Source organism: Adiantum capillus-veneris, chromosome 15 (genome assembly GCF_014529385.1).
Source record: "Adiantum capillus-veneris isolate H3 chromosome 15, ASM1452938v2, whole genome shotgun sequence".
Lineage (NCBI taxonomy): Eukaryota > Viridiplantae > Streptophyta > Polypodiopsida > Polypodiales > Pteridaceae > Adiantum > Adiantum capillus-veneris.
Genome location: NC_140945.1, coordinates 119,357,686 through 119,429,774, shown reverse-complemented (window position 1 = coordinate 119,429,774; position 72,089 = coordinate 119,357,686). Strand labels below are relative to the sequence as shown.

Here is a 72,089-nt window from a genome sequence, read left to right as displayed (position 1 = left end):
TTTTGAAGTGTGAGATAAACTCGAACACAACAAAAATGAATGATTCAATTCTATTTAAATATGTGGAATATATAATATGAAAGCTTAAGCACAAGCTAATCCTATAATCTAAAACCTTTAAATGAAAATCATAGACCTTGATTTATATCAAGTGCAAGTATATACTCGAAAAAGTTTCTAGTCTCTCAAATCACAATTTCTAACCTACAACCCTTGCATATTGCTTAATGGAAGTGAAGTTTAAAATTAAATTTCTAATTTATGATTGTTCTAAAAATAATAATAATCTCACTCTTGTTCATGTGCAAAGAAATACGTATTAGTGATAAATAAGCAATAAGAATAGAAATAAAAGTGAAACGAATGATTATCTCAAATGTGAATAAACACATTTATACTAGCACAAAGACAAATAATCTTAACATGTATCCATCTTCAATGTGAGTATATACTCCAACACAATGATAAACGGCTTAAACTCCTAATTTATCTTCTTTAACTGTGAGAAAACGCAACCACAAAAAGAGAGAGCTTGCTAATTTCAAAAATTAGTGAAAATTTGAATAAAAAATAAAAAATAAAAGTGCAAATTCTACTACAACTTATCATTAATTGCAAAATTTAAATGTACAATTAACAACTAATATATCTAACCTAAATTTTTATTTTGTAACAAATTTTATCTAATATTTTAATTAAAAGATAGAGAGAATTACTTTTCAAAACTCAAATGATAATTTTTTGTTTGAAAATGTTTGGGAAAGCACCCGACGACATCCTATATAGCAAAAGACATTTGATCAAAGTACAAACCAATAATTTGATTGTCTGATTTCAATGACGTGTCTTCGTTTGATATAAATATTTTATTATGGAAAACCTATTATATGCCCATTGAACTCGTATAATACATTTAACATTTAATGTATAATGTAACTTAGTTTGCAATTCTCGAGGTCACATACCTTTTTTCAGGGCCTTCGGGTTTGTCCTTTTGTGTATCGAGTGTGGCAATTGTTGTTTGTTGTTTGTTGATTAGAGTGGGCATCTATGATGGGTTTGTGATGTGGAGGATAGTTGCATGGATTTTGCAATCCTTGAGGTCACACACCTTTTTACAGGGTTTGCGGATAGACCTAGTCTTCATGCCTACTTACTCGGGTTATAGATCAGGCACTTTACACATGATCTCGAATACAGGTCACCAATTGTATTTTTGCTACCAGTGAGACACAGTTTTCACCATGATATGCAACATCACATTTTGGACCATGTGAAAGGATCGATGTGCCCATATTTTGGGCTCACAATCCTCCCCTATATCCACCATTTTGATAGCCATCTGAATAAAGCCATTGCATACTCTTTGCTATCAATGGAATTCTTTAGCCGGCTCCTCGAGGGTAGCAAAGAAGCGTCGATTCATCTTTCTTCACACATAGATGCAGTTGCCAATTCGTTTTCATCAAGAGTAGGGTCACATCACATGGAGTTATGCACAAACAAAGTGGTTCATACTACATTAATTGTACATATCACCTTCATGTTTACATAGCCTACAGATTGTCACTCCTCTTTTGTAGTTCCTCTGGGTGATATGCCATTGAGAATTTTGCGAGGTCTCTTATGTACATAGAATACAACCCCTTTTCTAGACGAGAGAGAGAGAGAGAGAGAGAGAGAGAGAGAGAGAGAGAGAGAGAGAGAGAGAGAGAGAGAGAGAGAGAGAGAGAGAGAGAGAGAGAGAGAGAGAGAGAGAGAGAGGGCCTTAGGACTATATACACACATCCTTAAATGAATTTGAGTAATGGGATCAATGGTAGGGAGTGAGGCACAATTCGCAATGCCATCTAAGCCATTCACATGGCTAGAGGGTGCTAGAGGGCCGGGTTTACACAAAAGGTAAACTCGAGCAAAAAATTGGGGGGGGGGGGGGGGGGGGGGGGGGATCAAAGGGGCCTGCATTGCATTGGAAAATGGATGATAGGGATGCTACATGGATGAACACAAATTGTGATGCCATGTCCTTGGGTTTTCAAGCATCCTCTTGATTTTTTGTGCACTGGTGAGGATTGGCATTTATGGCATCACAAGGGCATTATGACACATTTAAGAAGATTTGTATGCATGAGGGAAGTGGGCATGCATGTAATTGTGTGTGGGGAAATGGGTCATTAGTGAGGCAAACAAGCCTTCCTAGGAGGATAAACCTGAGCATTTGGATAGGGCAATAGGCAGTGTGTTGTGTTGACAAGGATTAATGCTTCCACAATTGAAGGGGTTGGGATTGGGGGGCCTTGGGGGTGGGATTTGAATGAGTGGCCTATGAGTCTACAAGATAGTGACAGCTTCAATGAAGATGATGGCATCTGTAATGAGTCAAAGGGGAATACGTATGACACTTTGGATGGTGATGGAGACTCATGCGACATCTATGATGTGGAAGATTCCTTTGAAGAGCATCAAAGTGTACTTTTGGATGCATTTGCTTTTGCATCAACTAGGTACTTCACATTTGATAGGCAAACCGACAACTTTATGATATCTTCCATAGAAAGTGGCCAAGCAATTACCATAGGTGCTTTCAAAGCTTAGGACAAGCGAGGCTTACCAGACTTGAAAAAATGGGCAAGACTCCAAGATTCGCTGCACATAGCCATTGATCAAGCTGGCTCCATGTGTCTTTCTAATGGGAATGGAAAATTGATTGCATGCATAGAAGATTGGGAGAGCATTATTCCGCATGCCACTCAAACGACCATGTAAGCTTGCAAGCAACCACAACAACCATTGCATGTATGTGGTGCACAAATATTAGATAGCATGGAATCTCACTTGCTTATGACAAGGATTTTTTGGACGTGTGTTTGTGCATCATTTCCTAGGTTGGGGGAATTTCAGGGCTATGATACTACTTTTACAAAGTACAATGCCCGGGTTGGCTAGACTGACAAAAGAGCCCTTGCAAGGATGAAGGTGGTGTTGATGAATACATGGTGCTAATGGATGATGTTCAAGATGTGATAAACACTACTTGAATCAAGCACAAGGCTAGATTGGTAAAGCGATAGTCAACCTTGAGTGGGTTCATTGAACTTGTGTGTCATCAACAACAAGACAAGGCACGAAGAGTGGGCCATGGTCATCAAAGATTGCACACATCAAAGAAGTGTGGAAGACCATTTAGGGTCATCATTCAACATCCCTATAATATATCAAGGAAAGTGTAAGAATAAGAGTTCATGTTGGGCACAAAGGTCATGTGTCAAGATCATGCAAGGACATTTATCACTTGCCGATGCATCCTATTGTGAGGAAACAATGCATGGATGATTTTTTGATGTTGAAACATCCTATTGTGAGGAAACAATGCATGGATGATTTTTTGATGTTAGTAACATGTCGCCATGTCACTAAAATGAGTGTCTTCAGACAGCTAGTCCACATCAACATGGCATTGGTGATAGAGCAGGTGCTCTACTCTTCATGATACCAAAGGAAATTCAAATGATATCATATTAGCTCCCAATCAAAGGTAATGTCTTGAACTTATTCTTCATGGTATAATTAAACTTTTGCCTTGGTTCATTTTTCAGTGGCCACTTAGATCCACATCTATGGATTGGTGGATTCAGTTACATTTCTCTATTACCGTGATTGGTTTCAATTCTAAGACGGTTGAATTCTTTGCTTTTGTTTAGGGAGGCTAGGAAGTGATGACTGGTCTTCAACGTACAAGGAGGGACTAAAATTGAAAGAGGAAAGAAAGGTGTTGTATTGTCAACCCTACAATGTGGACACCTTCATACTCATTATTTAGAATGATTGGATGCTCTGCATGTGCTTGCATTTCTCAACAAACAATGCTTGGGCATTAGACTCCACATTCAAACTAAATGTTTTTGAGATGCCACTTTATGCAGCTATGTTGCCAAATGATTTATGTTGTGCACACACAAGGTAGGAACAACTCAAGAAAGCATTTCTTTGCAAGTGATATTGAGATTTGTGTTCAAGAGAATGAACAACATTTATCCTCAAGCATTGGTGATTGACAAGTGTATGAAATCATTTTCGGCCATCAATAAAGTTTTTGAGATTGATTGATCTTGTTGGGATGTGGGCAAAGATGGGACAATTGAACAAGTTTCATGTATTGTCTTGCTATATTGGTTCCATATCAAGAAGGCATGGGTGGAGCACTGGTTTCCACTGGTTTGTAATATAGTCTTTATATGTGTACGTGGGTTTATCTTGTGTATTCTTAGGCTTATGTGTGTATACCTGAGTTTATCTCTATGTGCCGAAGTCAATAAGGGTAATCTACACGTTGCCCCATGTCACATGATATTCTTTGTGCACTTTTGCTTGCAAGCTCCTAAGGAGATGCGTGAGTCCCTATATGCATCAATGTAAAATCTAATGCAATGTCACTATGGAGGATGTGTTCAGCTCTAGGTATGGCCAATTATTGATGGAATGTGAAGGCCACCATATAATTTTGAGGTACATCAGGAATGGTTGGGCTGCAAAGACATGCATCTAGTAACAAAAGTGACCAAAATAAGGCTGGCTATTCCCACAGAGGCATGTGGACACTACCAATTTGGTAGAGAGACTATGGAAGTGTGTTAAATATACGCTCTAGATGCATGGATCAATCAATTGGCCTTGGATTTATTGCATGCCCTTGTGGGTGACTCTGGCACCAAGACACGAACGCGTGGCACTACTATCAAGTTCTTCAAGCAAAACCAAGAGATATGTGCAACTTTTTTGAAAATTATTTATCAATGCAATGTACCTTGGTCTATTTGTGAGTGCGTATGATTATTTGTCTTCATGTCTTGGGTTATTTGTGTTTTCAAGTTTATCTATGTGTTTGGGTTGCATGCTGAAGCTGATCATTGCATGTCTTGTGTAGTTGACTCTGAACATTTATGGAATTGGCAAGATGTAGACCACACAATTTGTGTAGGGTGAAGAAATTCGTTGGAGATATGCAAATGACCCTTCAACGGTTCAAGCGGCCGACAAAGCTTCACTCTTGTTCAAGGTTCTAGCAGGTCATCCCCCGGGACATGGTATCATGTTAGTATACATTCTGCATATTGTGATTTTCCAAATTGGTTTTTGCAACTGTAAGCATTTCTATGGAATGGGACTCATTTTAAGAGAATTATTTCCTCCTCTTTTCCATAATCTACCCATCATTGACACAACTTGAGGGCTAGTCATGGAGCATGATCTTGGACAGTTTGACACTACTATCATCAATGAGGAGCCCACATTGGATGCAAACGGGCATAGGCCACCTTCAACCCAAGTTTTGACCCAAACATATCCTGCACAATATTGAAGAGATCATCCCATCATATAGTGGAGTCAAAGATCTTGTCATTGCTAGGGCAAGTGCAAGCAACATATGCTGGCCTCTCTAATCAATGAGCACCCATGGAGATCTATTTGCCAAAGAAGGGAAGTGCAACACAAGTACATACACATGTTACTACAAAGACAAAGACAAAGACAACATCCCTTGCACCCATGAGTGAAATTGTAGACGGAGCGTCACCACTGTCAGGTGAGAGAACATAGGTGGAGTTAGTTGCAAGCAAAAACAAACAAAAATTATTGTTGCAAGAAAAGATGATGATTAAATTGTAAACACATGGACTACGTATAAGACTTCATACCCACTCATTGAATTTTTTTTGACCAAAAGCACCTTAGGTGAACAATCCCATAAAAACCATGACAGAGAATCCACAATCCACAACATTAGGATGTTGGGGTCCATTAGTTGCCATCATGTGAAAGCTCTCCTTTGAGCTAGCTAGATCTTGTTCAAGACGTGGCTCCAAAAAACATGCTATCAATGTCTGTACTAGGTTGCACAATGGGCCCAACGCATGTATATTGACTATTGACTTGCTTTGAACAAAAACACAAAAGACTATAAGCACATAGATGTCTTTGTACCTATAGATTGCAAAGACACCCTTGGCTTTGTGCGAGTCCAAGAAGTCATAAAATAGAATTGAGAGCTTGTCAATTGGTATGGGTTGAAGAACTTTGTGCCTTTTGTTGAAGATTACAATCATGCACCAATGACTTTTATACTAGAATTTTTTAGTGTCCATAGGGAAGAATTAAAAGCAACTAAACCTACATGGAAAAGAAAAAAATTTCCTTATCGTGTCACAATGGGAAAAAATATATGTGAGAGGGTGTTAAAATCAACACCCGCCACTAGTCTTTTGAGGTTTTGATTGTTAGCAGGCATGCCATACCAAAGGGAGTCTACCACCCACACTTACTTGCTACATTGGAGTCTAAAGAAGACACGAATTTGATAGAGAAGAGGCTTAGAAATCTAGTGCTTGTTTCACCCACCAACAATTGGTGAAGAAAAACCTTGTTAACCTCAACCATAAGAGTCCCATTTAGTGCATTCTCTAAACAAATTGAGTGACCGATGGTAAGTCTAAAAAGCAGCATAAAACACCTAAGTATGAAAGACTTAACAACATGTAAACCCATGCAATCAATGCAAACAATGTGCATCAAAGTAAGCTTGGCACATTTATACAACCCAACTTGTAAATCTAGGCATTTGAAAGTAACCTTGGGTACATATATATCCCAGCCTAGACTACTAGACTAACATGTAAACCCAGAATAGCATGTTGCATTAAGAGTATAATTAAACACTATCCACCAAAAATTTAGGCATAGAAAGCTACTTGAGTAGGTAGCTTAGCTCACCTTGAATCCAATAATGCTACCCCATGTGGAATAGAAGCGCACATACCACACCATGTCTCCTCAACCTACGCCTACATCCCATGGTGTGTGCACAAGGAATGACCACATCCATAAAATCGTTAGGTGCCTCATGAGAGGGACTATACATATCAATGGCCTCTCCATGGGGCGTGTCAACAATAGCAACCTCTATGCTATCCTCATTGTCCTTCGTGCCCTCCTCATCCTGATAGTCACCATCCTCAACACTAATATTATCCGTAAACCTCCCATCCTTAGCACGTCTACACTCAGTCCCATCCTGGCCCTCATCATCATCATTTTCACCCTCACCATCCCCTTCATCAATCATGGCCATCCTTGTCATCACTCGCATCGTCATCAACACCGGCATAGTAATCACTATCATCGTTGCCACCACTACCCCTACTCTCACCATGATCATCACCGGCATTCACATAATTGCCATTGGTGTCATCCTCATTCCCACCCCCATCTTGCCTAGCCCCGTTGCCCTCATCTGCATCGTCATCACTCCCTCCCTCATCATGAACCTCCCCACTACCACCATCCCCGTTGCCATCATCCTCCCACCTTGCGCAATCAACATCCCCACTTTGATCCGACACTGCAACAATAAGGAGATAAATATAAATCCACAAGAAGATAGAGCACACAAGATAACCCAGACAGTGTAAACTCAAGAAACATTTGTAGGCAAATAACACAAACCGAGACAATTACACATAACATAATCTCGGGCATAAAATGTAAAGTTGGCAAATTAGAATTGACCCTTGACTCATAGCCTTCATCAACATGACTCATGATCTCCCTTTTCATAGCCCCTTCCTTTTGATCCACCATCTTCATATGGTTGGCCACAAAATCCATGAAAAATGTTTCTTCCTTCATGACCTATTGAACCTTGTGGGAAAGAACGTCCCAACTACACGTGGCTCTTTTGCTCACTCTTTCCTTAATCCTCTTATGGTTTAGTGAAAGCTTTGGGTCCATGTCCTTAAACCATTCGTGGACTTGTACTTGATCTCGGATACATTGTTTCCCATTCGATTTTAATAGAATTAGGTCTCCCCAATCTTGGAAAAATAAAAATCATTTCAAAACATCTTAAGTGTGTAAGTGAAGGGTGAGTTTAGGAGATAAAAACACACATGAAGGTGGAAAGTTAAAAGAGGGTGGTCGACTTCACATTGATTTATTTGTGTTTGTCTTATCCTTTATTTTCCCTTTAGTGTTTTCTTCTCTTTAGAGTTTCTTCCCACTATGTACTTGCACTATGTCACTATGTAGGTAGTGATTGATTTTTTTTTTTTTTTTGATGCCATTAGGAATACCTTACATTAGCAATACATCTAGGTGGTAGTTCATTAAGAACCCAAGTACATTTGGAGAGAAGAGAATCATATTTAGATTCCATAACCTCTTGCCATTGATCCTTTTATGGAGATAACACTACATCATTGTAATTCAGAGGGTCTTTGCATGTAGTTAGAGCATTATCAAGAAGACCATCATCATAAACATGACAAGTATCATGCTCAATATCAATTGAAAGATCAACATAAATGTCAACACCTACACCATTTTCAACCATAATAGGTGTTTATTGTGTACCATCATTTGAAGAATCAATGTTATCTTTCAAAGAAAGCTCAACGTGGCACAAAAAAGGAAAAGCAGTGAGTAATGACATGGTATCATTAGCATTATCTATACACCATGTCCTTCCAGCATCCTCTATAGACCTTGCCACTGCCCATGAGCTACTCATTGAAATCGGCATCCTCTATTGACCTTGCCACTGCCCATGAGCCACTCATTGAAAATGGAATCACGACTTACTATTACCTTCTTTGAAGATGGATCATAAAATTTGTATCCCTTTGAAATATCAAAATACCCACCTCACTATTGATAGTGCCTCAGGACCTGCCACCATCCCTTTGAGGGATGAGCACATCCAACCCATGTACCTTCTTTAAGTGTTCCACCATCCATGAGAGCTTCTCCATGAGAGTGATACAGCTTTACATGGTGGTTTAGCATGACAAAGCCTAACCAGCTTACCCCCGTTGATGACCTCAAAAAAGGGCTTCTCATCATTCCTCTTTGATGTCTACACACAAAACATAAAAACATCAAGTCAATCATTTGGTGAAATCGGGAATTCCTTATACGCAAACATAAATCCAAAGACTCTGGGAAATGTACTAATGCCATCACAGATAAGCCCATGCATGCTGTCATTCTCTCCTTTGTGTGTGCTACATTGAGAGAGAGAGAGAGAGAGAGAGAGAGAGAGAGAGAGAGAGAGAGAGACAAACAATGCAGTATGTATGGGTAAACCCATATAGGCAATGAAATCCCATGAGAGATAAACCGAGGCATGGATGATGTGGACTAAATGCAAGGGGCTTACCAGACTTGTGGACGCTGTACAAGTTTCATCCATGTTGTGGTCTTTTAACTTGAATCTTGGGCGGCTTTGATGAACCAACAAGAGCAAGGGCACCATTATCATCATGAAGTACTCTTTTTACCTATGAACACGCAAGGCGTAGCTTGAAACATGTCACAAAATGATAGTGCAAGGATGAAAGAACCAAGGGATGTTTTACAAACCTTTCTATCCTTGCCCTTGCCCTTGCCTTTCTCCATAGTTTTGCCTTTCTACACAATAGCCTTATTTCCAACCCCTTCTCCACATGCGTTTTCCCCTTATTCTTGACACTATCTTTCTTCACAACAACCTTATTCTCTGGCCCCTTATCCACGTGCTTTTTCCCTTATTCTTCATCTTAACCTGGATAAAAGGTGATTTGGATTTTTGCATAACACTTGATTAGCTTACCTCATCAATAGGAAGATGTCACTCGAGCTTCTCTCCACGGACCCCCACTTCTTTTGCCTTCTTCAACTTCTTCAAATTTTGGTGTTGAGGGACCATTGGGCCTTCTTCCTCTTTGTCCTTGGCCCTTTTCTTGTTCACCTATGACATAAATCTCATGCACAAACCCAAGCACAAGGACTTGGTTTATCCATGTGTCTGGTAACATACGAGTTCCGGGGAAGCTATGGTTCAATTTTGTAAAAATCTGCTTTTCGAGCGTTTTTTGTGCTATTTTGATCTTTTCATTATTTTTAGTTCTTTTTAGTGAAAAGGGAGTGCGCTTTCTTGTTCCCAGTGGACAAGGGGATCCCGTGGTTCAATTTTAGATTTTTTTAAAAAACATTTACGCTATTTTTTGCTTTTCATACTTTCGGCAATTTTGAAAAGCAGCGTGCTTTTTAGGTGGACGTAAACATGAAAATGTTATTTTTAGTCTCCACCGTCAGATAGCAAAAACGGGACCGAACGAGATTTTTACGAGAATTATTTTTATAAAAGTAGTACTGTAAATATGTCAAGGCAATACCAGAAAGTCAAAATTATGTTGGGGCATCACGGTGCGGCATAGTCTAGTCACGGTTTCATTAGTTGCCCGGATACTGTTCAACTAGTTAGTTTCACTGTAAAAATTGAATGGTAAGTGGGAGAGTTGACTGTCAAAAAGCAGGCCATGATTTTAGAAAAGTCCCAAAAGCTGTGCAGCTAATCCACATAGAAGAGCTAGCGCTAGTTCTTGGCTTGGGGCTCACTCTAGTTTTGTCTAGTGCCTATAAAATCACCTGCAAGCCTCAGTTTTCAGTGCCGTTAGTTGCGCCTACTACCGCAAGGCAATACATACCTATTATACAGAGTGGTTCAAGCCCTTTATTACCATCTCCATAAGCTCTTTACTCTTGATTATCAAAAGAAGAAGAAGAAGAAGAATACTCTCTCTCTACTTGTTTACTATCTCCTCTCGTTTCTAGGTGTACGTGCTCTCCGAAAGCTTTCGTGGTAAAAACCTCTACGGAGCTCTCATCACCGCTCTCTTGCGGCAAAGCAAGAAGCCTTTTGACAGCCCCTAATCAATTTCAAAGCACAGTGAGAAGCTCTAAACTCCGTAGCCATCATCTCTTTCTCTCTATGTCGTTTTTCGGAGTAGATACCCTCTCGGTGGTTGTTTTTTCGTATACCAATGTACGTATGGATTTTTCGAGTGCGTATGAAGTTGCTCCATGATTATTTCATCATGTTTAATAGGTCGATTTATGCACACAATGTGTTTATGATTATGTGCATGCATAAAAAGCGCTTTTCGTTTCACATCATGTAAGCGATAAGAACACTGTTTTGGTCAAAGCTCACAAACCGTTATAAGTCAGCCCAAATCCATTAAAACACAGATAAGACACATCATTTAGAACATTCTCTTTCTTGGGTTTCATATAAAAATCACGCACGATTTAAGAGATAGGGTTAGAAAACAGCTTGTTGTCCCCACTGCACAGTCAGAATTTTGGACCCTAGGCTCCTTGGAGAACCACTATGTAGATTCACTGAATGGGTAAACACACTAAGCCAATTGAAAATATTCATTAAACTTGATGATAAATGTATTTAGGTCTCCGTTATCACCTTGGGTATGTGAGTTATTAATTGTTCCATAACCGGGTTTACCTAGGCCTGTAGGGGTGCTACCAAGGGGGAGTACCATATGACGTTGTGAGTTAACCGAGATGTTTATATATGATTTATTATTTATTTTGGTGAGTTGATTTCAAGTATTAGATGTCCATAAACTTATGCTAGGATATATGGTTAGTCAACCCGAACTGCACATGCATATATGAATAAAGTGGCTTTCTTTTTGTGTTACCGTTTGTTACATGAGTTATGGGCAAAGTGATATGATGAAATGTTAGTCTATATTATGGATCTAAGCTTGATGCATTGGTTTGAGGTCAAACACTTTCATTTGCATGTTAGGTATGCTCCTGAAAATGGCAAAAAGTTGTTTTTTCGTATATATGTGAGAAGTTATGGTTTATGGTTGACCTAAGGGTCGGAGCTGTTTTGCATCATTTGTATCGCTACCTCTTGCGGTGGTCATCTTTATCTAAAAAATTTCCCACCCCGACGCATTTCCCATCGGGTACAAAAAAGATGTTGGGAGGTATGGTTTTGAGAGGTGAGCCGAGAAGGCATGGGACCTCTAGTTGTGGAAGAGAGAGAGAGAGAGAGAGAGAGAGAGAGAGAGAGAGAGAGAGAGAGAGAGAGAGAAGAGATGCACAACGCAAAGAAATTGCAAACAAGATACTTGGAGAACCTAAAACTTATATTTCTTAATGAATTTGGAATTTGATTATAAGAATTAGCCACAAATGGAATTGTGTGTTCTTAATTGCATCATGATCGTGAGCAGAGGTGTAAAAACCAAAGCTATTGGCAAAGGGGAGTGCAGGTGAGAGCATAAACTTCCTCTTTTTGTTTCTTGCTCTTCCCCTTGTTTTTTGCAGTCCTTAGCTCCCTTTTCTTACTCTTATGGACTCTTCACAAATACACCTTGAGATTGTTTTTGATGCCTCTGAAACCTCACAAGAGAGATGGCGAGTATACTCGAGAGGAAGAGAGAGAGAGATGTACATCCTTCACCTCAACCTCCTTGAGCACACACATTTCCTTTTTCACCTTTTAACTCCTCTCCTTCAAGGTACCTTCAAGGGACCTTCATCAAGATAGAGAAAGAGAGAGCGAGAAAGACCCTATGTTTCCCCCCTCCCTTCTTCCTTGCACACTGAGGTCAAGATTGAGAGAGCCGATAAAGCCTTCCTCTTTGCTTGGTAGAGAGAGAGAGAGAGAGAGAGAGAGAGAGAGAGAGAGAGAGAGAGAGAGAGAGAGAGAGAGAGAGAGAGAGAGAGAGAGAGAGAGAGAGATGCTCTTTTTTCCCTTCTTTTACTTGAAGATCTTCCTTTGGTCTCAGAGTCCCCTTTTTCATGCAAAAATAAAAACCCTCTTGTATCTCCTTCTTGTGCTTGTTACCTCTCTCCCTTCCCTTGCAAAGATACCCCTTCCTAAAATAGCTCTTTCCCCTTAGCAACAATGGCCACCAATGTTGCAAGGGGCGAGAAAGCATTTGATGATGTGGCACTTGAAAATTGACCATCACAAAAAACGCCAAGAGTGGTCCCAAAGGGAATGCCCATGATTTTTGACCAATTATTGCTTCTATGGTGACACCATCGGGCCAACGTAGAGCCTCCAACGACTCAAAAACCCCCTCTCCTCTTCTCGTCATTGTTGCTTGTGCCAAATTTTTGTTACTCCATTTTTTCCCCTTTGATTTTTACAATACCCCTTATTTTTTACCCAATGGATGGCCATAAATGGCCCAAGTGCCCATTAGCCCTTTACGTGGCCTCCCAAATAGGGCATACATATAAAAGAAAATATTACAAGCCCACATTGTTGATTATAGCCAACAATCAATATACTCCAAGAAAACAACGTTTCATACATCAAGCTCCTCAAGAACTTGTTGTGCTCTGTACAGTGCACAATAATAGCTATACATATCAACCAAGGCACTATCATGTACTCAATTTTCAGCATATCGTAGTCAATTATTCTAAAATCATCTTAGCTCATGTGATTAGCTTTATAGCTTAATCATCTCACAATAGTAATTCCATTCATTTCAAGTACAAGCCATGACATGAGAGACGGTTGATTTCACAAATGATAAGACAATGTAAGTAAAGAAAATAAGGAAACAGGAGTGTCTTATTAGATGTACACTCTATAATTGCTCAATGGTTTTCTCCCTTGGCTCAAGCTACTTGAGAGTGTCCATTGAGTGTGAGGTTGTCTGAAGCTATAATGAATAGCCCAAGTGAAGTTGAATCTATGTATCGCTATTGTTCTTGTTGAAGGGGATCAATAGACTTCTAGGATTTTGACACAATCCCGTACTAGAGATCAGTCAATATGCTCAACCAACTGAGTACTATAAAGTGAAAATTTAGTTTGGATATTGGATTTGGCAACAAGCAAAAAATCCATCCTAGAATCGTATATATATTGCTAGTGTAGTATCACCTCAATTGTCTAAATAACTCTGCAAAAATAAAAGAATCTAAAGTGAGGAGAGGAATTATTTTGTCACTTTTCTCCTAATGATTTTAGCTACATATCTACAATTGACCTCTAAAACCAACAAGACGAGTAGCAACCGATAATTTATTGGAAATTGATAAAGTTAGGTAGGTATATCTAAAAATAATTATGGTGTTGTCTAGAAATGTACCAAAATGATATGAATGGACGGGAACCTTAATGAAAGGGACATAGGTTATTCACTATTTTAAAGTAATACAACATTAAAAATAACCAAAGTATCTAGAGAGGCAAGGTAAAGGTGACACCATAGTTTCTATGAACAATGCTAAAAATAGGGTAAAGATGTGCATATTAAAGATAATTAGATTGGGGAGATATAATTACAATTGTAGACATCTAAATACTTAGAGGAAAAGGTCTTAATGGACGAAATAAAAATAATAACAAATGTTCTTTTTAACAATCTTGTCCCAAACTCGAAACATGATAAGGGGAAGTGGTCCCATTTTGCTGATTCAAAATAAGTATCTTCTAGGTTGGGGTTGTCTCCACTGTAAGTAATCATAGTAAATTGAAGGCGTCAATGTAAAGAATCTTGTTGGTAATTCTAATTTCTCCCATACAAAGTTTCTCCTTGGCCTGTTTGCTAGGCGAGGAGTGTCAAAAAAGGTATGCCCTAGAATTTGGGTTGTCCGTCCACGTATTTGTGAGTATTATGGAAGAGATAGTCAATGATTTTGTGGCCTCTGAGAAAGGTATGTACATCCTTTACTCCCCAATAGATCTTGTGACCGATGGCATATTCTTTGAGAATGGTGGCCTTGATATCTTGCATGCCATTGCTTATGTAGCATGTTGAGAGACCAATCAGGCTTGGAGAGTAGGGATTTGTGGTCAAGATTGCTTCTAGGAGAACTAAAGAGGACAACGGCCTTGGATTGTCAATTGTGCTAATTGAAGTTAGAAGGGCATGAAGATGAAGATCGGTGGAGCTATCAGAGCAGAGTGAGTTTTTTAGGTCTTTCTTGTGTGCTAATGGTGACCAACGGTGAGTTTGTTGTTTGTCGCTTGGGAAAAGTAGAGTTTTGGGTGGAGATTGAGAGGGATATCTAGTGGGAAGAGGGCTATAAAAGAAGGTTGGTGGGAATTTTGGGGATTTCTACTAAGCCATCAGTTATTTAAATTGGTAGGGTTTCAGCTGAGTTTCAAGTGGTATTTTAACGTGGTGGGGGAGCCATGAAGGAAAAATACGTAAGAGAGAGGCAAGATTTTATGAGATGGCTCATGAACAAAGTGTGATGTGTGTGTGGTTGTAGAGGATTGTGTGAAAGGATCCGTGAACATGCGGTGAAAGAGGAGGAAGGGAATGAGAGATAGAGAGAACTAAAGGTGGCAATGATGGGTGTGTATTGAAGAGGTGAGGGAATCAATGTGTGAAAATTGGGGTCCAAGGTGATGAGGGGAGGGAAATTTGTATGGCTCATTATTTGACAGCCTTTGTGAGGGGAACCTTAGGTAGATGAAGAAGTGTGGCACACTTTGTGTAAATGAGAGGCTAGGGAGACATGTAATGAAAGCCATTGATGGTATGTGGTGGCCATGGTGGTGTATGGTGGGCATGGCATATGTATGCTAGAGAGAAGAGGAGGTTGCATGGCGGTCCATGAGACGTAGGGGAAGGGAGAGATTTCATTGATATTGTGGTGGATAGTGTGGTATGTGGGTTGGTTGTGGTAACACATGTAGCAAACAAGAGAGAGAGAGAGAGAGAGAGAGAGAGAGAGAGAGAGAGAGAGAGAGAGAGAGAGAGAGAGAGAGAGAGAGATAGAGAGAGATAGATAGATGTGCTTTAACTATGCTAGGAATATTCGGGCCCCATCATGTGAGAGGTGGCTATCCAACAACTTTTTAGGTAGGTTTTTCATGGAGCTAGTTTCCTGTTAGGCCCGCTAGATAGTGGCTATGTTAGCCATGCAAAAATCGATTGAGGATTGGTGTATGCCACCAGATCAGTGTTCTAGGGGCTACATTGTGCATGCCGGTGCTTACTAGACTTCAGAGTAGGTTGAGCCACATATTTCTTGCTTTGTGCCATTTGATTAATGTAGATGTGGTTGTTGGGGCTTGGCAACAAGCTGGAAAGTGCTACCACATGTTGGCGCATGAAAAGGGACATGCTATTGGCATGGAACAAGAGAGAGAGAGATGGGTTTGTGTTCTCACGATCTCCTCCTCCTTCTTCCTTTTGTAAGATGCTTGCAAGTAGGCTACGTGTTGCCAACATGGAGTGCTCAATTGAGGTTTATGGATGGGTGGAGGGGGTTTACACCTCTACTCAACTCTAAGTTCGTGGGATGGTTTTCCATGATTGAGGGGTAAGCGTAGTGGAAAAACCATGGAGAAGAATGTGGTCAGTGTGCAATGGGTCATGGTGATGGAGAGCCTACTACAAGAGGAGGCCATGTGATGATGCTCGGGTTGGTCATAGGATAATAAAATGCCGCTTGCCCAAGATGAGAGTTTTGCATGTGACATAATTTTTATAGTTGGAATGTAAGTCACATGCGGTCAATCCTAAAGATCGCTTGGGATTGATGCTAAATTCTTGTTCATCTCATCTTCGTCCTCATATGCTATCTTATTACTAGAGGATGCTCGTCTACAAATGCTTGAAGATTACTAAGCAGTTAACCATGCATGTTATATAGGGTTTAGTAATATTAATACAAATAAATAGAATGACTATTGTATTAAACTGTGTAAACTACTCTCGATTATGCTATATTGATCTAGCTTTTCCTAAATAATGTATGAAATGAGAAATTTCTTCATTCATGCCCTTTAAAATTGCAATGAACGACAATTTCAATATAGAGGATGAGAATACAATCGGAAAAAGTTTCAAGATTACAACACCAAACTTATATGTGATAGGTTGATCTATGTGGTAGCAAGTTGGATTGTGCCTCGCTTGGTTTGTGTTGCAAAAGTTTCAAGATTACAACACCAAAATTATATGTGATAGGTTGATCTATGTAGTAGCAAGTTGGATCGTGCCTTGCTTGGTTTGTGCTATAATTTGGTTTTGCGTAACTATGATTTTCTTGTATCAAAGAGCGTAGCCATGGGCCCTGATACCACTGCTACAACAAGAAGCATACAGTACTTACAAAAAAAAAGAAAATAGCATGCTACAAGTGAATAAAATCAACAAATTTGCATACTTGAAAAATCCTATGAACACATTATCTAAAGCACGATTGATTTGAGAGAGTTATGGAGCAAGAGAAAGCATGAGAGACTTGTGCAAATGCACCTCCTAGGGTGGAATGTTACACATGCATGAAGGGGGAAGAGATAAGACGAGAGAAGAAGACACACATGGCACTGGATGCAATCTCCCCCTGTGCAAGAGTGAGAATTTCCCTCTTGCACGTATTTACTCATAGATTTTTGTCTATGCTCAAAAGTGATTACAAATGTAAAAATGCCTACCTAAACATAAAAGACCATTGCTCTCATAAAGAGCTCTCCATTAATAAAATGTCCCTAAATTAGCTATCAGTTGCATAGCCCGTAATCAATTATATTTGCAAAAACATAGCTAACATTTGCTACAAATGCCACATTACTAGCTCCATTCTTTGACTCCATGCTATATTTCACTAGCTTTCATACTCTTTTCGGCATGCTACATACATATGCTTGATGAATTTCCTCCTCATTCATTATCAACGAATGTAAACCTTCCTTAAAGCTATCATTGAAAATATGAACTTGATAATAGGTGTCGCACTCAAGGTTTTCACATCTCATTTACCTATAAGAAATCATCTACATAACATGTGCTCAAAAAGTATTAAAAAACCCGATATACTTACATGCTATGAGGTAATAAGATGACCCCTTTTTCTTAAGATTCTTACATGCTATGAGGCAATAAAATGACCCCTTTTTCTCTAAAAAACATATCATTGATTTCCCAAAAGGGAATTAAAAACCCCTTTGTGAGAGTAACTCTATAAATTTTCAAAACTTTTGCCACGTAAAATACTCCTTATTTTAACTCATGTGGTACACTTACATATTTAAAGGTGCAACCCTTGAGGCGTTGCAAAGCGGGTACCATGCATAGTAATGGACATGAAAAAATAAATTGGATGGCCAGATGAGTTCTACTAGTATAATGATCCATTGTACAAACAAGAGAATCACATTAGGGCATTGGTTAATGATAGGCGGTACCAAAATCCCACATCTCATTTGAGATTGGCATATGTGATGATATGCCTAAAAGTATAGAGAGCAACAATGCCGAAGAGAGTATTACTTGTCTTCGAGGAAGATTTCACCCGAAGAATTGCATACATCATGCAAGAAATCATGCGTTCAAGGATCATAGACCATTGTAACCTTAGTCCTTGGCAAACCATTCCTTGATATCTTCTGGCCAAATCTACTTTTCATCACCCATGGAAGGCTATATAAATATAATTTTTATATCATCTTCAGCTTTCATAAGAGATTTGGTTCCTTGCGAGCTAGGGAGGCTTATATACCATATTCAACGACATAAAGAAATCTATTTATAAGCAAAGATGATACTAGGTAGGGGGCATCAGACACAAATGATTGCATTCTTTCAGACATCCACCCCAACTCCAACACCCACACGAGGCTACTCTATAGAGAGCAGAGACACTCAAAGATAGTAGGAGTCAGAGAGCCCTTGGATTTTGAGCCCTCATCTTTACCATCAAGAGATATAAGAGATCAGAGACCAGTCCACCGAGAGACTACAAAATGGCTCAGATTAGACTAAGAAATATTCTTCAAGGATCCCCCATCACTGATGTATCCCATCCCCAGTGTAGTACAAGATGGAGCTAACTATAGCACTTATTAGACTTGTATACCCTTTGCATATAGTCCTACATTATGAGTCCCTAGAGGTAGGCTTCATCCTCCCTTCTTCCATCATGGATCATGGTTCCCACTCATTGTCCATTCCAAATCACTACTTCAACTAGCTTTTTCTAGTCTTTATTTTTAGTCCATCTTTTCCTTTTTTGGGTTAATACTCGATTAATAGAGTATGTATCACATCTGACCATTGATTTTTTTTATAGCACTCCAACACATGGTGACTATGAGTTGCTCGATGGCCCTACCAGAATAATGACACAACGTGTTAGGGATGGTTAGCCTTCTACAAGATGAGATTTTCAGATGTCAATCTATACCTCTAATGTGAAAACTCACCATTGATAGTAGAATATGGTAACCAAACATCTCCCTCTTTTTCAACTTGGTACATATACATACACACATGTCCTACGTCTCCATGTCCTCATGCATACTTACTTGGATTTATGCTGTGCGTAGCAAGGTATCACGACACTGACATTTTCACTACCTTGGATTAGGACAAGGAACAAGCTTCAAAAGATGACTCCTACACAATCTACTCAATCACATGCAACAAAACAGACATCCTACATAGGTGCCACAAAGGATTACAAGAATACGATGGCGCCTCATATTAGGCACCTATCCACACATATGCAAATTGATGCTAGTCATTTCATTCCCCTTTCTCACTTTTGCAAACATTTTAACATATCTAATCTTAATAACATCAACAAAAAGAATACAACCTTTTGAAAGGCCATCCCGCCCAATATAAGAAGTAAAAGTTCTAGACCAACTATCTCGTTCCATTCAAATTTTTTTTTTTCCTTGTTGGGGTAAAGGCGCTGTGCCTCTTACCCCGATCGGACGCTCTAGAGGCGTTCGACCGTCCATCACTTTTACACACCTTACTCTTTACTAGTAGAAGAGTAAGGGGCTCTCTCACACGTATTGTGGTAGCTGCTCCACCCACATCCCTCTCCCTCTCTCTCTCTCTCTCTCTCTCTCTCTCTCTCTCTCTCTCTCTCTCTCTCTCTCTCCCCCCCCCCCTCCTCCCTCTCCACACACGCACCGTATTTGCGCACTCACACCTCGTATTAGAATGCATGGCGATTGCAGGGGGGAAAAAGGCATCGAGATCTCTAAGGCAATAGTGTGCTCGCTCTTGACGGTAGAGATATCAAGAACTCTTGAAAGGTTTGTGAGAATGGAATGGGAGATTTTGAGCTCAGCTTAGAGTGATGTATGCTCTTGTGGAAGCTCAGAAGAGAGTGTGGAAAATTGTGTGCAAGTGATGTTAAGTATGGAGCCTGATCTACCCCTTGTAATTTTTTGTGGTAAAAATGCACATTTGTAAGGCCCCCATTATGAAGAGAAGCCATCGTGCGTGAAGGAAAATCACTCGCCGGAAACCAAAATTTTCACGGCCAAAATTCACTTCACCGGAATATTCCTTTTTGCCGAAATATTATGGCTGGACGGCTGCCGAAAAGTGATCAGAAAAGGACCAGTCAATGGCCGGTGGCCAGTGGCCGAATTCAAAAGTGGACTTGTCCTCTCAAGGGTGACCACACATGGGCGGATTGGAGGGTCCGATTTGGACTTATCTACACAAGGGCGACTACACATGGCTGCCTCTCATGAGAGAGGGCAGCCCTTTTGGCCTATAAAATGAGGCCATTTCTACACACATTATATAGTGTGAAGTTGATGCAACAAGGTGGGTGTGAGGTGGTGAGAGTGAATCAATTCTTGTTTTGAAGTACTAAAGCCATTGAGTGGCTGCTTTCCCGTGGACGTAGCCCACATTGGGTGAACCACGTATATCATGTGTACTTTCTCTCTCTCTCTCTCTACTCTATAATCTCTTGTGTGTGAAATCTATCTCTCTCCATTAAGTAATCTACTCAAATATCTATTTAGCTACGTCATATTTTCTAACAAGTGAAGGTGTTGCCTTAAAACTGTGTGCGTAACAACATTGTTTCCATTTTTTTTTTCTCCTCGTAAAGTGCAGATTTGAAAATTCTATTCATTCGACGTGGTCTATAACTTTGTAGAAGAAACTTTTTGCAAATTCATCACCATTTTGCTGATATTCAGCTCAGACTCACTATATGCAAGAAATTTCAAGTTTTTTGTTTTTGCGCAGTGTGCAAGTTTGATGTACTTATGGAAGCACGACAGGTGCTCAAAGTTGAGTGCATAAATTCCGAGTTGAAGAGGCAATTTCAGCTTGTGCAGGGCTTGTGATTTGAGGGTTTTTTTGATAGATTTGGGCAAAGAATCAAGGAGGTGTTCACACACTATCGAAGTGGTCTCTTGAGAGACATGGTTTTTTGAGCACACAAGTGAAGCTTCTTTCACATGACACTTTGGTAGCGATTTTGTGCTTTAATTCATGATCTTTGCAAATGAATTTTCATATGGTTATGGCACATGGTTGATGCCTATTATACATGCATTTTGGCGAGCACTTTTGAGTGCCGATGAGCTGTCTTGAGAGCATTGTTTTTGCATTGCTTAGCTTTTCTGATTGCAACTCTTTTGGTGCTTGTTTATGCACGGTCAATTTGTGGATTTACATTGAGTGCGGATTGTATGTGAAATTATGGAGCCATTCATTGTAAGTTCCCTCCCTAAACCCTAGAGCCATTGAGAAAATTTTCAGCCTAGAAAATACTTTAGAAAAAGCAAGACTGACAAAGAAGTCATGCGGACAACGAGACTTTACTCCAGAATGAAAAGACAAGGATATTCCGGATAAGAAATTACGTCATCCCTATATTTTTCCAAAAAGATTAAGATTATTTTTGTCAAAAGCCGTATGGGGAACTGATTAAATCGAGAACTGGCAGAAAAAGGGACTAGCTTGATTGGAAGATAAAGTTAAGAGATAAGATTTGAGAAGAAATTGGGGTCCAATAAGAATTAAGAAGAGAATTGGGGTCCAATAAGAACTGAGAAGAGAATTGGGGTCCAATAAGAATTGAGAAGAAATTAAGGTCCAATAAGAATTGAGAAGAGAATTGGGGTCCAACAGGAATTGAGAAGAGAATTGGAGTCCAATAAGAATTTAGAAGAATTGAAATTGAAATAAAATTCTTTGATTGAAGAATTCAATTTAGAGTAAAATTCTTGAATGAGTCAAAAGTTACAAATTATCCACTCATTCTCTCTCTAACTTGCATTGAAGGTGAGCCCAACCACCCTCCCTCTCTCTCTACTTTCATGGGTTTTTAGTGGGACTGTATTTGTACTTTTTCATCCACCCTCCCCAGTATATACACTGTATTCTACCCACCATTTCCTATATAAGCATCCCCTCTCCTTTGTAATTTTACAGACATTGCTAAGCTACTTGCATACTTGCCATGCTCAAGATTATGCTTAAGTAAATCAAAGTTTCCATTAAGCCTTGCTCGTGCTCTCTCACTCTCTTGAAGGCCAACGCTTGAGGGTTTTGTGAAAAAGCTTCTCTCTCCTTCCTCTTCATCCTAAATCCCTTTCCTTCTTCCTTGAGCCTCACATCTCTTCAAGAAGGACTTCAACTCCACTTCCCTCTTGTTTAAAGGAGGTAATCTTCACTTCTAGCAAGATTAATTAACTTAAACCATGTGTTTTAATACTAAGAAGGTTTATGTACATCATATTAGGTCTAAGCTTTAATGGAAACCTTGCCTTTAGGGATGATCTCTAATGGTATCCTTGCTTCCTTACATTGAGGCTTTCAAAGGTAGATTTGCACTCTTAAGATAAGCTTTAATGGTAACTTTGTACTTAGGTGTAAGCTTTAGTGACTACCTTGTATTTTAAGTTTAAGCTTTAATGGTAACCTCGTAATTAGGGTTAAGTGCTAAAAGTATCTATGCATCATTAAGTTAAGCTTCAAAGGTAGATTTGCATCATTAAGCTAAGCTTTAATGGTAACTTTGCACTTAGGCGTAAGCTTTAGTGTGACTACTTTGTATTTTAGGTTTAAGATTTAATGGTAACTTTGGAATTAGGGTTAAGTATTAATGGTAGTTATACATCATTAAATTAAGCTTTCAAAGGTAGATTTTCACTCTTAAGCTAAGCTTTAATGGTAACTTTGCACTTAGGTGTAAGCTTTAGTGATAACCTTGTATTTTAGGTTTAAACTTTAATGGTAACCTCGCAATTAGGGTTAAGTGCTAAGAGTATCTATGCATCATTAAGTTAAGCTTCGAAGGTAGAATTCCATTCTTAAGGTAATCTTTAATGGTAACTTTTCACTTAGGTGTAAGCTTTAGTGACTACCTTGTATTTTAGGTTTAAGCTTTAATGGTAACCTTGGAATTAGGGTTAAGTATTAATGGTAGTTATGCATCATTAACAAAGGTAGATTTGCACTCCTAAGCTAAGCTTTAATGGTAACTTTGCACTTAGGTATTAGGGTTAAGCTTCCATAGAAACCTTGTCTCATTAAAGAGAGAAATGTTTAGTTTCATTATGATAATCAAGCTTAGGGTTTGCATGTCTCTTTACGGTAGGAAGAATGTATGGTTACAATCCTCTCTTCCAAAGTTTAATGGAAAGCTCTAGATTCCCATTTTATCCCCAAAGCGAGCTTTAATGGAAAGCTTGAAGACTCATAAATTATAGGACGACCTTCTAGCTTCCTAAATGGAAAGCTAAGCACCATAAGAAAAGAGTAGTTGTCTAAGCTCGATAGAAGTAGTTCAATTTTTAATATTGAAGAGTATTTCTAAAGTTGTCAATTTCAAGTTTGTTTGCAAATACGGGATGAGGGAGATAGGGGATAACTTCGCGGAATTGATCTCCGTGTTGTTTTGAACCGAAAACTCTACAAGCTTCCATGGAGATGCCCCATAGGGATGGCAAAGGATTACAAAACCTGGGAATCGTACAAAATGGGGATTGAACTTAAAAAGTTGGCATTTTCGAAGAGACATTAATAATCAAATGCCTATGGAAAAAACTCGCTTGTATTTTCTAAATAAACTTGGCTGGTAGATAATTAATGAAAGTAAGAATTAAGGTTGATAAATGAATAAACCTGAAAATTACCAACTAAGAGTTAAAAAGGAATCTTGAGAGGTGATAGGGATAGCCCATTGCAAAACATAGATTTAACTAAGAGTTTTGAAGATTGTCTGGAAATGATCGGAAACCAAGATGGATCTTTTTGGGGTCAATTTGATTGAAAGGCCGGCCCAGTGAGAGAATTCTCTTGGGGAACTTGACGGAGATTGGCCCTTTTTGACTAGGGCAACGTAACCGGCAAGTTTGTTATACCTATGTCATTCATGCCCAAGGGATAAGGGATGAATGGGTTTTTTTTAATTGTTGCCCGTCCGGGTGAAGTACCCGCGGTTTCTTATTGGAAAGCGGCCATAATCCGGGTATGGCCTGATGCCAATAGTTGGAGGAGAAGTTCATACTCAGGGAGGATGATGCGAATTGAATTGAGGAAATTTGTTCGATTTGGTTGCGTAAAAAGGAACTGGAAAGGCTAGGAATATAGGGGCTATCTTGTGCATCTGTCACCAGATGGTGCTATACCTCTCGAAATAGAATGCTTAAGAAGGAATGATCAAATTAGAAGAGCCTTTTTCAAACACTTAATTCTGGTAAATATTGTGAAGATGTCGCCATTCTGATGGCTGTAACCGATTATCTCGGTCTTGAGTAAAGCGAGATGAATTGGTTGAAACTACATGTGTTGCATGATTAGTTAGGGAACTAGTTACAAGCTAATTGTAGCAGATAAAGGTAAAGAAATGAATTAAAAGTTTCTAAATAAAGATCTGGTGGAAACAACCAGATGAATTTTCCTGAACGAAGGTATGCAACAGATTGCATGCTGCTTGTTGTCTGACGATGTCTAATAGACTGTCTTCCTGATTTTGTAGTAGTTAAGTACTACCTCGGGAAAGGATTTTCATGAAATGGTTCGGTGGGTGGGCGGATTCGGAGGGTCAAATGGCCGGATGTTGGTTAAATTTTTTATGTTAAACGTTAGGACTATGTGGGATATAAAAACGGGTAAGCGACGGGAACGAGCGAGACCAGGTAGGATTACAAGATCCTTCTTCTTAGGGGAAAGCGATAACTGCCGTGCCTGCTTGTCAGAAAAAAGTGATTATCGCCATGAACCAAGGGATAACAAGAAAGCAGGTAGGATTACAAGATCCCTCTTCTTAAGGGAAAGCGATAACTATCATGCCTGCTTGTCACGAAAAAGGGGTCATTATAGGATACATGCAGGATATGCATGCTGATTCTAGCAGGGATATATGCTTCCAGACACTGCTAGAGCCTATGCATGCATCGATTTCGAGAGAGCCAATGGACATAGGTTGAGATACATTTCCTCCGTATACCTCTTGTACATATTGCTAGGTCTTATAGTAGTACCACTTATCGGCACATTCACTTTACTAGATAGAAGAATAAGGGGTTTTTTCACACATATTGTGGTGAGCTGCTCCACCCACATCTCGTGTTCTCTCTCTCTCTCTCTCTCTCTCTCTCCGCATACACACCGCATTCGCACACTCACACTCCTACCCCCAATGCTTGTTGAACATGTATTTCAATTTCAACATACTTTAAATGACTCATATTCGCAACTTGTCTCTATTATGATTGCTTTGACATGGAGTCACGTCAATGACATAACTAACCAATTTCCACCTAGTATTTTGATCTACTTCAAGTCACCTCTCCCTCCCATTATGTTATTTAACTTTCCTCATGCTTTGCCAAGCAAGTTTTTTGTCCCTAGCATCTCGAAGGTTTGTGTGTGTGTGTGTGTGTGTGTGTGTGTGTTGTTTTTGGGGGGGGGGGGGGGGGGGGGGTGGACGACGATTAAGAAAATATATCGATCTTGGGGATCGATCCCTGCTGGTTAAGTGGACGACGATTAAGAAAATACATCCATCTCTATTTGTTTTTCTTTGCTGATGGTGCTGCGATGATCCGCCATAGCCATCATCCGCGTCGTGGAGCCCGATCAGGTGATGCTCGCTCCAGGTGCACTCCGTTGCGTCATCGCGTGCCTGCGCCGTCTGCTGGAGCGTGCCCCTCCTACCCGCTCTTGTCAGGCTCCCTGTTTCAAGACTTCCTTAGCGATGATAGACCACTGGTTGAGGTGTTGTACAGGCGGACGGCCTAGCTCCAGGTCGAGAATACTGGTTGCGCTTCGTCTTCGAATTTCTCAGTAAGCTCTCCTCCCTGATCTTCTTTGCGAATCACTGGCAAAAGGGAGACTTGAAACGTCATAGCCTTGTAGCAAAGAGCTTCGAATCTTCTAGTTTGATAAGCATTCCACAAATCCGTTTACATCAGACGTTCATCTTCGCAGTCTTTGCTGAATGTCATGTCTTGATAGCTTGTGGCGTTCTTGGCTACAGGAAGCGTAGCTTTGTTTATGGTCTTTTCCATTTAGACATCACATTTCTCGATAGCTTTAGCCATAGTGATAGCTTGAATGTGTCCAGGTAGTTAACGGATGGTGGAAAGCAAGCGAAACCGTGTGCAGTTGGTGGTTTCACCCTCATCAACATTGCAGAAGTGTTCTTCCAAAAGTGATCAAGAATGCAGGGATGTCGAGAGGATCAACGTGCTGGACCTGAAGGCACTTATAGTTAAGAGGATAGGAGTGCAGAGAGCCAAAAGGTACTTTGTGCATTTTGTACGTTTCCTTAGCTCTCGTCTGAGCAAGGTAGAACTTGACAAGCTTGTCATTGCAACTATTGGTAAGAAGAATGTAGTATTACATAATCAACTTGTGAGAGCTATTCTGAGCAATGCAGTCAAGGGCAAAGTACCCCCACCTTTGCCACCATCTTCATCTGAGCAATTTGAGAAATTTAGCAGCAAGTACCAGTCACCTTCAGTCACTAGTTATCACCCACATACCTCTCCCTCTACCGTGTCAAATGGGGATTCATTTCTCTCTTCACCAAGGAGTTTAAAGTCAACAGCTCGCCAGTATCGTGATAGAGATTATAGAGTCAGTCCTCTTGGGCATTCGGAGGCGCATTCTGCCCCCAATGTGTCCCATTCGGTACAACAATCTGAAGTTGCAGCTAAGCAGTTGGATGCGGAATCAAATAGCTCACTTGAACCCCCTGCAAAGCGAGCTCGCGTAGATTGCCCTGCATCAGATGACAGTCCCAGTGTGATAGAGTCAGAGGTACTAGGAGGTGATGTTAGTTGTTTTGACAAGCAGGAGACAAAGGAAGGGCCCCTTCTTGGCACTTTTGTGAAGGGATCTGTAGGCTTTTCATCTTATTTTACTAGTGGGAATAGGTCTAGAAGACCATCATTTTGTGCACTTCCAGCACATTTTCTGAGGCGGCAGGATGGATTGGAAAACTATTTCTCTGGTTCAGATGATCTTCCAGACAGTGACTTGATGCACGGCTTGGTTGAACAGACTGCAATACGAGAGGGTTTGGAAGGTGCGAGCAGAGAGTCTGCAGAGGTACTTAATCTTGCACTGGATGCCTATATCAAGAAACTTATCCAGTCATGTGTGCGCGAGCACACAGGGCGGGGTCATCTGAATAAATTTCAAGGTTTCTTTCCACGGGATAATAGAGGCGCAATGAAACTCGAGCAAGAAAGGTCTCCGCAACCTCCAGTTAGCCTTGTCAAGGAGGAACATTCAATCTCTCTCACAAGCTTTAAAGTTGCAATGGATATGAATCCTCAGCAACTAGGATCCGAATGCGCTGTACAGTTAGAAAAGATGTTATTTCGAGTCTTTGATCAATAGGATAGTTTAATCAACATTCTCTTTCACTTAGTCACTAACCTTTTAGATTTTGACGAGGAGTCATCGTCTGCTGACAATAACTTTGCCATCTGTTAAGAGAACTGATGGGTTATTTGGCTGTGTTTGGAGGTGCATTGTGCCCTGTATGTAACAGTGTTCAAAAAAAAAATCGTCGAAAATTTCAACACTTTTTCCACAATCAACCAAGTGAGAAGGTGAAGGATTTTCAACCAAGATCTGTAGAGGCATTGGCTGCCTTGGAGCCAAAGTTATAGTGTCAATGATGCTTACTCTTAAACATGATTCTTTACTTTACCATCTTGACCCTGTATAGTTGCAGCTGAAGTTATCCACATGAGGTGGCCAACTTGCTGTTGTATTATGGATTTCAAAGTTTTGATTAAGACTCTTTCTTATAGTCGTCGCCGAAGTATACACGATTACCTGAACCCTGTTTAGATAATTTGGTGTCGTTTAGTGTGGTCAGACTTTTCCATCAGTGCAATGCTGTCTGCAGATTGTTCTGGAGAGAGTTTATTTAGCGTATGTTTTGTAATACAAAGTGATTTTCTCTTTGCTTCTTATCTTATATTCTGTGACAACTACAGATGACCTAATTTAGGTGCTTACACATAATCTTTGTAGAAACAAAAACATTCTTCTCCATTTCAAGTCTACTCATGTGGAGCACGTTTTCCTCTGGTGATCCTTTCTTGACGGTCTGGGTTATAACAGCAACATGATGGACTCAGCTGATGCAGGATTATGCCCTACTTTATGGAAGAAAGGGGCTTATATCTTCCTTCTGTTGGGAATTTTCTTAAAGAAAAGCAGACCTTGACAACTGCTAAGTATTTGGCACACTTATTATTGGAATTGTTGTCCTTTAGCTTTGTTGAAACGCCAGAGAAACCTGCTTGAACCTAAGGGTTTCCCATTTGTCTTCTTCAAGACCATAATGATCTCGGCTTTACAGTATCATTCTGCAGTCTAAATAAGAATTGATCTCTAACTGTTGTCTTTTATTTATACGGTTATGTGGAGTCGGCGCCAATACAGCATGTGGTATATTCAACAATTTCTTTGTGGTATCATGTGTGTGGACCCCAAAGTACTGACTCTTTTATACAGGGGGGATGTTGACCAGCCAAGGTATTTGTCTTAGCCCTTTTTGGAGTTGGTCCTCAATTTCAGGTGGGTAATGCAGAAAATGTACACTCCTTTTGAGTGCCTGTGATTTCTTTTCCTTCTCAAGAAAGATACTGTCCTTGAGAGGAGAACCTATGCTTACCAACATTTCTGTTTAGCGACTACCTGGCCTTTGTTGGGTTCACATCTCGTAGAATCGCTGCGTCAGCCACTCATGTAACTTCTTACCTTGTGATCATCTTGTTGCATTCATGCCTGCTTGCAACATATCTTGACTATTGCAAAAATGGTGCATGTATCTTCTAGGTGGAAACACGGTAGAATTATACGTCAATGTTATTTTATTGAGCAATTTGAAGGAATCCTTAGTGGCCATGGCTAGTTTTGTGAAATCCCTTCATAAAGGACACTCTCCAAGTTCCTTGAGCTCCTAATGGGTGAACCCAAGGGCATCTTTTTGATCCTAATGCATGAACATACAATGGGAGGTGAGAAAGGCTACATTGATGGCATGTTTTGCTAGCCAAATGAGCCACCCTTTGTTGAGAAGAATTGACCAACCTGCCTAGTACCAGAGAAAGCTTGCCATCATTACTGCATGTTGTCCAAGCTGCCCTGTAGGTAATTGTACCTGTTTTGTAGGGTGTGAACCAGCTTGAATGATGCGTCTCAAATGGTCTCCATGGGAAGCAGTGGATCTAAAGATACCTCCATATGAGCTCTTTAGTGAAGCTATACATGAATTCCAATGCTCCCTTGCTGTTGACTCCAGTTTGCTCCACAAGATTGAGGGATGCATACTGAGGAAGAGGGCCCCACTCTAAGTGAAGATCACGTCACAAAGAATGGCAAACGGAGAATCACAATGTCTCTCATATGATACTGTTTTGAACAAGAGTCTTTTGAACAAGACTCTGATAAGAGCGATGTGTACGCAGATTTGGAGCCAGATCTGTTGTCCCATGGATAGTCCCATAGGCAATGTCTATTGGTCTCCACCTCATCTGCCATGTGTTGGTTTGGAGCCAAATCTGTTCTGCTTTTGGATAATCCCATAGGCAAAGTCTCTTGGTCGCCACGCCATCGCCACCCCCAACACATGTTTGGAAATGACCAGACTCCAGTGGGAGCTACATACAGAGCATTGGTTACTCGGCTATGAGATAAATTGGGAGCATTTAAAAAAAAAAACCTCCTCTTCAGGGTCGGGATCTCACACATCCAATGGTCCATTCAGCTTGTCCACCTTACAAGATCTCTAACATTTGCTTCTGCCCTTAGGAAGAAAGAGATTGAGGGATCAACCACCTCTACTTTCTCTTAAAAACAAAAGGCATGTAAGTCAAAAAATGCTAAAGCAGAGGCAAAAAACAATGCCACTCGGTTCCTAGACAAACCTCATAGCCGCAAGAATGATTGGGCCATTGATCTCATCTCCGGTCTTTGAGAATTTTCAGACTCTCAGGAACAACAGTCAGTCTTCCCTCTGGCAGGCGTCATTGAGAAGGGAGCAACTGATGAGCATATCCTTTGGGTAACTTCTTTGAGTAGAGAGGGTAGGTTAGCTTCTATTTCTCTAAGCTCTTTGGTTTGTAATTCCTCCATGATGGTCCTCTTCTATTGGCTCTCCTTTTTGTCATTGTCTTCTTTGTCAAATGTGACCTCAATTTTTATTCATTCTCCTTTGGTTTGCTCCATGGGGGAATGTTGAGAATATCGTATGTTTTGAGGTCATTTATAGGCACAAGCTCTAATATTTGACTGAGCCTCTGCCCTCTCATGCTCTCTTTTGTCGAAGGCTACCCTTCTCTCTCTTTCGCTCACGGTTATGAAGTATTTTCTGTGCATATTTTTCTTGTGTTGTGCCGATGCTGACCTTGCTCGCCACTTGCAAACGCAAATCCCCCGACAATGTGGCTCAAATGCATGTGTTTGTTGGTTTATAGGTTGGCCCCCACATATTCTACATAACCAGACAACCTTCTAACTCCAAATCCTATACAAATGTACCATAAAAAGGTGGTGTTAGAAATGTACTCCATGGAGTGAACTGGAGGCTAATGCAAGCAAAATGATGCACGGTCTTACCACATGTTAGAGACATGGGCAATGTCTAAACCCTGACAAACATGATAAATATAGGTCAAAGTAAAACCTTGGAAACAACCTCCAAGAGTCCTCACTGCTAGGTGTGTTCGAGTAGCCTTTATGACCTAATCTTTTGCATAATGTGCATCGTCTGACTTTAATGTTTTCTATAAAAGCCTTCATAGAAATATCATACTTTGAAATGCCAATGTTTTCCATGTGAACAATGACTTGGTATTTTAATATCTTTGGACCAAATTATAGATCCTGTAATGTTTGACATACATTAAGGTGATGCTTCTAGGCCATTATGGTGTGACGGAGCTTGATAGAGCTACCAACAAGTCGTGCAAGAGAAGTTTGCGCAAGCTAAAATTTGCCATGTGGGGTTTGTTGATGGTGCTGAAAGGCAGCTCAGGGAAGCGCAAGGGGTGGCTAGTCATGGGGAGGCCTTGTAAAAGAGTGTCTCCTTTGATGCAATGGAGTGCAAGTTCAAGTAATAAGAGGAATGGCATGTACTATCATGTATGAAATAGAGAACGCCTTTTGATTTTTTTTTTTAAAAAATGGCTTTAAAAAAAAGCGTTAGCTTGATGAACTTATTGATTAATTATCCATAGTCCCATATTTTCTAAGAGAATCCACTAAACATAGTGGAGGAGATAAGGAATACTCTCCAATTTAAATGGGATTATTATATAATAAATAATTCTAAATGGATTTAGAACATAGAATAATTATTTAAAGCAAAACCCACTTTGATACCATGTTGTGGAGAGAGAGAGAGAGAGAGAGAGAGAGAGAGAGAGAGAGATTTCATTATCATCCTCGGAGGTCCAATACGACCTATGAGAACAAGAAAACACACATTGTGATGCCTCTTAATAAGAGGGTACATGGGGGACATATCTAAAGGCAAATTCAAAATTGTGACACATGTCGCTTAAAGAGTGGGGTTAGAGGAGCGTGGCTTGGGCGTTCTTTGATGATGCCTTGACTTTGAGTTGAGCGGGAGTCAAGGCTTTGTTTATCCAGATTTTGGTGCCTTTGAGGAGTAGTGCTTGTTGTAGAAGTGCTATACCTACCTCATTTTTTTTGAAGACAAGGATGCCTTGGTCTTGAGGGGCTCACTTTCTTGTACCCTCTTATATAACATTCGTGGGGTAATTAAAAAACCCCTAATAAAATGACCTTTTATTTTAGGATTTAAAAAAAATTTGGAATATAAAAACCCCTTGTTTTAATGTATTTCTATTAAATTGCATAAAAGTTTTGCATTTTAAAACCCCTCCCGCCGAATTCAGGTGGTACATTAACATGATTACATAGTGCACCCCCCGATGTCTTGGTTGGTACGGCTATCGCGGTGAATCTTTTTGATTGAGTTGGGATCGAACTAGGTGGGGTGACCAAGTAGAGGGCAAGCCCCCAATGCAAAAGGATAGTTCCAATCCTTCCCGTCAAGAGCGTTCTTGCATGCATTCCTCTACCTTGTAGGAGATGGTGATAATTACTTTACTGACAAATGTGGCGAGTTTAGCCATGCTTGTGTTGAGGGTGAGCTCAAGTTCCTTAGATTTGAAAAGAAGTTGGTTATTTTTGGCCAACTTTTGTATTTCCAAAGAAAAGAGATGCATCTCCAGGGCGGCAAGATGTGCCTTAGCTCTACGCTCTCATCTTGCAACTCTCAGATTTTTCTTTGAAGGCAGTCCATTGAGTCCACCCCTAGTGTGCGCACGAATAGCAACATTTGTTTGATCAGGGTGAAGTATCCTTTCCATTGCATTATAGATCATTAGGAAAAATATGGACTCTCCATGGGCCTTGTAAGAATCCCTAATTTCAAGGAAGCCTGCCAAGATTAAGGGGGACAAAGGCTTTGAATGGGGCTGTTTTGGTAGGGTCTCCTCCACCTTTGACCCCTAAAAAGATAGGGGGAAGGGGGGGGGGGGGGAGATAAACCATTTGAAAAGTAGGGGGAGAATGCTATCTTCTCTCTCTAACTTTTTGGCCAACTTGTAAGTGGCCTCTTAACTCTCCCATGCCACCTAATCAAATCCGTGGGTCAAAGAGGTAAAAAAAGTGATTTTTTTCAAAAACTTTCAAATAAGCTCTATTTCCCCCTAAAAAGTGGCCCCAACATATATACATATAGAAAAAAGGATTTTTAAGCTAAATTACTCATAATTCAGTATTTTTTGACTCCCTCCAAAACTTTTAAGAAATTCCCCCCAAAATTGACCACCCTCCCTCCTAATCTAAGCTCTTCTCCTACACCCATCCCCCTTGCACCTGCACCTGCACCTGCACCTGCTCACCCATCTCCTTTCCATCTCTCCATCCTTCAAGCTCCATCTCTCCATCTTACAATGCCTCTTGACGACATGACCAATGTCCCAGCAAGCTCTTCACGCGGTAGGTCTCCAGGGTTTTTCCTGCGCCTACCTCAAGAGTATGTTCCGACAAAGAAGACATGCTTGGGTACATTACCTTTAGCCAACGAACGCCGCGCTCAAGGGGAGAAGAATGTGGATCTCTGGACAGAGGGATGCTTGTACCCAAAGGATCCTTCTCTCAATGTCCATCCGCCCTTTACAAACCTTCCACCACTATTGCAATATGTTGGAAATGGAGAGCAAGGTTTGTTGGGCTACTGCAAGAGACTCAACAGACACGAGATTGCTCGGTCCAAGATCTACTTGCGTCATTGGCAGTTGCTGAATGGGAGTTTCCACAATCTTCAAGATCAGATGCAAACAGCTACTAGTGCGCTAGAGGAGGCAAAGAGCACCATCGCAACCAAGGAAAATGAAATTAAAAAGCTTGAGGATACTCTCTCACACATAAAGAGTACTGCCATGGGAGGTAGGCTGAGGAAACGGGAGTTGTCCGAAATTCAGACTCTTGCATCACGTGGTGGGGCAAGAAAACGAAGGGTGACAGCTATGAGGTAAGATGTTCTGCCCCTCATGTTGTTTAAGTCTAGTACCGCTCATCATTGTTGTTTTGGGTAGTAGGAACTTCATCCAAGAAACGTGTGGCGGCGAGAATGCATCAGCTCGAGCATCTTTACTTCGTTCTTGTTTCAACAAAGATGACTTTATTGGGTTGCTTGATGCTCCAGAGGCAAAACACTTGAAAGACGCAATCACTAAGAGAGTTCTTCAAAGTTTTTCTAATATTGTCACTGACCTAGATGTTTAGGATATCTGTGATGCTGTTGGGATTAGTACGAAGGGCTATCAAGCAATACATCAAGTGTTAAAAGATGCATTAAGAAGTCGAGGAGTCACGGAAAACCTATTCCCACTTCCTCACAGAGTGGCGATTACCAAGAGGGTGTCAAATGAAGATGTTGTTCACCGATTAGGAGACTACTTGTATATTGAGGACACGATGCCTCTTTAGCCGCTTCATAGCAAATCACAAGGAAGGAAGGCCGCAGGAAGGGAAGCGGTGCTGTTTCTAACAGTGTGTTGCGGACCGAAGGCTTTGTTTACACCAAATTCAACAATATCTTTGTGGACTTGATACGATTGCAACAGTCCATGGCTGTTTTCTACAATTTGAGTGATGTTGGTTAGTTTAGGGTTGCCAACATGCTCTATGATGTGTCATAACATGCATTTTGAGGCTTTATATTTGTGGCCGTTCTTGAAGGCAAGCTTGTGTTTGTGCTGAAGTTGGATGAGTGTGTAATTGTAAAAGGGAGAAAGTTGGAGAGAATGAGCATCACGCTTATGAATGAAGCCCTAGCTTATGCCAAGCAATCTTGCAGTTCGAGTGAAGCGACAAAGCCCTCTTTTAGTGTGCAATCAGAGAAGGATATATGGTGGCTTGGTGCAATTGAAGTTCCGAAAGAGACACATGAAGTTCTTGCATGGATTTTTAGTAGAATCCAATGGGTCACAGAGGTCATTAAAGCTCAAATAAACGGTGAGAAGCTCATGGTTGCAAGGCATGGGGAGTTTGATGTTGAATGGCATTTAGGTGGTGATGTAAAGACCATAAAGTGCATGCTTGGATGCAAACAAGGTGCAAATTCTTTACTTCCTTGCCCATTCTGTGTGAAAGGGCACAAGACAAGTCGAGCAACTCAAGTGGAAGGTCATGACGGAGATAATGATAATCATATAAATAGGGAGTGGCAAACTTCGGTTCTTTCACGTGATATGCTAGAGGTGCCCAATAGGGATAGCAAAGATCCTGGGTGGAACCCCATAATTCCCTTCTCCCTCAACAATGTTCACTTTTGTACATTGCATGCATTTATGCGAATATTTGATAGGATGCTAAAGCATCACATTGATTATGCTTTCACAATGAAGCCCCTTCAACGGTCAAAAGACTCCTTGCAGGGGGTGGAGACGCTCCTTAATGAGATTGGATGTCACCAGTCAAGCGTGAACATTGTAGCAGAGACTTGTAGTGAGAAGACATATGAGGTGGCACAGAAGGTTTCCATGAATGGAGCCAAGGCACGTCGATTTTTCAAGAAGATGTCAAAGTTTCCAATGCAGGTACACAAGGCAAGTGTCGATCTAGCAAGTGAGAAGCGGTGGGAGTTGTGGAAAAATTTTTTGTTCATGCACGACGGACAAAGATCCCAATGTGGAGGTTGCTAACCAACGCAAGCTAGTATGGTCATCCTTTCAAAAGGTTGTGCAATTGATGAATATTTCAAGCACCACTGTTGAGTAGCGAGAGGAGTTCAAGAAGGTGCTTTATGAGTTCGCAAAGGCAGCTAAGGACGGATGGTCTGAAAGCAAGATTACAAACTACATGGTTTGTTTTAATGGACTTAATAGATATGCAATGTTTAAAAATGCAACTTTTCTATTGGCGTATCTCCTTTTTGGTTGTTTTAGCACATTCTCTATGCGTATGGTGCATACTACATGGACCGCTATGGTTCGCTTGATATATGGAGTACACAAGGCATGGAGAAGTCCCACTATCGAGCAAAAGGAGTCTACTTCAAGAATACTCGACATGGTGGTGGTGGTTCACACTCCAACTACCTTCAAGAGATGTTTAACTGGTTTTTTAGGCACACCTTTGGGAGAACTCGCACTATTGAGAAGGCAAGAGAGTCGATGTTAGCAAAGCAGTTACGCAAGGCCTCCCGTACTGTAGCATCTAAAAAGTGAAAACGCTCGCGAGCGGCCGTGGGCCATGAGGCTTGGCGTGCAACTAAGGATCGAAATGGCAGCGTTTGGGTGTCGCGTCAGCCGTCCGCATGATCCAGGTTTACTTGTTAAATTCAATTGGTTTATTTGAGTTTTTCACTTAATGGGCCGCATAGTGTGAAAGGGCTCAAATCCCAGAAACCCCTATTTAAAGGTTGAAGGCGCTCATTTTGTCATTTTCCATACTAGGTGCTACCATGGCAAGAACAAAACAAACGGCAAGGATTCAAAATCGAGAGGGCCTGGATGGCCGACGAATCCTAGCTCCAGCACAAGAAGCTGGAACTTCACAAGTTCAAGGTGAGCTCCACACAGAAGAAGCTAGAGCTTCAAATCAACATGGTCAGTCCTCTACAACAGAAAAAGAGAGAAGGAAGCATCGCCTTGTTGTCTATTCATCGGACTCCAACGATTCTGAGGGCAACACGACGGATGAGAGCGACCAAGGCAAAGAAAGAAATAACCACAAACAACGGTCAGAAGACTCCGAAGAGACGCAAACGGATGATGATCCTCCATGGGTTGGGGTCGAAATACAAACTTATGCCGCTCACATGTCTATTGGGGGTAAGACACTCCCTAAAGGGAGTGGACCCACACCATCACATCCGCACAATAGTGAAGAGCACGAATTAGGTGAAGAGTGGGTGGACTTGGAATATGAGGTGTTGGAGGTGCCTGTGCGGCCGAAAAAGAGAACGAGCATTGTCTACAAGAAGAGGAAGCAAGCTGCCCCAACTTGTGCAACAAATGCACCTCCTCGTCGACCTCAAAAGGTGCGAAAGGGCAACCGTGCATTTGCGGAGATTTGCCACTATCAGAAGAGCACCGACCTCTTGATTCAAAGGGCCCCTTTTGCAAGGCTTTGCAAGGAGGTTTTGCAAATGTACAACACTGAGTTCCGGATGGGTGCCGTGGCCATAGAGGCAGTCCAAGAGGCAGCAGAGCAATATCGAACTAGCATATTCGAGGATGTGAAAGGCTATGTGCCATCCATGGAAAGCGTGTAACGATTATGCCTAAGGATATGTAGCTTGCTCACTATTGGACGGAAGCGACTCACACACCCATGAAGTGCATGCAAACACTACCTAGATCAACATAATGTCAATCGAGAACACCGATGACACGATAGGCACACGGAGGAAATCTCTTAAGCTTGTCAGGCTGAGACCATCCTACACATACAACACTCCAAAAGGCCAACTAAACCACAATCAAGAACCTCACTGCTCTCAACTACACCACCTAGCCACATACACAATCAAGAACCTCACTGCTCTCAACTACACCACATACACACATACTAAAGGTAACTCGCCTAATCATGCCAGATTCGTACGAAACTTAAGGAACACCATCCCCTCACTAGGATACACCTGTCCCTAAGCTTCTACACTCAAAACCCTCACTCTAAACCCATCTGCGAAAAACGTGTAGGATGACAGAGCGGAATTTTGAAAGTGCCCGAAATTGAAATTTATGAGTACCTATGCGTAGCTTATGTCGCCACGATTCTATAGACTACTAGCACGCAGAAAACAGACATCGTTTGATACACTTACGGCCACAAATAGCTTGTAGATGCATCGGCGTGTGCGCTTCGTCTTGCGTGGAATGCTTGGCGTCGTCGCGTAGCTCTCCCCGAGCCTACAACAATGGTGCAGTCGGATCTCCAATGTGTTGAGCGAGCCGGGCGTAGCGAGAGGATGAAGCTCACGCTCACTCTCTTTCTCTCTCACACACAGTAGACGGCAGCGCTCAGTTTTGATTATGATAAAAGTCTTTTTTACAAAATGACCTAGGTACCTTATATACTAAGGCTACCTTAGGTTTAACCAAAAATGGGGTTGAAAGGGTCAAATGGTTTTGTATTTACAATTTGGAAGTGCCATTTCACCCCGGCTTCTGAAACTAGAATAACTACTCATTACAAATGACGTTTATAGCCATAATCCGCAGCATTTCATAACTCGCAAAAGATAAGACTTTGGTACGAAACTTGAGTTATGTTGTGTTGTTGACCCAGCGGTCAACACTCCCCCCTTCCGCGTTCATGTCGTCCCCGACATGACCTGATTGTCGATGGCGATGTGGTCTTTGCTGTCGTTTTGGCTTCATCTGTTGCACTGCTTGTAACTTTGTCGAACCACAACAAGAACTATGATCCATTAGAGCGGACATCTATCATCATAACCATTCATCTTTTGAGATCCTCTGATTACTTTTATGTCTGCTCTTCTTCATTGGGGACTTCTTTGTTCCTGTGAAATCATGTTGTTAGTGTTGTCTGCAGCTTTGTCATTGTAGGCCATTCTTCGACTCGCCATTGAGGAGAAGTATGCTATGATCTGAAATTGGTGCTCCAATTTATTTGTCAATTGATTTGAGTAGCATTTCCTTATTGTTGATGTAGAAGGAATATGTACAAGAGGATGGTGATAGGTGTCTTTAGATTAGGGTCTAAAACCTGGATGACCAAAGGGAAAAAACCCGGTGGGAAAAAAAATGCCTTTGGTATACGCTCTTATTGGAGTTGAGCAGTTGAACATGAAGTACATGTTCATGAACGGTGAGTGCTTGGGTGAAACACGGAAAGAGTGCCTGATGCAAGTGCCAATTATGGGACACTCTATATGCATATGAGAAATTTGTCACCAAAAGCAATGTGAAAGAAAGAGATGATGGGTGTTTCGAGGAATAAATGTAGCACATGTGACATCACAAGATGTCTCAATAGCTTCCACCTTTCTAAGAAGGATTTTCGATGTAGAAGTTTCTCCACTCGTATCTCACTGTGCTCAGTACGTGAGTGTCTTTTAGACCTTCTCCTTCACTTCACCAGACTTAAGTACTTAGACTTCGACTCTTTTGCTCACCTATACCAGCATGAGCGACACAACGTAAATATGCTCAACTCTTCCAGCTTGAGCAGTACCTAGAATAGCTAAGACGCTTAGACCACAGAGAATATTACTTGAAGCTTTGGGACTAACACCTCACTCATTTTGTGGCTTAGCTACTCGACTTTGACTTTTATGACTTGTCGGTTGCCTGTTGACACTGCTTTTGACAAGTTCTTTGGCTGTTGTAGTGGCTACTGAGACATACTTCGTGAAGTTTCATCATTTTCCTGTACCTTCTTCTCTTTGTAGTTCTTAGGCCTCTCGTCAGTCTTTTCTTCATGTGGATTATGGATTTTTTAATTTTTTCTTAATAATAAACAAAAAAAATCTTAAAAAAACTTAACAAAAGAACAATCATTCAAATAGAAATCTAAATGCTATGTACACTATACACATGTCCCTAAGGGCTCATATATGGATTTTGTCCCCATACTCCTCTGTAACACTACTATGAGGGCATATACTCTAAATTTCGTCAAAAAATTATCACAATAAAACGCAAAAATTCAATGCATCTCACAAAACATTGCCCTCTAATAGTCATAATGTTAGGTCCGCATTCAGAATGCCTCCCCCCTTCCTATTTGGAGTCATCCTTTACGACAGGGTATCGCAAAGGGTATGTGTTGTGCTTGGGCAATTAAAAGTTGTGCCTATGCAGGCCTTGTAATGTAGCCCTATTATGCATACATAGTCAATGCATGGAAAAGATTTATGTTGTGCAAGATGTGGGTATAAGCAATTTGCTTATTGGCATTTGTTGGCGAGGCTTCCTATTCTAAGCAATGTAATGGTCTTTGAAGCTCCTGTATCGTTGCTTGATTGAAGCGACTTGCTCTCTTCTAACTGTACTGTAATCGTAGGAAGAATTGTAAGAATTCAAGCGGCGATGCACTGATAGCAGTTTTGTTGTTCTTCTTTGGGACCCATGTCTTTGCGATTATTGGCTGTTTTGTTGCTGGCTCTCGTTTGGGAACCCATACTTGCCCGTGCTTCGTTTGTGTTTGAAGAGACTTCTTTGGGATCCACCTTTTTGTTGTGTGAGTCAACAGTGGTCTTTGCTTCAGCCCTTGTACGCTTGGTTGGGGACGGGATTTAGGCTTTGAAAGTTGATACTGTGGTTGTTTTGGAATCCAAATGAATTCCTGACTTTTTTGTGCTTGAATCAACTTCTTTGGAGCCCATACCTGAGTTGTGAAAGCTTGCAATTTTGTGATATTCTTACCCGTTCTTGCACGTTTCCTTGTTTTTGTTTTGGTGTTGGATCTTGTGATTTGTCATTAGAGATCTTTGTCTTCTTGATCCATATCTGTTTTTGGCCGATCTGGCTTTTTGGTATCCAGATTTGTTGAGCTTTTTGGCTTTGACTTGTTGTCATGTTCTTTTGACCTGTCATGGTTGTTGCTGAAGGGGTTGGTGATAGTGATGGCCTGAGTTGATGATAGGGGATGTCGTAAGACTCATTACTATCGCTACTATCCTCAGCAAGGTTGACTTCTTGTACTTTCCCTTGATTTTTTGGATGGTAGTGGAAAGTTACTGTCTGTTTGCTCGTGGGTGGTAGTTTCTTGGAGGACTTTTCTAGCCCATTGATTAGAGCATTGTTAGCTCGTTGCTCTGGTCGTATTCCTCCTAGGTGAGTCTGTGCATCCTTATTAGGAGCCATGTATGAGGATGCTTGTGGTGGCTATGTCTTCACCGAGGACTTTGGAATCCACTTTTGATGCACGTTATTCGTGTAGCGATGACATGGATTCCCGGGTCGTTGATCTTCTTGAAGCTCGAAGTGTTCTACAGAGTCATAGAACTCGTCGTCTTCTTCATCTTTTGATTCTCCACATTTCTTTGTTTACTCCTTATTTCGAGAGCTTGTTGATGTCTGGATCTCTTCGTTTTCCTGGATTACACTCACTACAAAATAAGGAACGATATCATAGCCATTTTCATCACAAAACTTTGTTGTGGGAGCATTCTCCATGGCGCACACGTCTAGAGTAGCTAAGATGTGTTCCCATCCAAAAGGTTCTAACTCTTCTTCAGGAAATGGTTCTGGGATATAGTCCTTATCCTCTATAACCCACTCTATGATACATTCCTCACGTTTCAAGCTACCACATTGTGAAGCTCCACACATCCACAGTTCTTTAGGCTTACCTAACCAAGCTGAAAGTTCTGATCCTGCTACTGTGGCGGAATCAAACTTCTCAACTGGTGTTCTCGTCACATCCCTATAGCTATGGTCCCTCAAGTTTATCTTTGTTATGGTTTCCATATGTCTCAGGTATATATGGTCATAACCCCAATCTTGGACCATTTTCAATTGTCGCATGAATGGTCTTCCCAGAATGATGTCATAGTTGTTCTTCTTGCCAAATTCAACAACAGCAAAAGTGTGTTCATATTCAATGCCACAAGAAGTAACAAGTAATTTTTCTAGCAGTCCTAGGGGCTTTTCCTTGTGTCCGTCTGCAAGCTACAGGGTCATTCGTGTGGATATCAAGACAGGTTTTTCCCATTTTTTCCAAACCTCTTTGGTTGCAATGGCCACACCAGCTCCACTGTCAAGGATTGCCATGGTTTTTACTGTAGACATGTAGTAGTGTTAGTGTGTATACGCGCTTCACCAGGGGCACTTTTCTCCCACTGGGTTTTTCCCCCTGGACATCCGGTGTGAAAGGACACCTTATCTCTTAGGGTTTCATATAAGCTTTTTAGCTCTGAGTTTGTATACAATTATTATTATTCTAATACAGAGAGAGAGACTACAGAGATCTCGTACACAAGCTCTGTGTCTTCTCCTTCTCCATCTTCTTCCTACTCTGAGTTGCTGTCTTCCTTCTGTTTCCTGTTTCATCATCTTCAACAATTGGTATCAGAGCAAGGTGATTTCCAGAGCCTCTACTTGCGTTTTCGCGTCCGCGCGCGCAATCGCAGTTTTCAGGCAGTTTTCGGAAAATTTGTTCGTGGGAGCATCCTCGACGTTCCGGGAGTATTCTGAGCAGGTGACCTGCGGTTTTACCCCCCTTTCGAAGCTGTTCGAGCCCTCAGAATTTTGTTCTGAGCAGCGTAGCAGAAGTTACTTTTCGGAGGCGTTTAGATTAAGAGGGTGTGCTTTTTGACAGATTTTCTTCAGGTAAACAGTTCTTTTGGGAAGCAGCTTGTCTTAGCTTTGTGCTGAGATTTTGTGTAGAGTTTTGCTTGGATTGGAGAGGAGATTTGTGAATCTCTTGGAGGTTCTTTTGCTCTCTTGTGTGCATCTACAGTATGGCTCAATCTACGGAGAAAGAGATTTTTGGTGCGTTTACATCCGAAGACAAATTGGATGGTACCAACTATTCTCTTTGGTCTTTTATGGCCAAAAATGTTTTGGTTGGTAAAGGATTGTGGGATTATGTATCTGGAGATGAAGTTCGTCCAGTTAGCATTGCACCTGTCACGCCTGGTCGTGGTGCAGCTGGTGGTGCAGGACCCTCACAAGTCACTCCAGAGCAAAAGAGACGGGATACTAAAGATGCACAGGCTATGGCTGTGATTGCCTTAACCATAAAGAGGACAATCACACCACATATCAGATCTTGCAGAACTTCTGAGGATGCTTGGAACACTCTGCAAGCTATGTTTGGAGGAAGAAACGCTGCCAGAATAGAGTTTTTGAAGAAACAACTTGACAAAATACAGATGGACGAAGGTGACGATATTGTCGAGCATCTTACAAAAATAAGGGATCTTAAAGAGCAATTGCTTAGCATTAATGAAGTGATTCCAGAGAAGGACTTGGTTTCCAAAACACTCAATTCACTACCACCATCTTATTTGACTTTTCAGACTTCTTTGACTCTGTCTTTGCGAGCTAATCCTGACCCTCTTCATTTTGAAGAGTTAGTGGCTTTGCTATTGTAGGAGGATCAATCACGTAAGAACAAGTCTTTACAGGTGGATGGTATGGATCATGCTCTTGTTGTACAGAACAAAAACAGGGGTAAAGAGAGTGCTCATTACTCCAAGTCTAGTGCAGGACAATCTTCAGAGAAGTCTAAAGGTGATTCCGACAAGTCCAAGAAGAAAGGTAAATGTCACTACTGCAAGAAACCTGGTCACTACATTAGTGAGTGTAAAAAGCGAATTGCTAAAGAAAAGAAGAAAGAGTCAAGTTTGGTTGTTTCAGCTTCTGGTGATTCTTCTACAGCTAAAGAAGAGTCTGCAAACTTTGTGCAGGATTCTTATGCTTTTGTAGTATGTTCAAATTTTTCTGCTTACAGTGTTGACAAGACACAAATGATTTGGTACTTTGATAGTGGTGCATCCAAGCATATTACTTCAAGGAAGGATTTGTTTTGTTCATTGGATGCAGCTCCAGCAGGAAAGAAGGTGACATGTGCAAATAATGCTTCTTATCCAATCAAAGGTGTTGGTAAGATTTTGATTACCATTTCAGATGGTTCAGATTTATGCTTGCCAGATGTCTTATATGTTCCAGGGATCAAGAAGAATTTGTTGTCTGTATCCTCTCTTGCAAAAAATGGTCTTCGGGTCATTTTTGAGGATGACAGATGTGTTGTACGAGATCGAGAGAATGGTTATTCTCTTATCACTACAGGTACGCTGGAAAATGGACTATTTGTGCTAGATCGTTATGAAAAGCAGATTCAGGTATGTATTGCAAAAACAAAGACTCAGGCCATGCAGGATGCTGAGTTGTGGCATGCTAGATTTGGGCATGTTGGTTATGGCAGTTTGATGACTTTACAACGTCATAATATGGTGCATGATTTGTCTTTATTGGAGATGCCACCAAGACATGTATGTGAAGGTTGCGTTCTTGGAAAGATGCACAGATTTGCATTTTCGCAGGATGGTTCAGTTAGAGCGACAAGAAAGTTGCAGCTTGTACACAGTGATGTATGTGGTCCTATGAGGACGCCATCTATAGGAAACAGCCTTTATTTTGTGACCTTCATTGATGACTTTTCCAGGTTTTGTTGGGTGTATCCACTCAAAGCAAAGTCAGATGTGTTTGCAGTTTTTCAACATTATGTGGCCATGGTTGAAAATGAAACAGGTTGCAAAGTACAGACTCTTCGTACCGATCGAGGAGGTGAATACATGTCAGGTGCATTTAAGGATTTTTTGGGAAAGAAAGGCATTAAACACCAATGCACTATGCCATACACACCACAACAGAATGGTGTTGCAGAAAGGAAGAACAGGTCTTTAATGGAGACAGCTAGATGTATGCTCAAGGCTAAGAGTTTGCCTCATAAGCTATGGATGGAGGCAGTTGCTTGTGCAGCACATGTTTTGAACAGGTGTCCTACTCGTGCCTTGAAGACCATTACTGCATATGAAGCTTGGTGTGACAAAAAACCTTCAGTCAGTTATCTTCGTGTTTTTGGTTGTCTTGCTTATGCTCACATCCCTCAACAGTTACGTGGGAAGCTTGATGATAAGGCAATCAAATGTATATTTGTGGGGTACAGTAGTGGAAGTAAAGGTTATAGACTTTACAATCCTGCTACAAACAAGATTTTTGAAAGTCGTGATGTAATTTTTGCAGAAACTACTGCTCAACCTATGGTTGCTTTTGATGTACCTCATATGCAGACACATGATGTATTTGAAGGTTTGCTTCCTTCTTTTGTGGAGAATCAAGAATCACAACAGGTTGATAATCTTGATCAATCTTTTGATCAGCATGTGACACCTCATGATGTAGAGGAAATTGTGCGTGAAGAGCAAGAAGTTCTCAGGGAAGAAAGAACCTTGCCTAAATGGGTTCAGAAAACTTTGCAGGATAGCAAGTTAGATGCACCGTTGCCACGAAAAACACGTGCTGGTACTACTTTTGGCAGAGAGCAAGTAGATTTGGCTTGCTTTAGCACTCTTTGTGATGCAGATGAGCCTGATTCATTTGAACAAGCTTTAGAGTGTGTTCAGTGGAAAGATGCTATGCAGCAAGAAATTGATTCTATTCATAAGAATCATACATGGGATCTAGTGGACTTGCCTACAGGTAAAAATCCTATTGGTACAAAGTGGGTTTTTAAGGTAAAAAGGAAACAAGATGGTACTGTTGACAGGTACAAAGCAAGGCTTGTGGCAAAAGGCTATGCGCAACAGAAAGGCATAGATTATGATGAAACCTTTGCTCCTACTTCTCGTGCGTCCACAGTTAGATCACTAGTTGCAATTGCTGCTCATCATGGTTGGAAAGTGCATCAGTTGGATATCAAAACTGCTTTTTTGAATGGTGATTTGCAGGAAGAAGTTTATGTAATTCAACCAAGTGGTTTTGTTGTAAAAGGTCAAGAGCAAAAGGTATGTAGATTGCGTAAAGCTTTGTATGGTCTCAAATAGGCTCCAAGAGCATGGTATGAGAAGATACATACTTATTTGATTGGCCAGGGATTTCAAAATAGTCCAACAGAAAGTACTTTGTATGTCAAAAAGAGAGATGGAGTTCTCATTATGCTAACACTTTATGTGGATGATATGCTTCTTACAGGCAATAATGCAAATGAAATTGAAGCGTTTAAAGATGCTTTGAGACAAACCTTTGAGATGTCTGATCTTGGTTTGCTACATTATTACTTGGGTATTCAGTTTGTACAATCAGAGGATGGCATATACATGTTGCAGGCAAAATATTTGCATAAAATTTTGGACAAGTTTGGTATGCAAAATTGTAAGCCAATCTCTACACCCGTAGAAACTGGATCAAAGTTGAGCATCCATGATGCTGGAGAACTTTTTGATGTACATACTTATGCAGCAGAGGTTGTTTGCTTGATATATTTGGCAGGCAACACTCGTCCAGACATTCAATTTGGGGTTTCACAAGCAAGCAGATTTATGCACAGCCCAGGTATGCATCATTGGCAAGCTGTGAAGCGCATACTTCGTTACCTTTCAGGTACCCCTAATCTTGCCATGTTCTTTCCAAGGGGGGATATGTATGGAAAGCACAGTTCTATGCAGCTTCTTGGTTACAGCGATTCAGATTGGGCTGTTGATTTTGACACACGACATTCCACAAGTGGCAATTGTTTTTTTCTTGGGAAATGCATGTATATCTTGGCTAAGCAAGAAGCAACCCACAGTGGCTACATCAACTTGTGAAGCTGAGTACAGGGCAGCTTTCACGGCAACAGTTGATTGTGTATGGATACGCAGGTTATTGGCAGATCTTTGTGAGTGTCAACAGGCACCCACTACCATTTTCACTGACAGTCAGAGTGCTATGGCAGTTGCAAGGAATCCAATATTTCATGCAAGAACAAAGCACATAGAGGTTCACTACCACTATGTCAGGGAAAGGCTACATGCAGGGGAGATCACACTAACTTACTGTCCTACACAGGATAACATTGCAGATCTATTTACGAAGGCGTTATCACGAGAAAAGTTTGAAGCTTTCCGAAAAGCTTTGGGCTTACTCTCATACACATGATGATCTGCTACCTTGTACGGATTCACACTATCACTACAGGGGGGATTTGTAGACATGTAGTAGTGTTAGTGTGTATACGCGCTTCACCAGGGGCACTTTTCTCCCACTGGGTTTTTCCCCCTGGACATCTGGTGTGAAAGGACACCTTATCTCTTAGGGTTTCATATAAGCTTTTTAGCTCTGAGTTTGTATACAATTATTATTATTCTAATACAGAGAGAGAGACTACAGAGATCTCGTACACAAGCTCTGTGTCTTCTCCTTCTCCATCTTCTTCCTACTCTGAGTTGCTGTCTTCCTTCTGTTTCCTGTTTCATCATCTTCAACATTTACACCATTGAATTCCACAAGAAGGGTGGTGTTTCCATCTTCTCCCTCGTAATACTCGCCTACCTTGTTTAATGGCACTGCCCTAGTATTTAGTTGAGGCATTTCAAGCTCTTTGATGCCTTCCCCGATTTGAGTCATTGGGGTTTTTACACCAAATTTCTCTAGACATTTACCCACATTAGCCCACATGTTTGGTCTAATTCTGAGTAACTCGGCTAACATTATTGTACAAGTGACTGGGGTAGATAGAATATCTACTAGTCCCTTTGAATCGATGGCCTTGTTGGGAGACAGTCTCTGTGATGGGACTGCAACCACATCTGACTTGGTCTTGTATTCTCCCATGTAGGACGGTAGTGTTCTTAGCGAATGGGGTTAACTATCCATAGATTATACAGATCCTTTGTCGCCCCAATATGATCGCACGTCTAGATTCATTTGAGATCCAGTCTCAAATTCCTCTATTGGTGGTAGAAACACTCCTCGTTCATCACCAGTCTTGTCTACTCGTCTTCTTAGGTCATCGGCTTCATTGGCCTCTCTGACTTGTTTCCACAATTCGTCAAGACCATCTATCTCTTTACAATCCTCATGTATAGCTTGGTGAAATCCCTCGGAAAGAGTTATCCGTGGTATTCAGTACTATCCTTGGTTCTAATGCTGGGTCTTTGAGGTTTGGTCTGTGCTCATGACTAGAATCTGGCTCTTTTAGTTCCTGGTTTGGTGGGATTACTTGTGTAGGCATGACACGGATCACATCCTCAGGTTTTGCAACTGGTGGTTCTGGTAAAGCTTGGGCTGTTTGAATCATTTTTTTGCACATTTCAAACCTTTGCTTTTCTAGTTCCGTATAGGGATATGTCATCCACGTGTGTTCTAGGGTTTGGTTGTTTTTGAGCCTCGCATCATAGGCTTTGAAGAGGGCATCTAATGTCTCGTTAACCTTCTCTGCCAACACAGATCCTCCTGAACTAGCACTTCTCGGTTTCTCATCCGTGGATGGTTCTTCTAGAGGTTTAACCATCTGTGTAAGAGAAGGTGCCTCTTTTTCCTCATGTTGTTTTATCTTCTCCTCAGCTTCGGTAAGCTTCTCAGCTAGGGATTTTTGCTCTCGTTCCCTGCGTGCTTTCATCCTAGTCTTTCTAGCTTTCCAACTATTTCGTTTGCTCTTGGTTTTCTGACTAGGTGCGTCTGTCTTTGGTCCATCATCTTTCTTTGGACTCATGTCACTTTCCGTGTTCTTTGTCTATGGATTCTCATCAGCTTTCTTTTGAGATTGTGCTCTTGTAACTACTTGAACTGGTACAACATTTTCATTTTTTGAGCTACTAGGGAGCTGAACAATCCCTAATACATTTGTCGTGATTTTTCTGATTTGGTTTGGTTTTTTCGGGCAATCGGGATCAAGTGAGTGATGCCACACTCAAGACAATAGGCATTTACTTCAGTGACCTCCGTATGAGGACATTGTTTGACCAAGTGGTTGTCATGACTTTTGTGACAATCTGTCTCTGGTTGAGGAGATTCTTTTAGCATTTCCTCTTGGCTATAAACAAGCTTTGACCTAGATAAGCCGCTATTTGCAATGAATCGCAATGTCCTTTCGTCCATTTCATACCTTCTTTCTTTCGACTGAAACCCAGGAGGTGGAGGTTATACCGGCCTCACCACTCCATGTGTTTCTCTCACATTTTGTTGCTCCGAAGGGTAGTACTCACTTTGGTTGCTATACCACATTGTAGCTGGTACTGGCATTGGTTTATTTGATGCTTCCATCATTGGCATGTATCTCATGTCTACCGGCATTCTAGCACCTGGCGCAGCAGAGGTTGTTGTCCTAAGACAAGCTGTGGCCTTAAAACTCCTACTGGTCTTGGTGCATTCCCCGTTATGTATCTAGGTGGAGTAGGTGCTTCTGGAATAGATTGTACATACCTCTCCCTAGCATTTTCCATGCTATAATAGCACTCTTCCCCCGTATGGTTCGTCCATTTTCTCTCAATTTCAGGTCCACTTCGGCTCTCTCGAATCAGACCTTACAAGAGGAATCAACCTCTTGACCAAGTCGTCGATAAGCTTTTCTTGATCAATAGATGCCGTTGGCTTGTCAATGGACTCACTTATCTGTGAAACACTGTGCTGAGAGGATGTGTCATCTCCTTCACTCTTTAAGTCCTTTTCTTTGTAAGCCTCACAATTATCCACTAGATAAAGAGCTTCTTTGATCAACTCGTTTAGCGTCATCCTCCTTATCATATGCAGATTCTTTTGAAGGCACGCATCTCTCATTCCGTGGATAAAGATCAGCATCAGTCGTGCTTGCGTAGGTAATTCCGCTCTCGAAAAAAGCTTAACACATCTCTTGAGCCGTAATGATGCTTTGCTTACTGATTTATTCTCTTTCTGTTTGAATCTATGGATTTGCGAGACCGTGTTGTGAGCAATGCCTTTTGGCAAGAATTCTTCAATAAAATCCTCAAACAGCTCATCTAGGGTCTCAAAATCCCATTTTCCTCCGAGTCGAACCATGTAGCTGCATCATCTTCTAGAGTCAATCCAAATCCCGCAAACTGTGTCGCAAAATCTGAAACTTCCTCTACTCTAATCACTCTTCTAAAAGCCGCTACGTGATCTCTCGGATCTTTATCTCCGGAGTAGTTTCTGTTTACCCATTTCTGGACTTGGGATGGTCTAACTCATCGATTGTCTACAAGTCTAACCAGAGACTCTCCCAATCCTTCTCTCGTTATCGCTCTCGAAGGGAATCCTGGTGGCTCTCTTCTTGGAATTCCTATAGGAATTCTCGTGTTTGGTGGAGGCATTTGTGGTCCTTGATTGACCAAATATCCACCTCTTTCTAGTACAGTCTGTGGATTTGTGCTTTCTACAACTCTGTATTCTCGTCCATACTTGTCGACAACTATAGATCTCCATTGATAGTCGACTCCGTATGTGTAGACATATAAGAGCTTGTAATCCGTTATCTCTTCTAGGTATGGATCTGAGCACCTATAAAGATTGACCTCATTGTCGTCAATGTATCTATATATTCCTTCACTCTCATGACCAATCATCCAAACTCTTTCAACAAGATGGGTCTTTATCAATTGCAAGTTTGGAAGATCCATTGTGGGACGATATTCCTCTATCGTCGGGATCTCCAAGCTTGTGTAAGCTGCGTTTGAATCTAGGGTAGACATGATTTCTGGGCTTAAGAGCTTTTGCTTGGTTCAAGTAGACTTAGTCCATTGTGTTTAAGTTCTTTGGTTAGGGAAAAGTCGAAACTATGTCCAAAACCGCAACCATTTCGTCACAATTCTCGCAAATTGTCACTTTTAGACACCCCTGACTTCCGGATGAATTTTGAGGCTTCAAACGATATTTTTTTTCAAAGTTGAACTAAATGGTTGACGTGCGGCATGCATTTAGTTCAAGTTTTGCTCTAAGATCTGTAGAGCCGCTCTCAGGCTATGTTTTGATATAAAAACTTTTTCGATCCGATACCGTTTGTGAAAGTTATGGCCAAAACAGTGAAATGCAGTTTAGAATGGTCAAAATGAGTCCAAATTCAATTTTGAAAGAAGATTTGGGATCTCTGTGACACTGTGAACACTCCTGTATGGTCAAAATTATAGTTGGACCCTAAAACTGGCCTGGAGACATCCTACGCGTAGGATGTCTATATGCTCAGAATTTAACAGAATTTTGTCCAGAGACTCCCCTTAAGTCCAGCAACACAATGGTATGCTCAGAATTTCATTTGGACCTAAAAATGGCCTTGAGACATCCTACGCGTAGGATGTCTTTTTGCTCAGAATGACTTGAAATTTTCACCCAGCTTCTCCTTGATGTGCTGATCACAGTGGTGTGCTCATAAGTTGGTTTGGAGTCCTAAATCAAGCTGGAGACATCCTATGCGTAGGATGTCTAACTGCACAGATTTTGTCCAAACTTGATCCCAAGATTCTCCTAGTGCTCAACAACCCAATGGTATACTCAAAATTGAATTTGGATGCCAATAGGTCAAGATTTGGGTTGCATAAGCTTCTAGTGCACTCCAAGAGTAGGATGTTTGACAATTCTTGTCTTTGCTTGGTAAATAGGCCAAACAAGGTCCAAATTCACTTTTGAAAAAAGTTCTGGAATCCTTGAGACACTTAGAACCTCCCTATATGGCCAAAGTAGAATTTTGACCACTTTATGATCCTGGAGACATCCTACGCGTAGGATGTGTTTTTGCTCTATTTCAACTCAAACTTGCACTGTAGCTTCCCCTTGATGTGCTAAACTCACAGCTATTTTTACTTTTTGATTCTGACACCTATAGGTTGGTCAAATGATCAAGAATCTGTTCCAAAAGCCTGATGTTTGTTCTGATGAATTCCCAAGTCAAATCAACTCCAAATTGGACCAAATTTGCCTAGGAGGCTTGCCTAAGGCTATACAACACCCTGCTATGTCCACAGTTTGAATTTTGGTTTCAGAATTATGCAGTAGACATCCTACGCGTAGGATGTCTTTTTGCTCAGAATGAACCCAAATTTGAACCACAGACTCTCCTTAAGATGCTGATCACTGTGGTATGCTCAGAGTGTTAAGTATGGAGTCTGATTTACCCTTGTAATTTTCTGTGGTAAAAGCGCACATTTGTAAGGCCCCCATTATGAGGAGAAGCCATCGTGCGTGAAGGAAAATCACTCATTGGAAACCAAAATTTTCACGGACAAGAATCAGGGCCAACTTGTTGGGATACTTTTTTTTTCGTCGGAATATTATGGCCGGACGGCGGCCGGAAAGTGGTCAGAAAACAACCGGTCGGTTGGCCGGTGGCCGGTAGTCGGAAGTCAATGGCCGGTGGCCGATGGCCGAATTCAAAAGCGGACTTGTCGTCTCAAGGGCGGCCACACATGGGCGGATTGGAGGGTCCGATTTGGACTTATTCGCACAAGGGCGGCTACACGTGGCTGTCTCTCATAAGAGAGGGCAGCCCTTTTGGCCTATAAAAGGAGGCCATTTCTACACACATTTCATAGTGTGAAGTTGATGCAACAAGGTGAGTGTGAGGTGATGAGAGTGAAGCAAGGCGGGAGCTCTATCAAGGGTTTAATCCCTTTGTAAACTTCTTCTTCTTTTGAAGTGCTAAAGCCATTGAGTGGCTGCTTTCTCGTGGACGTAGACCACATTGGGTGAACCACGTATATCGTGTGTACTCTCTCTCTCTCTCTCTACTCTATAATCTCTTGTGTGTGAAATCTATCTCTCTCCATTAAGTAATCTACTCAAAAATCTATTTAGCCACGTCTTATTTCCTAACACAGAGGTTGATTTGGAGTGCTAAATCATGGTGAAGACATCCTACGCGTAAGATGTCTAAGTGCTTAGAATTGCCCCAAACTTGAGCCACAACTTCCCCTTGATGTCAGTAACCCAATGCTATGCTTAGATTTTAATTTGGATGTCAAAAGACCCCAAAACTAGCTATCCTTGCCTTTTTCAGTAAAAAATGCTAAAGTATGTTCAATCTTCCTTTCACTGACCCAAATGAGATGAAATTTATCACATGCACTCAATACAACATTTAGAACATGCCTCTGGAGTCATCCTATGGTTTGGTCTCAAAATTAGGCCTTGGACACAATTTGGATAGGATGTCTGGCAATTCTCGTCTTTTGGCTTTGATCTGACAAAATTTGGTCAAATTTCCACTTTCCAGGTGAAAAAAGGGTAGAACCTACCTTCTAAACACACTGGTAACCTCAGATTTTCAAAAAAGTGCCCAGATCACCCTGTAGACATCCTACGCGTAGGATGTCTACTGCTGATTTTTTGAGACTGAAGTGTCCCTGATGCTTCCTTATGCTCTCAGCAAGTGCAAGTATGCTTCACAATTGCAAAAACATGCAAAAATCACTCAATCTAAACCTTTTCTGAAATTTTACGTTTTCTGACTCCGCCTTTTGACTTTTGGTCAACAAAAATAGGGAAAAACACCCAAGTCTATGTGTTACTAGGGTAAAACCTACCCTCTGAACCCACTGGTGCAGTCAGAATTTTCAAATTTGGTCTCCAGAACCCCCTTGAGACATCCTACGCGTAGGATGTCTATGTTTACGAAATTGCAGGTTTTCTTCACAGAACCCTTGCAAATACTCTTTTATATTCACAACATCAGTCAGTCATACAAAAATATCCACAAAAGATTGTTTAATGCATTTTTACCCTCAAAAGAACACTTTTCTGTGATTTCAAATACACTCAAGCACTTTAGCAAATAATTCAGTGTTGAATAGCTCTAGATCAGAATTGGATCACTTACCTAAAGCTACTCTTACAAATCATATGGGGTTTTGCATCTATGAGTAGAAAAACGCTTCACTGCCACACACGGACTAGTAAACGCTTTTATCACCTCACAAATCACTCGACCACCAACAACTACTCTAATCCACAGATCCTAACTAAACCTATCTAGACGCAGACCCTCAGCAAGACACACGCTTCCTGGCTATCCACTTGATCGCGGAATATCCCATCAAGCAACCATCACACGAGTGTTAGTAGGAAACCTACTTAGGTCCTTGTGTCCCCGGCAACGGCGCCAATGTTGGACAAAAGCGACTCACACACCCATGAAGTGCATGCAAACACTACCTAGATCAACATAATGTCAATCGAGGACACGGATGACACGATAGGCACACAGAGGAAATCTCTTAAGCTTGTCAGGCTGAGACCATCCTACACATACAACACTCAGGAAGGCCAACTAAACCACAATCAAGAACCTTACTACTCTCAACTACACCACCTAGCCACATACACACATACTAAAGGTAACTCGCCTAATCATGCCAGATTCGTACGGAACTTAAGGAACACCATCCCCTCACTAGGATACACCTGTCCCTAAGCTTCTACACTCAAAACCCTCACTCTAAACCCATCTGCGGAAAACGCGTAGGATGACAGAGCCGAATTTTGAAAGTTCTCGAAACTGAAATTTATGAGTACCTATGCATAGCTTATGTCGCCACGATTCTATAGACTACTAGCACGCAGAAAACAGACATCGTTTGATACACTTACGACCACATATAGCTCGTAGATGCGTCGGTGTGTGCGCTTCGTCTTGCGTGGAATGCTTGGCGTCGTCGCGTAGCTCTCCCCGAGCCTACAACAATGGTGCAGTCGGATCTCCAATGTGTTGAGCGAGCCGGGCGTAGCGAGAGGATGAAGCTCACGCTCACTCTCTTTCTCTCTCACACATAGTAGACGACAGCGCTCAGTTTTGATTATGATAAAAGTCTTTTTTACAAAATGACCTAGGTACCTTATATACTAAGGATACCTTAGGTTTAACCAAAAATGGGGTTGAAAGGGTCAAATGGATTTGTATTTACAATCTGGAAGTGCCATTGCACCCCGGCTTCTGAAACTAGAATAACTACTGATTACAAATGACGTTTATAGCCATAATCCGCAACATTTCATAACTCACAAAAGATAAGACTTTGGTACGAAACTTGAGTTATGTTGTGTTGTTGACCTAGCAGTCAACACTCACCGTTTGCGCCATGAGAATTAGCTTGTAATTAGTCATCAAAGCATTTTTGTATTTACGGAACTTCCAAGATTGGGAAGAATTTGAATATAAGCGTCGTTTGATTGTATACTCCACTCTTTGTACATTGTATTGCTGTAATTGTGTACCATGCGATGTAGCAGTGGTCCATGTTTTGTCTACCTTCTTTTGTATGTATGTAGCTTAAAGCTTGGCATTGGGAAAATTTGCCTACGTTAAGCCCCTTCTATATGCTTATGGAAGACCCAGATGCGCGCCCTTGTGGCAGCCCATTTTGGGGCTTCCCAAGACATTTTGTAGGCATATCAATAACTTTTCCCATGATTTAATGCAAGTTGGCTAGCCAACATGCTTTCCAACCCAGCATGCATAAAAAATTGCATGATTCACTAAGCACGGGTGCTTCTCATAAACACATTGGAAGCAAAACATATAACAAATTCAAAAGCTTGCAAGTAAGTGAGAGTCATAGACACCAAAAAGTAGATTCATTAAGGAAATCAACTCTTTACATGATATCTGGCTTTTGCTTTAGGATCTTTCGAATTACAGTTTCTGGCGCTTGGCCTTTTGGGGTGGCTCCCTTTTAAGCAAAGTGGTTGTAATTTCTTGTGTGTCATTAACCCCTACAACTTGGTTCATGCCGACATGGGCGATGAGGCACCCGCAAAAGTTGACGCCAAAAGTGGATGTTGCAAAATCTTTCTTTACAAGCACTACAAGGTTGGCCGATTGGGCAAGGGTTGTTAAGCACAAGGCCTTGGAGAGTGAACGGAGGGAAAAAATGTTGTAGCGTCCATTGGGGGAGTAGTCGGCATGCACAAACACCACATCACCAGTCGGAAGTGTGTCGAGGTAGTGAGTAAGTGCCGCTTGAGGTCCAAACACCGTCCTCCTCCCCCCTGACCGTTGCGCCCACGCGTCAACCTCCAAAACATCCCGGAAAACATAGGATTTGTGAGAAATATGGCAAAAAATTAGTTATAACATTAACAAAATCAATTGTAACAATCAAATTTAAGTGAGCATCTATACCTCTTGTCTACGATCCTCCTCATCGGCATCCGGGTGCAAGTAAAGATCCACACTTGACTTCCCCTTTGGATCAAGCAAAATAGGTGTTGTAGTAGGTGATGGTGAATCCACTCTTGTGCGTTTAGCCAAACACATGGCTTGCACGGCCACAAACTCCTCCTCAGAGACCTTGGCCTGCTCGGCCACTGCCACCTCGATTTGAGCGATTGCCATTGTGTCCGCCACAGTATTCCCCATGGGCAGTAGGAGATCATCGTCATGGGAGGTGGTGGTATCAACCTCAAACTTGCCATGGGCATCTAGGATGGCGAAACACTCATCCATGCGAAGCTCAAAGGATTTTTCCAGATCATGTAAAAACACAAACTCCTCCCCACCCACCACAATGGAGGAGAAACGGATAATCTCTACCTCAGGAATGGCATCCCGAGTGCTAGTTCCTTCTGGCGGCCCCGAGGACGAACCGACAGATGGAGAGGCCTCCAAGAGGCCTTGAATCCCTACACCTTACGCATTGCTCACACATCATCATCTTCAAAATGCACATATTGTCCGGCGGGTTGTGCTATGGTGGCAAAGCGTGCAAGCCACTGATGAAATGGCCTATCCCCTTTCTAGATGTGGTGCACAAGGCCCTCAGGGACCCATTGCCCTTGCTGGTTTGGTAACTCAACAATGAATCTCCCCATGCACGTGGAAATATATGAAGTGATGTGCTCAAGAGATTGAGAGTGGAGGGTCAAGGTGGTTTCCAAATCGGGTTGGGCTGTGAAAAATGCATGAAGCTCAGGGCGATTTTCATGCCCAACCTCACTAAGGAATGCATCTAAAGCACTAGTTGCAGCCATGCTTGCTCTTTGCGTAACTGGGTATGCCACGTCTCTCTGCAATGCTGGGATGAAAATGGTAGAATGAGGAGGTGGTCCCCCTTTTATAGACATATTCCATCTCGAAAAAATAAAAAATATGCGTTTTTCAAAAAACAATTACACAACACCTTAAAACTCAAGTACAAAATCAAGTACAACACCCTAAAAATTTTCAAAATCTTTAATAAAATATTCAGTACATAAAAGAGTAAAGTTACAAGCCAATTCACTTAGACAAGATGACTTCGTCTGTAGCCCAATCTTTGGAAACAAGCATAGTGGCCTCCATCCGCCTTCCAATCTACACAGCAAAAAATGGGTAATCAAGATACAAATACCTAGAAAAATTAAGAAAAGGTATCTAATCAAGCACAAAGCAGACCTTGCGTTGTTCCAATTTGAAACTTGCATTGCTGACATCTTCGAACCCCATTATGACAAAATGTTCCCGAAGATTGGCAACCACCTCTACCTCATTATTGGGCATGCGGACACGAATTTCAAAGGATTGAACCTCTTCGGCCGTCAGCTGCAAGTGTATCCATTTTCTACGTTTGTGCATCCACCTTTCGTAGCTAAACCGTGCATACAAGGTGCACCTTGCCTTCAAATATCGAAGGAAAAGCTGTGTGGGGAACACATTGCACTTGTAACGGTCACCATCATGCAAACCGTCAACATAGCCCCAATTGACACCTAGAATGGTGTCCATTGCATCTACGTCAACTTCTTTGCAAACAAACATTGTTGGTGTTTCCACAATCGGCAGAGAGCAGAATGCATGCACAAACAAATGGATGGGACAATGCCAAATGAGACCCACCGATCTGGTTGCCTTATCAAACTTTAGGGACCCTTGGAAATATTGCAGCACCTTGCGCTTGAAAGAAAGCAAGGCCCAATGGTCTGGAGTTGGCCATTCTGCACTCTGCAATGAGGGTGTCTCCACGGCTTCTAACCTACCATAGCCTTGGCTTGAGTTCGGTACCACGTACTTGTGGGAGTACATGAATATTCGCTGCTCGGTAAGTTTTTTCGACGAGACATTAGGAAACATAAGTTCCCCAATGTGAGCATGCACAACCATGAACGTGCCCGAGAGACACTCAAGCGGTTGCTCCTCAAGTAAGTTGGATGGAAAAACATCTTTACAAATACCCTTAGTAAAAAAAAATGATCGCATGCACGTTAAACATGATATATGCATGGGATAGCTAAACCATAAGGACTTACAATGAGGTGCAAATTGAGTTCAAGCTCTCTGCAGGTGGATCTCAGTTGCACTGTACACGTGTTGCACGATGGCCACCATTCCGAACTTGGTTTCTTTGAATGCCAATAGTCTTCCTTTCGAATGGCGTTCCAGTACGCCTCGACATCGTACGCGATGAGGTCCAACACTGGACGGTTGCATGTAGACCCATGAACCCTTCTTGAATACCTGTGGGATCCATCCCCCCCTTTGAATTTTTTGTGTTGTGCAACACAATCTTCTATATCTCTGGTTTGGGCCGTCTATGCGTGTTAGCGGTGGACATGCTTGGGAAGTTGGGCATAGGAAGGGATTGGGAATGGCTGGGAGGAAGGTGAGGGAGAGAAGTGGGCAAGGCTGTGGGCTATTGTGTATGGGTACTGTGGAGAGAGAATGAGGAGCTGAGGGGAGGGTGAGGTGAGCTGCCTATGGTGGCTATGGTGGCTTTGACAGTAGAGATAGAGAAAGAGGGGAGGAGTGAGAGGTAGAGAGGATAGTGGTGAGCTGTGGGCTATGGGGTGTGGGACTATAGGGGGTTGATGGAGGCATGAGAGAAGGGGGAGCTATGGAGAGAGGAAGAGAGTGGTGGAAAGCTTTTGACTATGGCTACCTTGACTGTAGAGAGAGAATGGGAGGAGATAGAAGAGGGAGAGTGTGGGAGAGAAAAGTAGTGAGAGAGGGAGAGAAAAGTGAATTTTGAGAAGAGAATTTGACTTATTGAAGTTAGTATATGTTTTGGGATAGTTTTGGAGGCAAATGAGTCAATTTTGACACTTTTAAAAAAATTTCATTTTTTAGGGTTTTTAAGCTTGCGCATTTTTTCTTTTAAGGGGTCCCTCCCTCTTTTATGACACCTCTTTCCCCCTTTTACCCCCCCAGCCTCCTCCCACTCTCTAAGAACCAAGCATTGAAGAGGGAGACAATTAGACTGCACCCCTACCATTCCTCCCCCTTTGGGTGATATCCCAAGAGCCCTCTCATTGGTTCTCCCTTAAGCCTTCACTAATCAAAAAGGTCCAAGGAGAGTCCATATTTTTTCTAATGTGGATGAGGCCCCCTCTTGCATGAGAAAAGACCCTTGTGTTTGAGAGTAAGACTCTACAGAGCCTTTCACAATTGAACAGGGAAGTGAAAAATAAGCTTGATGATGGGGGTTTGTTAGAGTTGAAATTTTTGTTTGACGGCGGTTCCGATATCTCCCAAAAGCAGATTGAGGATTGAGGGCTATTTTGTGGCTATTCCCGGTTATATATGAGGTAGACATACCTTTCATCAACGATGCACCTTGTATACTAGCATGAGACGGGACCCTATTCCAGGGTTCCTCGGGGTCAAAGTCTCCAATGTTCTGCAAGTCTGCTACTAAATATGTGTCCCAAGTCACTTTTAGGGAGTTTACATATTTATTAGCATTTATTGACCATTTTATGGATCGTGGGGTTTTTCATGCTAGGTAGGAAAATTTTCCTATTGCCCTATATATGCAGCCCCCCTTGTAGTTTTGGCATGTTGTATCAGTGCAGTGCTTCCAACATTTTGGGCAGACACTCTCTCTAACATTTTTCTCTCTCGCATTTGTGTGTGCAACCTCATTCTCTTTCTTTAGTGTTTTTTCTATGGATACCTCTCCCTCTTATCTAGTACTCCACTTCCCCTCCGTGGTGAGCCCCTATCTACATACATGCACTTGTAGATTGTTGCCCATGCCCGTCAGATGGGGGCAGTACGTTATTGGAGTTCATCTCCATGGATATCTCTCGTGATAGATCGGAGCTCCATTGGTTGCTCGTTCTCGAGAGGAGGTTTGTTGATGGTTGCAGACGAGATCATCCCCCGATTCACCCTTTTCCACTCCACCTTTGACATGGAATCAGAGCCACCGCGTGCTCTCAAATCGGATAGGTGATCTATGTGAGTAGCTGGTGTTGAATTTTTGTGATGAAAAGAGACAATTTGCTACTTCTTCTGCATTTTTTCACTCATTTGGGGCTGATTTGGCTATAGTGGACAGATTTGAATATTTCGTCTCTTCTATTTTAACCTAACTCATCACAACCCTCCTTATCTTTCCCTTGGATTGACAATTGAATGTTAAGAACTATGCCATTTGGAGAGCAACCATGATGGCAGTCTTTGACTCTTACAAGGTTGGGGGGTTTGCTACGAGCAACTTTCAAAAGCCAAAGGATCCGGCGGGAGTGAATGTTAGCAGCAAGCTAACACGGACACCATTTTTCGGAGTTCTCTTTGTAAAACATTTATTATTTTGATAAATCGGGAATATTGTAACTCCTATTTTCTTGGATAAACTTTGTAATTAATGAGCCAGAGCTACAAGCTTACAACTTGTATCAGTCAGTCATTTCCCAGCTTTGGTAGAACTCCAGATTATTAGTTTTGACCACCCAAAAGCCTTGGCTAAGGTATAAAAGCCAATTTTTGTAAGTTTTTTATAAGTTTTGGATAAGAAATACACAGTGTGAGCTAACGGCACTCACTTCTCTCCTTCTCGCTTCCTACTCCCTCTCCGGTTGTCACATTGCGATTGCGTTTGTTGCATTGCGATCGTAGGTAAGAGCTCTACGCCTTGACGTAAGCCATTCACAGTATTTCGTAGCTTTTGGCGTCGCCGACCCGCGGCCTAATTTCAATATAACTAGAAATTTATTCTTTTAAATTGAAAACTAAGCATAGGCGGGATATTGAGGCATCATTTCTGGGTCGAAAACGACTAGGTCAAAAATCCACTAATATTAATAATCGCGATTTGGGAACTTGACCTAAAGTGGGGTTTGAGACCATAAGCATGTGTGCTTAGGTCTTATAAACTTGTCCTAGAAGTTTCGTTACGTTTGGATGTCATTTGATGCTGTAACGGATGTGATTTGCTTGCCGATGAGCGATTGGCTTTTGGTGATTTCAGTCACTTGAGTGTAGCTTGAGTTAGATGCGAGCTGTTAGTTGTCTTCCGAGAGATTGACAACCTCTTGTCAGCTTCGTCCCATGGTTTGACAAATTAATCGTGGTTCTCGCTAATACTGCAATAAGATAAGATGGTGAGGTTAGACATGTGTCCCACATTTGGCACAGTTGCCGGGGATTGAAGAGACCTAAACTAGGGAAAAACATGAGCGTCTTGTGTAGTTGTCCATCCACTTCCTCTAGGTTCGCTTAGAGTTCAAAAATTTCTTTTAGAAACCGCATAGCTTAAAATTGTAGTCTTTTGCTTTGTAGAGGTAGCTTGGAAGTCATCGTACTTGTCGAGTGCCTTTAGGATTGTAGGATTGTAGATTTAGATTAGGAATTGGAGAATGATTGATAGACGAGACAAGTCTTAAGATCAAGGCTCTGAAAAACATAAAAAAACGCAAGAAAACGAGTGTTTGTGGACACTTTCCACAACCCCATTGCATGAGAATCTAGGAGTAGGGTAAGTAGGATCCGAGGTGGAATTCAAAACATTGCTCTCTCTAAAAGAATCAAGTGTGAGTTGTTATTGGAAGTTACAGAATTTCAGATCTACGGCTAGAAATAGCTCGAAAAAACTCGAATCCACTCAATCCAATTGGAGAGTAAGCCTAAGAGTTGTGTGAACCAGTTGGTAAGCTCAAAGACACTTCAAGGTAAAACTTTCAAGAGTTGGTCAAAAATCAGATTATTTACTTTTTCTTGACATTAGAGGCCAAATTAAGTTTTGACTTGATTCATAGGCTTAAAATAGCTCATATAAAGATTGTCTTTGAGAAAATTGCAAAAAAGTGTTCATTTCAAGTCTAAAGTTAATAATCGCGATTATTAACTTTGTGCTCTAAACTGACCAAGGTTCATACTATTGACTCATTGTATGTGTACAAATAACTTTTGTAAGGCCCAAGAGATTTGGATAACTAAACTGACAAAAAACTGGGTAAAAACTAAAGTTTGTACTGACTTTTTGAATCTTGAGTATAAATTGGGAGAAAATTTATCCAAACTTGTTGAAATTTGATTCATAGGTTTATGTTGATGTGATAAACAGGTGTACATGCTTAGTTGACCAAAATTTGTAAAAATTTATCAGAAGTAAATAATCACGATTATTTACATATGTCCAATTTTTAAACTTTTTTGACCAAGTCAGCATACCACTAGTTTCACCATGTTGTAATAAGCCCACAAAACAAATTTGGTAAGATTTGGACCACTGGAGTGAAATTTGTGACTAAAATTGCAAAGTTAGTCTGCGACGGCGGACAGATAATTGATGACCATTTGAAAATTGTCCAAACTTGTTGAAAATTGGCTAGTGACCTTAACTTAAGGTGCTTAACAGATCTGTGTCAAAGTTGGGGCAAAAACTTGCAAATATATAGCTGGAGTAAATATCTCGATTATTTACATCTGCTTCAAAACTTGATGATTTTGCAAATTTGAGTATACCACAAGGTCAAGCACATCAAGTAGACCTCACAAATCCATTTTGGTGAAATTTGGATCTCAAAAGTGAGACTTAAGCCAGATTCTAAAAATCAGAGTCTGCGGACACCAAACAGTTGATAAACTTGATCAGATTTTGTCCAAACTTGTTGAAACTTGTCTAGGGACTCTAACAAGTTGTACACTTGCCAAACTAATCAAAACAGTGCAAAAAACTGACAAAAGTAAATAATCGCGATTATTTACTTCTACTATCCAGAGACATCAATTTTGACTTTTGAACTTATACAGTGATAGACCAACATAATATAAAGCCACAGGGCAATTTTGGGTTCAATCGGATCAAAATTGATATATGTACACTCAGTTTACAGGTTGTAGATTAGACATTTTATTTTTTGCTAAAGTCGAATTTGAAAGTCATATTTTGACTCTCATAGCTCGATTTGAAGTGATACACATAGATCAATCATGAGAATAGCAAAAACTCTACTATCCTTATAGAAGAATAGCGAACTTGATCAAATTTGTACATGGATCAGATTGCAGACGAGGAATCAGTGGCTTGACAAAAAGTTACAATTGAATCAGGTGGAAATTGACGACAAATCAATCCAAAGGTGAGTACTCTATCCATGGCTTCATAAGTCTATATGAACCTTGGATCTGGTCAGGTACTAGGAAATCAGGGCATACTCGGAGAAACCTTCAGTAGAGTATCTACTGAAGAAAGCGTTAATCAAGGAAATTCCTTGCACACAGTTCCTGAAGAAGTCTCAACCACTTTTTATAATTTAACATCCGAAATGTCTTCTTACTCGACTCACTCGAAAACCGGAACGACAGTGCACTATAAGCATATACTATCTTTTTACAAAAATAACCGTCATGGAGCCCAGGTTTACTTGGACCCTAATGAGGAGTATGCTATTTGCATTGATGACCATGGTATTGAGTTCGAAGAAGAGTTTAGGGCAAACAAACAAGGAAAAATGTACATGGATCGAAATGGAACTCAGTATTTACAATTCGAAAACCCTGACGTGATAGACAAATGGGGGTTAGAAGTAAACACCATAATCCTGGACATGTCAGCAAAAGAAGGACCACTAACTTTAGAATTTGTGGGGTACGATCAAGTAGACTTGAAGCCTTTGAAATGGCTTAGTACGGATAATCCTAGGATCGGAGTCTATTGTTGGAAGGATAGAAACATAAAAGATCTTTTGTGGACTTCTCATGCCAAACCAGGACAATTAACGGCCATGAAGATCATCTGTATCTTCAAGATCAAAGGTAAGGGATCAGAAGACCTACCAACCTACCTATTTAGGGATTACTATAACAACAACTTTGTTATGATGACTTCCAAGGAGCTAGAACAAACCAAATACCAAGGGTATTCCATATGGGATTGGATATTGGGGCAAGGACCAAAAACAATTCCAAGAGATGAACACCGTGAGAGATCATCTGAGAGTAATGTGAAGAAACCAGAAACCACCTCATCACCCCAATATCCAATCCCGTATTCCATACGGGATTGGATATTGGGGCAAGGACCAAAAACAATTCCAAGAGATGAACACCGTGAGAGATCATCTGAGAGTAATGTGAAGAAACCAAAAACCACCTCATCACGTAGAAAATTGGGTGACACTAAGGCCCGTCCAGGGCTACATGAGTCACTATTTCCAACAGACTGGTTTGAAGGACTCGGAACAGGACCAACTCCCAGAAGACCTGGAGTTGAACCAAACAGACACGTCAGACCAGCTGATTTTCAAAAATGGGTCAAAAAATACAGTGGATCAGGGGATTCATACGACCACTTAGCAAGCTTTAAGCAAGCACTAAGAGCAGAGCGTATATTCAATTTTCAAACTCAATTCGAGGGGTTTGGAATGACATTAGAAGGAAAAGCATTGACATGGTTCCAAAACATTCCACCAAGGTCAATCATGGACTTGAACACATTAGCTCAAGGATTTGAAGTTGCTTGTTCCAAAACGGGGATCAAACATAAAACGGTAGCTCAAATATACAGCTTTAAATAGAAACATGGTGAGTCTGTTAGGGGTTGTGCAACTCGAATGAAACAATACATTGCTAGATGCCCAGAGATGGAGATACCTGTAGAAGAACGACTTGTATCTTTGTTTCTGGAGGGACTACTAAACAAAGAACTTCATGCTATACTCTATAGTAAAAAACATACAACCCTAGAAGCATGTGTGTCTGATGCTATTGACCTAGGAGACAATTGTGAGATTTTCAACGAAGAAGATGTTCCTAAGGATAACCAAAGCAAGAAGACAATATCCACAAAACCAGCACAAGTGGGAACGGCTGCTGCGGCACCACTCTCAGCCATAGAAGATATGCTAAAAAGGATGAACGACATGATGAACAATATGCAAAAAGCACCTATGAGAGGACCAGGACAAGGGATACCTCCACAGGGACAACCAATTAGGCCACAAAAATGGTGTGGAATCGAGGGTAAATGAACCAACCATGAGACCCACAAGTGCTACTTCAGACCAAAGTATGATGGGAATGTTCAGTACGTGCCCATGAGGCCACAAGAACAACCCATGTACAGATATCAACATAATATGGCCCAAGCTCAAAGACCACCAATGGGTATGGAAAGACCTCAACTTGTGTTGGGACAACAACCTCCGTATCCAGGACATAATGCAGTGCTTGTAAAGTACATGCACTCTGAAGGAGTTATAGATGAACAAGCATTAGTGCCTGTTACAACCATGCAGAGCCTAGTCCATCTACAGTAATGGTAGAAGGAGATTGATATAATCCACATCCACTACCAATGGAAGAAACCGTGACTTATGCTTCACCAGAGCTAGCACCAATGTATTATGTAGCTAATCAAGGTGTCAGACCTCCCATGGGAAGACCCATGATGAAGCCTATAACAGGAAATTGTCATAACTGTGGTGCTGATGACCATTGGAAAAACGAATGTCCAGAGCCTGACAAAAACCTCAAACCAATTGAAGTCTATTGCATACAATGTTGCAAAAAGGGAGGAAACTTTCTGGAAGATTTGTTCTAAAAATCCTTTGAACAAGGAAAAAACCGTAGTAAATGTAGTCCAAGTGATGCCTAGTAGCTCATCAAAAAGTGAACTGATTGTTCCAATCAAGGTAATCACTAGAGCTTAGGCAAAGAAAAAGAAACACAACTCCTCCGATGATTCGGAGAACACTAAAGTTTCTTCTCAAAGAATCAAAAGGAGCAAAAGCAAAAGATATGAGATGAGAAAACAAAAACAACGGGTTGAAATCAAAGAGAAATCAAAGAAGCTAGCCCAAGACAAGTTGAAAGAAACTGTAAGTGAATTCAAGGAAACAACCATGAAATCTCGAGGATCTATTATGGTTGATAATTTTTTTGAGCCTATTAATGCCGCCTTGAAAGCCTACCAAGTAGGACTTAAAGCAGGCCAAAACATGGAAAACAAGTGGAAAAACTATCCATCTCCAGACATGGAAGCAGCTAAGCTGGAAGCTTATCAAAACTTGATAAGAATCACACAAGAAATGCTAGAAAAACAAAAACCCAAGCTTGAAAGTATTGCAAACTGTAGAAGAAACGAAAGCAAAATCCGATGTGGTGGCAGAACCCCACCTTGAAACAAATGAACCAGAGCTTATAGTGCCAGACAACGAAGATGCCTTAGACGGAATTCCATTCGTAGAGGAAGACTGGCCAGGCCACTTATGAAAAAAAGTGAGAGAGATCAATGATGGGATCCTAACTCTAAAGTCAGCTCCTATAGAGGAAGTATGGTTGGATAACCTACCTTCTGATATGAACATGGATTTACAATCCTTGTACGGGGATTGCGGATCGGAAGCTTCAGGAATGTCAAAACCATTGACATTAAAAACATTACCTTCTTACTTGGGAGATAACGAAGATGAATCCATCGTGTGCAAGACCACTCAAGTAAAAAGAGCCGAGCAGACTGTAGAAGTAGACAACATTCATTCAATCATGTCTACACCCATCCAATGCACTCTTACCTTGGGAGAACTGTTAAAACTTAGACCATATTTATGGAACGATTTACGAAAAACCCTAGAGAAGGTGGGGATAACGGGGTTAATCTCGAAGAATTTGGGAAAATTGAAAATGAAATGGAAAACAAAGAGATTTGATCAGTTCCTATGAACAAAGTCGGAGAATATTATGAAGGAGAAGAAGGAAACACCAACCTCCCAGTGAAATATAATGACATTGAAACCATGGCAATACTGGATAGTGGAGTTGGCGTAGCCATAGCCACTAAAGCAGTATGAGAACCTTGGGGATAGACAACCACCATTAGACAAACTCGAATGAAATTGCAGTTGGCTGACGGACACATTGAGAGACCATTAAGGTTGCTTGAAAAAGTGATAGTCAATTCCTGTGGAATTGAATATCAACGCACTTTTGCCAGAGTAGACTTTGGAAAAAAACTCAACTATGAAATTATATTGGGAAGACCTTTCATGAGACAGGTACAGCTTATCCAAGATTGGGGAAACAACTATCTGTACTTGAAGCAAGTGGGATCTATAACAAGAGTCAATCTAAAAGATCACACTTATAGAGATGTCTTGAAAACACCCATCCAAGAGTTTGATTCAGTATCTTTGGCTGAAACCAAACTCCCATCCTGGTTAAACAAAGATACTCCTATTTAGATGTGTGGAGCTTTAGAAAACGGAAGCTTAAGACGAGAAGAATGTATCCTAGAAAGGGACTACACAGATGAAGCCTACGTACCTGAACCCTTTCCAGAACATTTATTTGAGTCATTCGAGTGGACTCAAATTTTAGCGACAATGGATGTATGTGTGAATAGTCTATGCCTACTCAATTTTGCAATGAGGATAACTACGGCATAATTCCCATCCAAATGATTTCAATCCTCAACATTGAAAATGAAGATGAGGAACCCAACGACTTAATGAAAGCTCAACAAGTCTTTTCAGACCTCTATTACGATGCAACTGATGAGTTACATGAACACTCAGCTATCTCAGAAGATTCGGGATCAAAAAAAGAGCATACGAGAGCTAAGTTACTCGTAAAAGGAGGGGAGGAAAATTTTTTTGACTTTCCAAACAGGAAATCAATAAGACAAAAGTGGTATAGACGGAAGAGAGACACCAAAATTGTGAAAGCATGACCTATATCATCAGTCTCCAGTAAAACACAATTCCTGATGCACATAGATGCTAATGATTGTGTCAAGGACAAAATAATTGGCATATATCCTTCAAGCAAAAACTCAGAAATGTCTCAGACATAGAGAAAAACAAGGAAGGGTAATCAAGAAAAATCACAGGATAAGAAACCACTCATGACTAGAGTCGAGTAGAAAAAGAAATATCAAGAGTTGAAAAAAGCTCTAAAGGAGATATACACAACCGAAATGAAAACCACGAAAGAGGATGGTAAGGATGTAATGCATGTTCCATCCCATTACAAAAAGTATACTCTCCAAGATCGGAAAATCATAGTTGAACAACCTGTTAGGGAACTATGGAAACAAGGCGAGTCTTATGAAGGGCCTGAAAACGCTAAAAGGATAGACTTGGCTGAACCAGGAGAAGAGCCTAAACCGGTCTACATTGCGAATGACCTAACAGAAGAAGAAGAAAATCTTTTGCTGAGCTTGTTAAAAGAATACCGAGATATCTTCGCTTGGTCTTACAAGGATCTTAAGGGTGTTGATCTAGAAATTTGTCAACATACTATACCCATGAGAGATGACGCGAAACCAAGTAGACAGAGACCATACACGTATAACGAAACATTTACCAGAAAGATCAAAGAAGAGATTGAACAACTAAAGGAAGCCGAATTCATTTACGAAATTGAACACACAGATTGGGTGTCTCCAATTGTGGTAGTACCCAAGAAGAATGGAAAATTACGAGTGTGTGTTAATCTAAAAAAGGTGAATGCAGCTACCATCAGAGACAACTTTCCTCTTCCGATAACTAAGCATGTTTTAGAATGAGTTGTAGGGAAAGAAGCTTACAACTTCTTAGACGGCTTTTCGGGATACAATCAACTTTTGGTTGACCCAAAAGATCAGCATAAAACTGCTTTTGCAACAGAATGGGGTATATTTGCCTATCGGGTTATGCTGTTTGGGTTAACTAATGCTCCGGCCACGTTTCAAAGGTTGATGAGTGATGCTTTCAAAGAGTATCTTAGGAAATTTTTAGAAGTATATATGGATGATCTATGTACATTCATCAATCTAAGCTGATCATTTTGAACACCTCAAAAAGGTATTCGAAAAATGTAGACTTTATAGGATTTGCTTAAATCCTGAAAAGTGCACATTCATGGGTAGACAAGGAAAGATTCTTGGACATATAGTGTCTAAAAATGGCATATCTATACTGATATTGAGAAGATTCATGTCATTGCAGATTTGCCTAGACCAACAACAGTCAAGGGAGTACAAGCCTTCATGGGGCATTGTGAATATTACCGACGGTTCATCTACATGTACGCTATAATTGTAAAACCCATGTATAGCTTGATTACGCACTTTGAATGGACCGAGGCATGTGAAGAATCCTTCATGAAGCTTAAGCAATCTCTCACCTCAGCTCCAATATTGAAAGGACCAGATTGGGATAAGGTATTCCACGTACATGTAGATGCTTCTAATTTTGCTATCGTTTGTATACTAGCTCAACCAGGAGACGGGAAAATTGACTTTCCTATATCTTTTGCTAGCCGGCAATTGAACATGGCAGAAAAGAATCACACCACCACCGAAAGAGAAGGATTAGGAATAATCTATGCCGTTAAAAAGTATAGACATTACCTATTAGCCAACAAGTTTGTGTTCTTTGTGGACCACCAAGCTTTGTTGTATTTGGTCAACAAGCCATGCAACACAGGGAGAATAGTGAGATGGTTCATCATTCTCCTCGAATTTGATTTCACTGTGGTTGTAAAAAAAGGCACTACACATCAATGAGCAGATCATTTGTCAAGGATTGTTTCAGAAGAATCACCTAAAGGGCTAGACGATGATTTACCAGATGCCTATTTGTTCTCCGTAGAAATGATACCTAGATGGTCGGAAAACATTGTGTCATTAATGACAATAGATCAAGTGAATTCACAAATACCACTTCCAATCACAATCAGATTAATCGAGTTATCAGCTATGTATCAATTACTAGCTGGAAGGCTATACAAAAGAAATCGGGACGGAGTATTGCTCTTGTGCATTAACCCTGAAGAAAAAGAACAGTACCTAAGTCAAGCACATGTTACCATAGTAGGACTTCACTTAGCGAAAGACCAAACTATGCAACGAATCTCGAGACTTGGAGTATTTTGGCCGACTATGAGGAGAGATGTTAGATCTTTTGTAAAGGATTGCCCTCAATGTTAAAAACAAACACCCATTCCTCACGTGACATTGTTTCAAATGTCACTTGTTCCTAGGTGAAGTAATTATCTGGTTACTTACTTATCGAGCCGAACATTTCCTAAGGATATGAGTAAACGCCGTCAGAGCGTAATTGAAACTGAAGCAAGAGACTATGCTCTTATTGGGAACCAATTGTATCGGAGAGGTAAAGATCAACATTTGCGTATTTTTGCAAATAAAAACGAGTATATTATGATTATAGAACAAGCACGTGTTGGATTAGTCGGAGGTCACTTTTCTAGTGAGACCACCGCAAGAGCAATATTGATGGAAGGCATATGGTGGCCAACACCTTTTGCAGATGCTAAAGAATATGTTCAAAAGTGTGATGCTTGTCAATGAGCAAAAATGCCAACACGAGTAGATAGCATGCCCTTAAGACCAATGATGGGGGCTAGAGCTTTCGCAAAATGGGGTATAGATTTTGTTGGACCAATACAACCACCTGCTTATAGAACCCAAGCTCAATATATCATTGTAGCTACGGACTATTTGACCAAGTGGACTGATGCTAAAGCAACTCAAAAGAATGATGCCAGAACCAGTGCTGCATTCTTATATGAGTATGTATTCACGAGATATGGACTGCGAATAGAGATTGTCAGTGATCGGGGAACTCATTTCCTCAATGAGGTAATATAGTATTTGCTTAATGAGTTTATGGTCATCCATAACAAATCAGCTCCCTATCACCCACAAGCAAAAGGACAAGCTGAGCATACGAATAAAATTCTTAGCTCGGTGCTGACTAAAGTGGCTAGTTCAGGAAGGACAGACTGGGAAATGAATCTCCATGCTGCTCTATGGGCTTATCGAGTTTCATTCAAAACAGCTCTAAATGCTACATCCTTTAACCTTGTTTATGGTCTTGATGCCATACTTCCAATAGAGTTTCTATTGCCGACATTAAAGGTAGCACAGAATCTTGAGTGGATTGGACATGAATTGTCAGAAAGAATCGAAGATTGGGAAAAGCTAGACGAGCAAAGGCTAACTGCTGTAGCTCATATCTATGCACAAAAGCGGAACAAAAACAATTTTTTGATTCTCACTTAATCACAAAAATATTCAAGAAAGAGGACTTAGTTCTAGTCTATTCCCTTAAGCAACACATTCCCAAGTTTAAGAAAAAGGGAAACAAACCATTTATTATTGAAGATGTATCTCCAAGTGGAGCAGTAAAATTGTCCACCTTAAATGGTGAACCAATGGCTAGTTGGATTAGTAGATATCGTTTAAAGAAATACAATTTTCCATTAACCAATGAATTGCTAGAAAGAGTGCATGAAGCCAAACAAAGGAAGATCAAACGACATCAGGTTATTGATGAAGCCCAAGAGGAAGCTCGGCTTCGGGTACTCAAGCGGAAAGATGCTCTCAAGAATCAACAGATACCGATTCCCATCAACACTTTGGAAATAGACGATCGACAATGGAAATTACCTAAAGATGCAGTTTCAACAGATGATGACTGGTTAGACACATGGACCTGCGCATCAAAGTACAACTTAACAATCATAGCACCAATGCTTTGGTCGACACAGGAGCTAGAGTAAATGCAGTCAGTTATTCCACATACAAGAAGGCCACAAGTCAAGCATTGACGACAGGAATGGCGACAATCAAAGGATGCAACAAGAACCCAACTCCAATATTGGGAGTAGTCAACTTGAACGTGATAGTATATGAATGTTCATGTCCTCATCAGTTTGTATGCTTGCCAAATGAACACATGAATGAGACGATGATTCTTGGAATTCCCTAGATGCGTACATACAAAGCAATACCAGATTGGGATATGAATCAGCTAAAGCTATCACCTAAAGGAGGGCAACTCATTGTTCCAATTGCACCAAGCAAGGAGGAATGGAAAAGAAGCAATCAGCAGACCAATCCATAACATCAATCTTCTCCATCCCCCTGACAATCAAATGCTACATATAGCATGCAAGGAGTTAGGCAAATTTGGGTACCAAAAGCGCAGCTTAAGGATAAACCGATTCAGATCTGGGTGCCTAAAACTTCACCGACGAAACAAAAGAAGGTTCCAAGGGTTCGAACACAGAGACGAGCATCTCCGAGCAAGGAACCTAACATGGAAATGGTTTGGAAGAAAAAAGGAGCACTTATCTTCTCCACAACCTGCGAAACCAATCAAGGAATGGCGACTTAAGTCTCAACTGACTCCACCACACCATGCAGCACCACGCCGACCAAATTACCAATGGCGAGAAAAAGCTCGGCAACAGTCAAAAGTGCTACCAACAGCTCAAGCAATCAGTTTGCTAAAGCATCCTGATGGTACAATCAAATAGAGAGCACACAAGCTACAAGATTTGCTCTTTGGAAGACATCAGCAACAAACCTTGACATCGGAAACCCTTGAATTAATTACTCAAGACCCAGCTCTTGCACAACATATTGGTGTGAATTGCATTGATCTTCATATTATGGTAGAGCCAGTTACGGCTATGCATACACACGATTGTTCAACCCATGCACACAGTCGTCCCGGAGTACGCCATCTAGGAGGGGTAGAAGGGCACTAAGTACTAAGTAGTTAAGGGCAATGTTTGAAGAGGGAGGAATAAGTTTGATGTTAACGTGTGATTTTGTGCAAAATTACTTAATAATGCCCTTATAATTTATCATCAAGAAAAAATTCACTGATAATATCTTCCCGATGAGTGTAAATAGTGTATATACTATCAGAAAATCATAAAAAATAGTTCTTTTTTGGATATTTTTCATCATTTTTATTGATAATGAGGCTTAAAAATAGGAAAATCCAACAAAAAGCAATAAAACTGTGTTTTTCAAGGGATTTTCTTGATTATGGGATTTTTAGTTTACTTTTTTAAAGCATTTTGCTATTTTCT

At 41.0% G+C, this 72,089-nt stretch overlaps 1 protein-coding gene and 2 pseudogenes across 2 annotated transcripts; 2 read left to right on the top strand and 1 right to left on the bottom strand.

The window, feature by feature from the left end:
* The first annotated feature begins 25,754 nt into the window (after nucleotides 1–25,754).
* Nucleotides 25,755–27,878, top strand: LOC147441374 (uncharacterized). Of its 2 annotated transcripts, none has more exons than XM_086483025.1 (2): nucleotides 25,755–25,895; nucleotides 26,180–27,878. In XM_086483025.1, exon 2 carries the CDS (start codon nucleotides 26,187–26,189, stop codon nucleotides 27,456–27,458), a length of 1,272 nt encoding a protein of 423 aa, XP_086339151.1. In that variant the 5' UTR covers nucleotides 25,755–25,895; nucleotides 26,180–26,186; the 3' UTR covers nucleotides 27,459–27,878. The 2 variants fall into 2 exon arrangements, with proteins under 2 accessions (XP_086339151.1, XP_086339150.1); XM_086483024.1 differs by having other exon boundaries at nucleotides 25,758–25,895; nucleotides 26,176–27,878.
* Nucleotides 27,879–36,081: 8,203 nt separating this feature from the next.
* LOC147441373 (uncharacterized) lies at nucleotides 36,082–36,894 on the top strand (annotated as a pseudogene).
* A 17,763-nt stretch (nucleotides 36,895–54,657) lies between these two features.
* LOC147441372 (uncharacterized) lies at nucleotides 54,658–56,032 on the bottom strand (annotated as a pseudogene).
* Nucleotides 56,033–72,089: the final 16,057 nt, after the last annotated feature.

What these genes read in the sequence shown, in the direction of transcription:
- LOC147441374 (XM_086483025.1), top strand. Translation starts at nt 26,187, where the DNA reads ATGGTGGAAAGCAAGCGAAACCGTGTGCAGTTGGTGGTTTCACCCTCA.